Below are 72,089 nucleotides of genomic sequence, written 5' to 3' on the forward strand. Positions count from 1 at the left end.
GGCCTGCCTCACTTTCACATATCGTAATAGTTTCAAGAGAGCATTCAATGGGGGTTTTAGAAATAACCGCTATTCCCCCTCCTCTCCCTGTGGCTCTATCTATTCTGGCTATCATATAGCCTGAGGGGAGTGCCTCAAGGATGTCGGTCTCAGAGTCAGCGTCAAGCCAGGTCTCCGTAAGAAACAGTAGATCCAGCTTTCTATCCAGGAGCATGTCAAAGATTTCACTTCTGTGTTTACTAAGGGATCTACAGTTTAGTAACCCCCCCAGAGTACCCTGCTCTCTGAACGCACAGTGTCTGCAGGCTCCATCTTTGATAACCATCACACTGTGCCTGCGGTCCCTGGCTATGTGCGGGCATAGTCCACGCAGTTCTGCCGCATTATATTTCATTCTTGCTACTGCTAACCGACATGGGGTACTGGCCCCTGCCCCCATCCGGCCACGGACGGGCGCAGATGCGCTTGCCTTTGGCTGCGCGGTCGTTTAAGCATCCTTCTTTTCTCCCTCAAAGCCTCTACAGGTCGAGAGCACTAGACCGCTAACCGGCCCCCCAGCCCACCGGAAGTGTCTGTCTCTACCCTTCCACGCCTTCCGCGCAACGGTGCTAATCACCGCGTCGGACCGGGGCAGGAAGGAGGAAATCGAGAGCAGCCTTCAGGTCAGAATGAGCAGCCCCCCAATCAGGTAAGCTTCGGATGTTTTTAAAAAAAATTTAAATTCTTAAAATACAGATGACCCACAGAATTGCAGCAACACGCTACAAACAATTATTTTAAAATCATTAGCGTAGTTCAAATCAAACGCCGTAGGCAGCAGCTCAAGGGAACTGCCACTGCCCACTCACCACAACGCGGCCGATCTCCAAGTGCCTTTTATCCCTCAAAGCCTCTACAGGTCGAGAGCACTAGACCGCTACCGGCCCCCCAGCCCACCGGAAGTGTCTGTCTCTACCCTTCCTCGCCCTCTGCGCAACGGTGCTAATCACTGCGTCGGACCGGGGCAGGAAGGAGGAAATCGAGAGCAGCCTTTAGGTCAGAGTGAGCAGCCCCCCAATCAGGTAAGCTTCGGATGTTTTTAAAAAATGTTAAATTCTTAAAATACAGCTGACCCACAGAATTGCAGCAACACGCGACAAACAATTATTTTAAAATAATTAGCGTAGTTAAAATGAAATGCCGCACACAGCAGCTCAAGGGCACTGCCACTGCCCACTCACCACCATTTACTTTTCCTACCTGTCCTCAAGAACTATATCTCTTCTCCCTCCCTTGCTCAATCATCATATTCAAAGGCTTTATTCTCCAATTGGTGCCTAGACATACAATAGCATCCACCTGACTCTGGTTGGAGGAGACATGATGTTTCAACAAAAAACACTGTTATACAAAACAAAAATATTGTGCTAAGAATACCGGGATGTCAAAAATTATGTTCCACGCCTCCGAGTAGCCGGCTGTGACCCGTGATCCAAGGACCCGCCCCCAGGAATGGCGGAACGGACACGGACAGTGTCAGACGCGAGGCTGAGCTAGAACTGCCGCGTTTTCTCTTTTCTCGCTGCGCCGTCTCCCGCGGATGAATGCGGACAGACCTGGTGGGGGCGCCTTGACTGTTGGAGCGGATTGTAATGGATTTCCAGGGAGCTTCCGCGAGTGCAGCGTTCGCGTGACACGCTGCTGAGGGTGCTCGCTGTCTCTTCTGATTTAGCCCTTGCTGCACATTGCACTTTTGGAGCAGATTGTAACGGATTTCCAGGGAGCTTCCGCGAGTGCAGCGTTGGTGTGTCACGCTGCTGAGGGTGCTCGCTACTCTTCTGATTCAGCCCCTGCCGCACTTTGCCTCGTTTTCTCTGCCGGTACTGCTGGTATTGCGGGTACTGCTGCTGCTGTTTTATTTCACCTCAGCCTGTACTTTATTTTACTACATCAACGCTGGTTGCTCGCTGACTCTTCTGATTCAGCCCCTGCCGCACTTTGCCTCTTTCTCTCTGCTGGTACTGCTGGTACTGCCGGTACTGCTGCTGTTCTATTTCTGCTAAGCCTGTGCTTTGCTTTACTTGGGAAAAGCTGGAATTGAGGTGGATTGCCCGCCAGTAAAACAGGCAGGTTCAGCTGCTACTACTGCTACTACTGCTATTACTGCCCCTAGACTGTCAGATGAATTCTAGTCCTGCGTGGGACTTGGGTGCACAGTGTGTAATGTCTGATAAATACTTGTGGCTTAATTTGAACAACGCTTTTCACATAACCTTGTTCTACTGGTACTACTGCCTTCAGACCGGGGCATAAAATCAAAACTCTGCAGCAGGATTTCTTGGTTCACAGTGAGTAGGACTTAAATATATTTATTTCTAAGTGGCCTTATCCTCTTGGGCAAGGTACAGAAGCTCAGAAGCATAGGGGGGAGAGAGCAGCGGTTGCAGGTAAAAAAGTTAAAAAGGGCTACAATGGGCAAACCACAGAAGGAGGGTGAAGAGCCCTCAAAACTGAATAAAACAGAATTGGCTGCTCGTCTGAATACAAAGACTCGCCTTGCCCTAGCCAGGAAAGCTGCTCAAAAAGCAGCCAAAGATAAAGATAGAAATAAAGAGAAAAACAAAGAAGAAAATTCTGCGGAAGATACTCTTCCTGAATCTTCAGATGACGATGGGCTTCTTTCATCTTCCTCTTTAAATGTCACAGAGCCTAAGAAAATAGCCGCGGTCTAAACAGTCATCTTAAATGAATCTCTATCCCCCAAGTCAGCATCACCGATGGCAATTTCTCCTCCTATAGTCTCAGAGATAGCATCTCCCGACTTAGTAGGGAAGAATATGAATGGATCTGGCGGTATGGGAAGCAAGGAAAGGAAGGATTTTCCTCTTTTCGCTAAAAGAACTACCCCAAAATCGAACATCCATCAGGCTTCGATGGCTCCTGTCTCCCAGGAGGAGCCTGCTTCTATTGCGTCGTTTAAGGACACAGGTCCATCTGTTTCATCTTTGACGCAGTCCCATGAACAGAGACCGGAGTCTTTACTCATATCCCCAGAACAATCCTCGCAAACGGTGCCAGATGAGTTGATAGATGAGGGGACATCTGGCCAAATCTCCTCTCAAAATCTGAGTAGGCAAGAGGGTGCACAGGTACCAACAGAAGAGGAGACCCAGCTGAGCATTAACAAGAGCCCAAGGGTTATGAACGTAGATCCTGAAGCGGATGAAACAAATCTATCTGGGACAGAAGTTAGATATCAAATGGATATCCGTGAGATGCTGAATCTGATTTTGGATGAAATACGCGAGATAAAGCAAAACCAACAAGTAGAGATAGCTACTCTTCACTCCAGAATGGATAAATTTGAGAAATCGATGTTGGCTTTTCCCAGTAGACTGCAGGAGGCGGAGACAAGGATCTCCGTCCTCGAAGACAAGGTGAATTTGGTTGTGGGAGTCAGCAAAGAAGAAGGTCTCGCTAGAGCACAAACTTGAAGAACTTGAAAATCACTCGAGAAGATCGAATCTAAGATTAGTAGGGGTTCCGGAGGGAGTGGAAGGTTCCGATACTATCCAGTGGGTCTACAGCTTTATTCATCAAGCAGTTCTTCCCGAGTTTGAGGGTGATTTGACAATTACAAGGGCTCATCGGGTCCCAGCACAACATTTTGCAAATTCTCCATTTCCGAGAACGATACTCCTAAATTTTGCTGATTTTAGGATTAAGGAGAAGATTCTGTCCAAGGCCTATCAACAACGGAAGTTCCCTGTGTCAGAAACAATAAAATGCAGGATTTTTCCGGATATGACTGAGTGGCTGCCAAAAGGCGCAGAGAGTTTGTTAAGATCTTACATTTATTAAGGCCAATGGCTCCCAAGCATCGATTGCACAGCAATCAAAATTGAAGGTTTTGGTCAAAGGGAAGTTCTATATGTTTTCTGATATTGAAGATGCACGATCCCTCCTCAAAGAGATCTCTTCTGGTTCTAATGTTTGAAATGGAAAGAATGTTTTCTCTTATATGTCTGCCCGATCAAACAAAAATTAGAAAGAAGGGGGCGTTCCAAGGTTAACGGGTTACAACAGGGTGTAGCAAGAGGACACCCAAAGAAGAAAGAAGAGGGAGGAATGTGGGCAGCGTGGATGGGGAGGGGGGCTCCACATTCCGGGGGGGGTCAAGGGTGGGGGGGGGTAAACGCAGTAAAAAGGAACAAGTGCAGTAGGTTTTGTAATTTGATTTTTATCAATGTTTGGTACGGAATATGTAGAAGAATTTACAAGCCTCTAGATGAAATGTAATTCATGTGATATACTGTCCATAAATGCGAACGGTTTGCTTAATAAGCAGAAGTATGGAGCTTTACTGAAATGGGTAATAACTCTTAAACCGCAGGTGGTCTTTTTTCAGGAGACGCATCTGAAAATAAATGCCCCAAAGTTGTTCTTGCCGAGATATTTCTCTCATGGGTTCTTCTCCTCAGCAGGGATTGCCCAGAGGGGAGTTGCTATTTATTTTGCAAGGAACCTTCCTTGGGAAATCCTTCAGGTTCAAAGAGACTCTAGAGGTAGATGGCTTTGGGTTGCAGCGAAGCTGTTGGGAAAAATATTTAACTTTGTGAACTATTATGGCCCCATCCTCGATGATATCTCGGGCCTGTTGGAAATTAGTGAGGTTTTAAGGGGCACCACAGGGCAAATCATATTAGGAGGAGACTTCAATTATATCCAGAATTTGAGGAGGGATGCTTCTAACAAGAACAAAAGGCAATTAAAACCTAAGACAAAATGTGTGTTTGAATCACTCCTGGCAGAATACCAATTGCGGGATTCCTGGCGTTCTTTGAATATAGATAAGGAGGCCTATACATGCTATTCTAACAGGTTTCAATCAGCATCCAGAATAGACTTTTTTTTTTACTTCTAGATCACTTCAGATCTCTAGAACTTTGATAGGATGTAACCCTTTTCGGATCATGGGAGGGTTGAAGTTGAGCTTGTGTTAGGAGGAATGGAAGGGGAGCGCCCCAGGTGGCAGCTGGATCGCACCCTTCTTCAGAACAAGGATTGGGTTTCAGGGTTCAAGGAATGGGTGACAGAATTTTTTTCAGTGAATAAAGATTCAGCTGAGCCTTTTTCTGTATGGGGTGCATTCAAAGCAGCTGCCCGGGGGCAGATCATTGCGTTTTCCAGCAATAAGGCAAATGATCGCAAGCGAAAAATATCCGCTCTTCAGAGTGCTGCCGAGAGGGAATATGCTCTAAAACTTAATCAACAGACGAATCAATGGGAGCAGGCTAAAGCTCTATTAAGGGTTTTTTTCACCCTAGAGGAGATAAATAGTTCAAAGGCCTTCCAGCAAAGGGTCTACGAATAGAGTCAATTGGCGGGGAAGCTTCTGGCTAATTCTATTAGAAAGAAACAAGAGTCATCCATCATTTTAGAAAATTCGAGATCCTCAAGGTGGAGTAGAAACACAGAGTGAAGGAATCGCGAAAATATTTCTGGATCACTATGAGAGAATTTACTCCACGGAATATCAGGTGGAGGAAACAATGATTCAGGAATATTTTGTTAACCTAGAAATTCCTAAAATCCCCGATTCCCGAAGTAATCAAATCGGGTGTGAAATAAGCTCCATCGAAATTCACGACAGCATAAAGGCAACATCGGGAGCAAAGGCTTCCGGACAGGACGGGTTCCCTATCGAATTTTAAAAGGTGTTTACTAGGGAACTTGAAGAACCTCTGAAAAATGTATTTAATCACATTAGATTAGGTGGAAAAGTCCCTCCAGAATTCAAAGAATCCACAATTATTAGCTTCGTCAAAAAGGATAAAAACCCAGAAGATGTGGATTCTTATAGACCGATCAGCTTGCTGAACTCCGATTACAAGTTACTTATGAAAATCTGGGTGCAAAGATTTGTGTTAGCGGCTCAGGAGGTAATCCATCAAGATCAGATGGGTTTTATTGCGAGTCTATATATGGCAGCTAATACATAATTTCTGATACAGGCTTTAGATCATGATGCAGAAAAGGCATTCGATCTAGTTAATTGGTCAGCGCTTTTTTTTTCTCTGGGCCATTTTGGATTCCCTGCTTCAATTATTCAAATGATAAATAATATCTATGAAGGGGCATCAGCCCAGATAATTATCAATGCTAAACAAGCTGGGAAGATTAAAATAAATCGGGGAACTAGGCAAGGTTGCCCATTGTCCCCCTTGCTTTTTATTTTCTTTATCGAACCCTTAGTAACAAGAATAAGGAACAATGTTACTATTTTACCCCCCATCGTCGGGATAAAGCACTTCGGGTGGCTAACTACAAGAGAATGTCTTTTTTATCATGCTGGCTGGCGTATTATACCCCAGAGGCCCTGGAGAGAATGTTCCCGGAAGTCGAGAATAAGTGTTTTAGATGTAAAGCTATGGGCCAGGGAGGATGGTGTCATATCTTCTTTTCCTGCCCGAAGTTGGAATCTTTTGGGAAGTGGATATTCGTAGATATGGAGCTGGCAACTGGGAAAGTATTTTTGCCGGAAGCAGAGGTGGCCCTGTTTGGCATATGTAAGGAGAGGAGCAGGTTTAACAAAACAGAAGAAGTATTTATTTTTATTTCTTGTGTAGTTGCACTGTCTTTAATCCTTCAAAATTGGAAATCTATGGTGATTCCATCACAGTTAAAATGGTTCTATAAAATGAGAAGAACTTGTAATTTCAAAAGAGCTTATGCAGGCAGGGTGGGAGCCATTGCAAGATTCGAAAGAAATTGGAAATATTTTGAGAAACTGGAATTGTTGAAGGGAAGTTGATGAGGAGGGAGAGGAGAATGTGAATTTTTGCACTTTTTTTGTAATATTGCTGCTTCATAATAGCTGTTTTTGCACTATATTGCACTAGCACTTTAAAATTGCACTTTATTGGATTATATCTCCTCTTGCAGTTGCACCTTATTGCAGTTTTTGCACTTTTTGCAGTGGTATTGTTTACTTAAAATTGCGGTTTTTGCACAAGGGCCTTGTAAGTTTTTATAATGGTCTCTTTCCCTTTTAATCCTCTCTTTTTACTCCAGTTTTATCTCTTGTACATTGTCAGAAAATTGTCTAACTGTTAAAAATTTGATGTGAACAATGTCTTTTTTTCAGTTCTGTACCAATGGTTTCCTATTGCCTTGTTCAATAAAAAAATTATAATTTTTTTTCAAAAGAAATTATGTTAGACAGAAACATCGAAGGTTAGAATATCATTTAGGTGTTTTTTTATAGCATTGTCAAATGTATCGAATTCGAAAATATCACTATATGTCATATTGTTTGTAAGTTTTACTTTGTATGTGATTAATTGTAGTGTTTGCTTTATATGTTTAATATTTTTTTTATGTTTACTAAGATAAATTATTTTTAAAATGTGTACTTTTAGTTGTATTAAAGTGTAAAAATAATGTATATATAATTGTTTTTTGTAGCAGGATTTTGAGTTATTAGGGGATAAGGTTGGAGAGATTTTTAAAAAGTTTATATCTTAATTTAAATGTAATGTTAATTATTTTAATGATATGCAAATGAATGTTGCAAAATGTATACATTAATTTTTTATATTCATTTTTCTAACAGTTTATAATGATTTTGAATGCACATATTAGTTATATTAAATGTACAACCTTTCAATAATTATTTCAATTATAACAAATTGGAATATTTAAAATATATGAAAAATAATTTCAATAATGTAAAATATTTGTAAATCTTTAAAATATTTTTTATTTAATGGTTTTGTAAATCAATTTTGATAAAATTCAAATTATTTCCATGGATTTTTTATTGTTGACAGTTCTAAAGCTATATTAAATAAATTGTTTGAAAATGGTTTAATTTGTATACTAAGTTTTAGAACAGTTTTCTAATTAAATTATGAAAATAGAATAAATATGTATTATTTATAATGTATATGTAATTGTCACCCCTTTAATGTCCAACACCCGCGTTGAATTTATATAGACTGGAGTGGAATAGAAACTGCCACCCCTAGTATATGTTACCCCTTTATTGTCTAATACTTTCTTCAAAATTGTTCATGTTGGAGTAGGAATAGTAATAGTGATTGTCACACCTTTAGTGTGCAACACCTTCCTCAAATTGGTATGGATTGGAGTTGAATAGTTACACCGTTCGTGTCCAGCACATTCCCTAAATTGGTTTTGATCGGAGTGGGAATAGTAAATATACCCCGTTAGTGTCCAACACCTTCCCCAAATTGGTTTACATTTTAGTGTAAATAGTAAATGTCACCTCTTTAGTGTCCATCAGTTTCTGTCTAAGGGTTCACATTGGAGCGTGATTATTTAATTTAATAATTTTAGTGTGATATAAATGTCTTATTGTAATTCTAAATACTAGCAGTAGTTTATGTATTTTAATTAGTATTTTTTGTGTTTAGAAAAATATTTTTAAAAGTTTTTAGTTGTATATTAGTAATAAATAAAATTATGAAAGACAAATCTTAAATGGAATAAACATAAGTAACTCATGTTTAAAGTTGTATTTATATTTGTATAGTTTATTTATTGTAGATTTTTAAACATATATATTTCTAATAAAAATAAACATTTATATATAGATGAATAAAACTGTTTTAATACAATTGTATTATTAAATAAACAGCGAAAATTATATTTAAATAGTACTGTACGTATGTTGTAAATTTTACATTTGTTAAATGATTCTCATATACATATTTTCAACATAATTTTTATGTAACTTTTTTCTATATATAATAATTGTATATTTTTATACTATTATTTAGTTTATACTAAACCATTAAAAAAAATTGCACATTTTTTACCTATTTTCCCATTAATTTCTAGGGGAGACAGTCTTTTTTTAGCTTTATTAAGTGGCCATTTTCTTACTGCTATCTTCTATTTTGTAGTCTATTTGTGTCATTTTTTTGACTGCTTTCCAGGATCCATGTTGCAGTAAGGTGCTGCTATCCGTCAGAACAGTTTAGTTCTTTATAAATGGAGTTTTGCGGGTAGGGGAGGATTAGAAGTTAGTTATAACATTTGAGGGTTTTTTGTTAATTTAGTTGTATTAATTGTAGTGTTTTGAACTAGTGTTTAAGTTTGGCTTTTCGTACACAGGTGTAGTAATGTGGCAATATGTTATATTATGTTATGTTACTTGCTAAATGATGATTACGTGTAATTTATATGTGCTTTTTGGAATGTAATGCTTTTTCTGTTTTCTTTGAAGGATTTTGTCTATGTTCGTGTCCTCTGGCCATTGGAATTTACCATTTTTTTAAACGAAATCTCTTTTGGTTTAGAAACAATATATTTCACTTTGATTTCCCTTTCTTTTGAGTTATCATCAGCGTTTCTTTTTTAAACACCGTTTTTTATGGCTCCTAGATACTTTAGATTACTTTGAGACCTCTCTATTGGGTTGGATTTATTTTTGTCTTTTTTGGGCATTTTGAATAACCTTTTTCCTGGTTTTCATGGATCATACTTTTTGACTAAGTGGATCGAAAGAATGATCTGCAGTTACAGAACAGGATATTATATTTGTTTTATTTGTTTTGGGTGGGAAATTTTATATTTTATCATTTGTGTAATTATTTTGTGATTGTTATTGGGAAATGTGTATTTAATGTTTTCTAATTTTTTATGTACTGGATTGAGTTTGCTCTTTGTATATATATATATACGTGAACAAGGCTTCTCGAAGCCGAAACATGTTGTAGGTGAAATAAACACCCTTGAACTCTGGATTGTCTGGAGAATTCCAAATTAGTACGCTCTCAGCCATATGGAATACGCCAGACAATCCAGAATTCAAGGGTGTTTATTTCACCTACAACATGTATCGGCTTCGAGAAGCCTTGTTCACGTAAGTGAGTGCACTTATAAAAACAACTGATAAAGCTTTGTGCAAGTCATGGACATAAACATAGAACTTGAAAATTCATACACACGGCAGGGGAATAGCTGACATCTTTGAATGTGCAAAGCATCATGTTCGGAACAGTTGATGAGGCAAATGCCACATGAATAAAAGTGAATATAATGAAATGAAAATGTAAGATTCACAACTTACATTTTAGTGCAAATACACTTCGGATGACGTTCAGTGTTACAGTCTCAAATGTCAGACAAATCGGAAAGTGTAACCCAAAGCACGTGTTGAGTGCCGTTAACTGATACGTGAATGCATAAACAAAGGCATAATCAACTTGACATCTGAACTCCCAAAGATACAATAGATCAAAGCGACTAGACATGTGAGATTCAAAATAGTGGTCGCAAATACACATAAAAAAACAAAACAAATTTGGAATAGATCCACAGCCTGTATGCATATACTGGACAATGTGTCCAAGATTAAACATGCAGAAAGGTCTTCCTGCTTGAAAAATTCAAAGCAGCTGGTTGTTGCGTAAACGCATGTATTGCAGCGGCCCAGAAATTATAAGCCACGACAATAGGGAGCCCTAATTTACCAATTGTAACATTAGCTTACATGGGGTAGAAGAATGGGAACATCTCGTTACTACGTAAAATACGCATGTTCCGCTACTCAGGGGGATAGTATGAATGTACTTTGCCTCAGTCAGGCTCAGTGATAATGAGTCATGATAAAATACAGCCCTCACTAACCAATGGTCACGAATGCTCCAAGGGCTAGGAGAGTGAAAACATCAAGTTTTGCCACTCATAGGGGTAGCACATATGTAGAATGCCTCTGTCCTGCAGAGTGATATTTTCATGGGTTATCACAGAAAGTAATAAGTGCAAACGCACAAAATTCTGCCGCAAGGTCGATAGTACTTGCCACAGTTGCCCATCAGTGAAGGCGTGCTCGGTGATAGGAATGTGTCCTACGGTAAGCAGAATGCAACTTCCTGCAGGGAGAGGCGTGAGTCTTCAAATATGGGGGACAAAAGGGGCACATCGTTTCTATTTTAAACATCTTGCCAGACTGTAAAGCAGCCTACTAAAGGTATTAATTGAAGACAGCATGAATTACAAACTGACATTGAAACTTACTCAAAGCTAATAATGTTTTAGCGCACTAAGGACTTCAAATCCCATAAAGCATCAAGGGGCTTGCAATCAGCGAACGCCCACTGAGGGGTTTGTACCAATAATATAAACCGGATATGCTAATTAGTGCGTGCATCCAGTGCAGTTTGTGCAGCCCATGAAGAAGGGGCATGGTGGCCCTGAAACGCGTCAGCAAAATGAAAGAAATACGGAGCATGAAGGCAAGATGCAAGTGTATGCTGAAGAGCGAAACGTTGTCGAGTGCTCTCAGAATGCTACGGGACATTTTTGTTGATTGAGATTTTCCATACGGCGGCCCAGCCGTGCTGAGAGGCACCATCACCTACGGGAAGCAGAATGCAACTTCCTTCAGAGAGAGGCTTGAGTCTTCAACTATGCGGGACTCTGGGGCACATCTTTTCTATTTTAAACATCTTGCCAGACTGCAAAGCAGCCTACTAAAGGTATTAATTGAAGACAGCATGAAATACAAACTGACATTGGAACTTACTCAAAGCTAATAATGTTTTAGCGCACTAAGGACTTCAAATCCCATAAAGCATCAGGGGGCTTGCAATCAGCGAATGCCCACTGAGGGGTTTGTACCAATAAAATAAACCGGATATGCTAATTAGTGCGTGCATCCAGTGCAGTTATGGCAGCCCATATATATATATATATATATATCCAAACGAAAAGGTTGCCCTTGAGGAAACGCCAACACAGTGGGTGAATATCTCCATAATTTATTTTAGGCAGCAGGCACAGCATAACATCTCTCTCCCACAAAAAAGGCCAAATGCATTTCGGGCTCCCGCCCTTGCTCACTGGCTGTTCACAGAAACATCGGCAGCTGTGTGGACTCAATATCAATACACCCCGCCCCAGTGGGACTTCTTGCCTCAATGCTTGTTGGGTGTTGTAGTCCATAAAAACCATTGTTGGTGCTGATAGACATTCATGTAAAGTTCAACTTTTTTCCCAAGTGGGTTCCATGGGGGAGATGCACCTCAGTACCTGCAAGTGTTCAGTCCCAAAATATCGGAATCACCAACTCCTCATGGCACCCGATTCTTCAAGTGCCAATGGACCGCTAGTCAGGCGGCGGAGCGTTTCCGCGACGAGGCGCGCCGCATTGTATCCAAACGAAAAGGTTGCCCTTGAGGAAACGCCAACACAGTGGGTGAATATCTCCATAATTTATTTTAGGCAGCAGGCACAGCATAACATCTCTCTCCCACAAAAAAGGCCAAATGCATTTCGGGCTCCCGCCCTTGCTCACTGGCTGTTCACAGAAACATCGGCAGCTGTGTGGACTCAATATCAATACACCCCGCCCCAGTGGGACTTCTTGCCTCAATGCTTGTTGGGTGTTGTAGTCCATAAAAACCATTGTTGGTGCTGATAGACATTCATGTAAAGTTCAACTTTTTTCCCAAGTGGGTTCCATGGGGAAGATGCACCTCAGTACCTGCAAGTGTTCAGTCCCAAAATATCGGAATCACCAACTCCTCATGGCACCCGATTCTTCAAGTGCCAATGGACCGCTAGTCAGGCGGCGGAGCGTTTCCGCGACGAGGCGCGCCGCATTGTATCCAAACGAAAAGGTTGCCCTTGAGGAAACGCCAACACAGTGGGTGAATATCTCCATAATTTATTTTAGGCAGCACGGACAGCATAACATCTCTCTCCCACAAAAAAGGCCAAATGCATTTCGGGCTCCCGCCCTTGCTCACTGGCTGTTCACAGAAACATCGGCAGCTGTGTGGACTCAATATCAATACACCCCGCCCCAGTGGGACTTCTTGCCTCAATGCTTGTTGGGTGTTGTAGTCCATAAAAACCATTGTTGGTGCTGATAGACATTCATGTAAAGTTCAACAGCTGCCGATGTTTCTGTGAACAGCCAGTGAGCAAGGGCGGGAGCCCGAAATGCATTTGGCCTTTTTTGTGGGAGAGAGATGTTATGCTGTGCCTGCTGCCTAAAATAAATTATGGAGATATTCACCCACTGTGTTGGCGTTTCCTCAAGGGCAACCTTTTCGTTTGGATACAATGCGGCGCGCCTCGTCGCGGAAACGCTCCGCCGCCTGACTAGCGGTCCATTGGCACTTGAAGAATCGGGTGCCATGAGGAGTTGGTGATTCCGATATTTTGGGACTGAACACTTGCAGGTACTGAGGTGCATCTCCCCCATGGAACCCACTTGGGAAAAAAGTTGAACTTTACATGAATGTCTATCAGCACCAACAATGGTTTTTATGGACTACAACACCCAACAAGCATTGAGGCAAGAAGTCCCACTGGGGCGGGGTGTATTGATATTGAGTCCACACAGCTGCCGATGTTTCTGTGAACAGCCAGTGAGCAAGGGCGGGAGCCCGAAATGCATTTGGCCTTTTTTGTGGGAGAGAGATGTTATGCTGTGCCTGCTGCCTAAAATAAATTATGGAGATATTCACCCACTGTGTTGGCGTTTCCTCAAGGGCAACCTTTTCGTTTGGATACAATGCGGCGCGCCTCGTCGCGGAAACGCTCCGCCGCCTGACTAGCGGTCCATTGGCACTTGAAGAATCGGGTGCCATGAGGAGTTGGTGATTCCGATATTTTGGGACTGAACACTTGCAGGTACTGAGGTGCATCTCCCCCATGGAACCCACTTGGGAAAAAAGTTGAACTTTACATGAATGTCTATCAGCACCAACAATGGTTTTTATGGACTACAACACCCAACAAGCATTGAGGCAAGAAGTCCCACTGGGGCGGGGTGTATTGATATTGAGTCCACACAGCTGCCGATGTTTCTGTGAACAGCCAGTGAGCAAGGGCGGGAGCCCGAAATGCATTTGGCCTTTTTTGTGGGAGAGAGATGTTATGCTGTGCCTGCTGCCTAAAATAAATTATGGAGATATTCACCCACTGTGTTGGCGTTTCCTCAAGGGCAACCTTTTCGTTTGGATACAATGCGGCGCGCCTCGTCGCGGAAACGCTCCGCCGCCTGACTAGCGGTCCATTGGCACTTGAAGAATCGGGTGCCATGAGGAGTTGGTGATTCCGATATTTTGGGACTGAACACTTGCAGGTACTGAGGTGCATCTCCCCCATGGAACCCACTTGGGAAAAAAGTTGAACTTTACATGAATGTCTATCAGCACCAACAATGGTTTTTATGGACTACAACACCCAACAAGCATTGAGGCAAGAAGTCCCACTGGGGCGGGGTGTATTGATATTGAGTCCACACAGCTGCCGATGTTTCTGTGAACAGCCAGTGAGCAAGGGCGGGAGCCCGAAATGCATTTGGCCTTTTTTGTGGGAGAGAGATGTTATGCTGTGCCTGCTGCCTAAAATAAATTATGGAGATATTCACCCACTGTGTTGGCGTTTCCTCAAGGGCAACCTTTTCGTTTGGATACAATGCGGCGCGCCTCGTCGCGGAAACGCTCCGCCGCCTGACTAGCGGTCCATTGGCACTTGAAGAATCGGGTGCCATGAGGAGTTGGTGATTCCGATATTTTGGGACTGAACACTTGCAGGTACTGAGGTGCATCTCCCCCATGGAACCCACTTGGGAAAAAAGTTGAACTTTACATGAATGTCTATCAGCACCAACAATGGTTTTTATGGACTACAACACCCAACAAGCATTGAGGCAAGAAGTCCCATTGGGGCGGGGTGTATTGATATTGAGTCCACACAGCTGCCGATGTTTCTGTGAACAGCCAGTGAGCAAGGGCGGGAGCCCGAAATGCATTTGGCCTTTTTTGTGGGAGAGAGATGTTATGCTGTGCCTGCTGCCTAAAATAAATTATGGAGATATTCACCCACTGTGTTGGCGTTTCCTCAAGGGCAACCTTTTCGTTTGGATACAATGCGGCGCGCCTCGTCGCGGAAACGCTCTGCCGCCTGACTAGCGGTCCATTGGCACTTGAAGAATCGGGTGCCATGAGGAGTTGGTGATTCCGATATTTTGGGACTGAACACTTGCAGGTACTGAGGTGCATCTCCCCCATGGAACCCACTTGGGAAAAAAGTTGAACTTTACATGAATGTCTATCAGCACCAACAATGGTTTTTATGGACTACAACACCCAACAAGCATTGAGGCAAGAAGTCCCACTGGGGCGGGGTGTATTGATATTGAGTCCACACAGCTGCCGATGTTTCTGTGAACAGCCAGTGAGCAAGGGCGGGAGCCCGAAATGCATTTGGCCTTTTTTGTGGGAGAGAGATGTTATGCTGTGCCTGCTGCCTAAAATAAATTATGGAGATATTCACCCACTGTGTTGGCGTTTCCTCAAGGGCAACCTTTTCGTTTGGATACAATGCGGCGCGCCTCGTCGCGGAAACGCTCCGCCGCCTGACTAGCGGTCCATTGGCACTTGAAGAATCGGGTGCCATGAGGAGTTGGTGATTCCGATATTTTGGGACTGAACACTTGCAGGTACTGAGGTGCATCTCCCCCATGGAACCCACTTGGGAAAAAAGTTGAACTTTACATGAATGTCTATCAGCACCAACAATGGTTTTTATGGACTACAACACCCAACAAGCATTGAGGCAAGAAGTCCCACTGGGGCGGGGTGTATTGATATTGAGTCCACACAGCTGCCGATGTTTCTGTGAACAGCCAGTGAGCAAGGGCGGGAGCCCGAAATGCATTTGGCCTTTTTTGTGGGAGAGAGATGTTATGCTGTGCCTGCTGCCTAAAATAAATTATGGAGATATTCACCCACTGTGTTGGCGTTTCCTCAAGGGCAACCTTTTCGTTTGGATACAATGCGGCGCGCCTCGTCGCGGAAACGCTCCGCCGCCTGACTAGCGGTCCATTGGCACTTGAAGAATCGGGTGCCATGAGGAGTTGGTGATTCCGATATTTTGGGACTGAACACTTGCAGGTACTGAGGTGCATCTCCCCCATGGAACCCACTTGGGAAAAAAGTTGAACTTTACATGAATGTCTATCAGCACCAACAATGGTTTTTATGGACTACAACACCCAACAAGCATTGAGGCAAGAAGTCCCACTGGGGCGGGGTGTATTGATATTGAGTCCACACAGCTGCCGATGTTTCTGTGAACAGCCAGTGAGCAAGGGCGGGAGCCCGAAATGCATTTGGCCTTTTTTGTGGGAGAGAGATGTTATGCTGTGCCTGCTGCCTAAAATAAATTATGGAGATATTCACCCACTGTGTTGGCGTTTCCTCAAGGGCAACCTTTTCGTTTGGATACAATGCGGCGCGCCTCGTCGCGGAAACGCTCCGCCGCCTGACTAGCGGTCCATTGGCACTTGAAGAATCGGGTGCCATGAGGAGTTGGTGATTCCGATATTTTGGGACTGAACACTTGCAGGTACTGAGGTGCATCTCCCCCATGGAACCCACTTGGGAAAAAAGTTGAACTTTACATGAATGTCTATCAGCACCAACAATGGTTTTTATGGACTACAACACCCAACAAGCATTGAGGCAAGAAGTCCCACTGGGGCGGGGTGTATTGATATTGAGTCCACACAGCTGCCGATGTTTCTGTGAACAGCCAGTGAGCAAGGGCGGGAGCCCGAAATGCATTTGGCCTTTTTTGTGGGAGAGAGATGTTATGCTGTGCCTGCTGCCTAAAATAAATTATGGAGATATTCACCCACTGTGTTGGCGTTTCCTCAAGGGCAACCTTTTCGTTTGGATACAATGCGGCGCGCCTCGTCGCGGAAACGCTCCGCCGCCTGACTAGCGGTCCATTGGCACTTGAAGAATCGGGTGCCATGAGGAGTTGGTGATTCCGATATTTTGGGACTGAACACTTGCAGGTACTGAGGTGCATCTCCCCCATGGAACCCACTTGGGAAAAAAGTTGAACTTTACATGAATGTCTATCAGCACCAACAATGGTTTTTATGGACTACAACACCCAACAAGCATTGAGGCAAGAAGTCCCATTGGGGCGGGGTGTATTGATATTGAGTCCACACAGCTGCCGATGTTTCTGTGAACAGCCAGTGAGCAAGGGCGGGAGCCCGAAATGCATTTGGCCTTTTTTGTGGGAGAGAGATGTTATGCTGTGCCTGCTGCCTAAAATAAATTATGGAGATATTCACCCACTGTGTTGGCGTTTCCTCAAGGGCAACCTTTTCGTTTGGATACAATGCGGCGCGCCTCGTCGCGGAAACGCTCTGCCGCCTGACTAGCGGTCCATTGGCACTTGAAGAATCGGGTGCCATGAGGAGTTGGTGATTCCGATATTTTGGGACTGAACACTTGCAGGTACTGAGGTGCATCTCCCCCATGGAACCCACTTGGGAAAAAAGTTGAACTTTACATGAATGTCTATCAGCACCAACAATGGTTTTTATGGACTACAACACCCAACAAGCATTGAGGCAAGAAGTCCCACTGGGGCGGGGTGTATTGATATTGAGTCCACACAGCTGCCGATGTTTCTGTGAACAGCCAGTGAGCAAGGGCGGGAGCCCGAAATGCATTTGGCCTTTTTTGTGGGAGAGAGATGTTATGCTGTGCCTGCTGCCTAAAATAAATTATGGAGATATTCACCCACTGTGTTGGCGTTTCCTCAAGGGCAACCTTTTCGTTTGGATACAATGCGGCGCGCCTCGTCGCGGAAACGCTCCGCCGCCTGACTAGCGGTCCATTGGCACTTGAAGAATCGGGTGCCATGAGGAGTTGGTGATTCCGATATTTTGGGACTGAACACTTGCAGGTACTGAGGTGCATCTCCCCCATGGAACCCACTTGGGAAAAAAGTTGAACTTTACATGAATGTCTATCAGCACCAACAATGGTTTTTATGGACTACAACACCCAACAAGCATTGAGGCAAGAAGTCCCACTGGGGCGGGGTGTATTGATATTGAGTCCACACAGCTGCCGATGTTTCTGTGAACAGCCAGTGAGCAAGGGCGGGAGCCCGAAATGCATTTGGCCTTTTTTGTGGGAGAGAGATGTTATGCTGTGCCTGCTGCCTAAAATAAATTATGGAGATATTCACCCACTGTGTTGGCGTTTCCTCAAGGGCAACCTTTTCGTTTGGATACAATGCGGCGCGCCTCGTCGCGGAAACGCTCCGCCGCCTGACTAGCGGTCCATTGGCACTTGAAGAATCGGGTGCCATGAGGAGTTGGTGATTCCGATATTTTGGGACTGAACACTTGCAGGTACTGAGGTGCATCTCCCCCATGGAACCCACTTGGGAAAAAAGTTGAACTTTACATGAATGTCTATCAGCACCAACAATGGTTTTTATGGACTACAACACCCAACAAGCATTGAGGCAAGAAGTCCCACTGGGGCGGGGTGTATTGATATTGAGTCCACACAGCTGCCGATGTTTCTGTGAACAGCCAGTGAGCAAGGGCGGGAGCCCGAAATGCATTTGGCCTTTTTTGTGGGAGAGAGATGTTATGCTGTGCCTGCTGCCTAAAATAAATTATGGAGATATTCACCCACTGTGTTGGCGTTTCCTCAAGGGCAACCTTTTCGTTTGGATACAATGCGGCGCGCCTCGTCGCGGAAACGCTCCGCCGCCTGACTAGCGGTCCATTGGCACTTGAAGAATCGGGTGCCATGAGGAGTTGGTGATTCCGATATTTTGGGACTGAACACTTGCAGGTACTGAGGTGCATCTCCCCCATGGAACCCACTTGGGAAAAAAGTTGAACTTTACATGAATGTCTATCAGCACCAACAATGGTTTTTATGGACTACAACACCCAACAAGCATTGAGGCAAGAAGTCCCACTGGGGCGGGGTGTATTGATATTGAGTCCACACAGCTGCCGATGTTTCTGTGAACAGCCAGTGAGCAAGGGCGGGAGCCCGAAATGCATTTGGCCTTTTTTGTGGGAGAGAGATGTTATGCTGTGCCTGCTGCCTAAAATAAATTATGGAGATATTCACCCACTGTGTTGGCGTTTCCTCAAGGGCAACCTTTTCGTTTGGATACAATGCGGCGCGCCTCGTCGCGGAAACGCTCCGCCGCCTGACTAGCGGTCCATTGGCACTTGAAGAATCGGGTGCCATGAGGAGTTGGTGATTCCGATATTTTGGGACTGAACACTTGCAGGTACTGAGGTGCATCTCCCCCATGGAACCCACTTGGGAAAAAAGTTGAACTTTACATGAATGTCTATCAGCACCAACAATGGTTTTTATGGACTACAACACCCAACAAGCATTGAGGCAAGAAGTCCCACTGGGGGGGGGTGTATTGATATTGAGTCCACACAGCTGCCGATGTTTCTGTGAACAGCCAGTGAGCAAGGGCGGGAGCCCGAAATGCATTTGGCCTTTTTTGTGGGAGAGAGATGTTATGCTGTGCCTGCTGCCTAAAATAAATTATGGAGATATTCACCCACTGTGTTGGCGTTTCCTCAAGGGCAACCTTTTCGTTTGGATACAATGCGGCGCGCCTCGTCGCGGAAACGCTCCGCCGCCTGACTAGCGGTCCATTGGCACTTGAAGAATCGGGTGCCATGAGGAGTTGGTGATTCCGATATTTTGGGACTGAACACTTGCAGGTACTGAGGTGCATCTCCCCCATGGAACCCACTTGGGAAAAAAGTTGAACTTTACATGAATGTCTATCAGCACCAACAATGGTTTTTATGGACTACAACACCCAACAAGCATTGAGGCAAGAAGTCCCACTGGGGCGGGGTGTATTGATATTGAGTCCACACAGCTGCCGATGTTTCTGTGAACAGCCAGTGAGCAAGGGCGGGAGCCCGAAATGCATTTGGCCTTTTTTGTGGGAGAGAGATGTTATGCTGTGCCTGCTGCCTAAAATAAATTATGGAGATATTCACCCACTGTGTTGGCGTTTCCTCAAGGGCAACCTTTTCGTTTGGATACAATGCGGCGCGCCTCGTCGCGGAAACGCTCCGCCGCCTGACTAGCGGTCCATTGGCACTTGAAGAATCGGGTGCCATGAGGAGTTGGTGATTCCGATATTTTGGGACTGAACACTTGCAGGTACTGAGGTGCATCTCCCCCATGGAACCCACTTGGGAAAAAAGTTGAACTTTACATGAATGTCTATCAGCACCAACAATGGTTTTTATGGACTACAACACCCAACAAGCATTGAGGCAAGAAGTCCCACTGGGGCGGGGTGTATTGATATTGAGTCCACACAGCTGCCGATGTTTCTGTGAACAGCCAGTGAGCAAGGGCGGGAGCCCGAAATGCATTTGGCCTTTTTTGTGGGAGAGAGATGTTATGCTGTGCCTGCTGCCTAAAATAAATTATGGAGATATTCACCCACTGTGTTGGCGTTTCCTCAAGGGCAACCTTTTCGTTTGGATATATATATATATATATATACATATATATATATATGTATATATATATATATATATATATATATATATTTTTTTCACTGAAAAAACCATAGGTTTCACACCAGTTATAGTTAGGAATTAGCATTTGAAAAACCTAATAAATTCACTGAAAAAACTGTAGGTTTTACACCAGTAATAGTTAGCTGAAAGTTTTACTCGCATAAAACCATTGAAAGATAAAACCATTTGAGATGTCATCAGTGATGTCATGAGTGAAGTCACTGACCATGTCATGAGTGATGTAATATGTGACGTCATCAGCAGTGCATTGCACGCGCAAGTTATAGTGAGTCCAACTATAACGTGGGAATTTCAATGGTTTTATGCGAGTAAAACTTTCAGCTAACTATTACTGGTGTAAAACCTATGGTTTTTTCAGTGAATTTAATAGGTTTTTTAAATGCTAATTCCTAACTATAACTGGTGTGAAACCTATGGTTTTTTCAGTGAATTTCATAGGTTTTTAATAGCAAATATCTATAGGTATGAAAAGTAATAATTTTTGTAACAAATTTTAAATTGTGTAAATATGTTTTTTTTTTTTTATGTTTGCCCCCGGGCGCTCCCGAGGCGTGTACCGGTAAACGTACGGGTAAGCGCAATGTTACGAAGCGCTCCGCGGCATGTACCGGGGAGCGTCCCGGGAGCGCTATTCCCGCGAACGAAAACAACATCATGACGTTTCGCGTCGTCGCGTGATGCGTCATATGACGCACTACGTAAGCGCACCCGGAAGCACGCGATCGCATACGATCGCGCAACGTCTCGACTCGCTTACGCGATGCGCCCCGAGGTGCGTCCTGGGGCGCGCCTACGGGCACGCCCCGGGGCGCATAGCGTAAGTGCGTCGGGTCATGTGATCTGAAAATAACACTTTACATTGGGGCAGATCAGTTTTGGTTTCCAAATGATGAAAGCTTGGATCATGTGACTTGAAAATAACACTTTTCATTGGTACAGAACACTTTTGTTTTCCAAATGATGAAAGCCCCCTCCTTTTTTCATTATTCTGACTTTGTCCTTTGACTGAGGAAGACCTGTTTCGAGTTCTATCTCAGAAAATGGCTACAGTAGTATCAACAGCTGGAGCATCTGGTCCACCACCACCACCACCACCACCATCTAAAAGACCACCAGAAAATTACGTTGGTGGTCAAGATGAAGAGGAGGAGAATGATGAAGAAGAGTCACAGAGAATGGAGTTCCTGCCGGAAGATAAACAGCCCTACAAACCCAAAGAACACTTTATATGGCAGTTCTACAAACTCCCAAGGGGTTTTAAAAAAGTCAACGCAGCAACGGTGACTTGTTTAATTTGTGATGCTGAGCTATCCAGGGGGAACCCTAACAAAAAGTATTCCTTCGGGAATCACAGGATGATTCGCCACATGACGCGTGCGCATCCAAACAACTACTGTACTCCAGAGTTAAGGGACCTCTGCAGTAAACTACCCCCATCAACGTCTGGACGCTCAACATCAAAACAACCCACTCCATCGGGTTCGGGAGCAAGAGACACATTGGCTACTATCCAACCTAAGTTTAATGATTACAAAATTTTATGCAGATATTGCAACAAGTTACTTTGCTATGGTGAGCAAAGCATCGAACTTATCATGGTTGCTGGTGATAACCATAACTGTCCATTGAAACCCTAATTTTTCCTGATTTTTTTAATGCTCCAGTTGAGCCATTTACAATTCCCTGTTTTTTGTTTATCCCCATAAAAAATACAAAAAAAATATAAAAGTGTTCAGAAAAGCCAAAAAAGTACAAAATGTTCAAAAAAACATAAAAAAATATAAAACAACAAAAAGAAAAAATAAACAGTTCTTTTTAGAACTACCTTTACTTTATAAAAATAAACCTATATTTTTAATGAATTTGTGTCAATCTTTTTTCAGCAGGGTACGCTACCGGTACGTGCACTGGAGCGCACACCGGGGAGCGCACCCCAAAAAAAACGTTAAAAAAAAAATTAATGAAGGAGTTAGCATGAGGGAAGAACACAGAGAGAATAATGTTAAGACAAAGAGAGCTACAGGATGAACACGATTTAACCTAGCGTTAAGAAAGTGCCTCTACTGACACCCGAAAACACCCGGCAAACTTAAAGCCCTGAAACTATTTTCATGTCACCTTTCCCTTTCCACCTTTAATTCTTATTTTCAAACTACGTTTCCTTTCCATCACACACGATTCTTTTTCGGTGTTCCACATTCAACGTTTAGACACTTTACCCTTTTTAGTCAGAAGCTGCACCTCCAACATGCTTAATCTATGAATTAATTACTCTATCTTTCACGCTTTTTCAATGTTTAAATTCCACAGATTTTTTTTTCACAGAAATACATACCACCGGCTCAGTACCTCTTAGTAACATGAAACCAAGTTGCTCCCTTTTACTTACTAATGCCTTAGAGACGGCAAAAAATTATATTTGTATAGATATGAGCGTACTGAAACATGGAATTAGTCCTTCACATCCAGGCACTACCAATGGCATGACTTATTTAACAGGAAGCGCTGTAATATTGCATGTGTTCACAAAGGTACACCGGTGCCTGCTATAATGCCGACCTTTACCTTATTGCTCAACAGTGCTTATTTATTTACAAAGAATGAGAATTACTATGAGTTTTTAAACGACAAGCCTTACTCTGTAAAAGTCACTCTACATATGCCTCTCTATAAAAATGTAGTTTATCCACCCCCGCATGGGAACCTTGATGTTTCCAGCTGGCCGCGAAATCCGACCTTGAATTCAAAGTTCCATCCTAAGACTTGAACAACAGCCTTATTGTCACAAAATGAAGTTACCTGAGCATCTGTTCAGAAACATATCTCATTCACTTAGCTAACACTCGCAGAAAACTGCATACCTAATTAAATAGTGACCTTCCTTTACAATTTTCTGAGGTGACTCCCATAATCTTTAACGCTCCTCCACTTCGTATCTGGGCTATTTTTTTTGCAACTACTAACCAATGGTTTGCTGATTTTTTTGCACCAAATTATTTAAAGGCATTCTGCTACTCTTCACTCGATATTCTCTGACCTATGTTTCTGAACTTCCAGATCTACTACCAGCAGCTGCTACTTTTCTGTTCCTATTTTCTTTATTACAAAATGGATGTCCGTCCTGCCTTCGCAAACGAGCTGGAACACTTAGAACTGTTTCGCCACAGGATGCTTGACCAGTATGGCATTCTGCCACTCGCGACTTTGAGTGCATCATATGGATTATCATTTCGATTTTCCTATTTCACCTGTGTGCAGCCTGTATTTCATTGCCTGAGCTATGATTTCATGTGGGCCCTGGACTTATGTCTCTGCAACTCGGTATCTCCTGAAGTGAATTACAATCATCTCATGAATCCGTTAATCGATCATGAACAGCTTTGTTCCGACGGAGGGATTATGGCCTTTGCAGCGATACATGGAGTTCTGGGTCATTGGAATATATTCGCAGCGGCACAAGATTTCTTGGCACACAGCTACATTGAAAATTCACCGAGTTGTCCTCTGATGGTACTAGAGGCTCCGATGATTAAAGAACATGTATGTTCATTTCCTCTTTTCAATTGGATGGCTGACTTGTTTTCGGACGATAACAATGACTTCCTTTTAGAAGCGGTTGCCACTTACTTTGCCTACTCAATGCAAGGATGACTGTTATGCAAGCCATTGACGTCTTAACTGTTTTTTTCCCTCCCAATTTTTCATATTATTTTTCTAATTTGTTTTTTTATATAAACAGAACTATTGGCTTTACTAACAGTGGACATTGCAATTTCGTGCTGGTGAGATTTTCCTCTTTTATGTGCAGTTAATTTTTTTTCCTCACCTACTCGATTTCGTTCAAAACATTTCATGGTGCTCTAATTTCAACAAATAACTCACTTATGTTATCTTATCTTATTTGAAACATTTTCGAAACAAGGCTTGGTAAAATATGGTTAAATGTGCCGTGATAAATGTGTATAGTTACAATGACTTTTTATATGGTTAAACGCCATTTTCCCTTTCTCTCCTTATTTCCGCCTCACACACATGTGCTGCTTTTGTTTTCTGCCTAGTGAACTAATTTTGATTCATAACTGAAAAGTATGTGATTACACTGATATTACCCTTGCTTATCGAGCTGTATGTGACATCGAGTACTGAAACCTTTCAAAAAATTATCTCAATACAGTAGTTGTTCTGAACACTGATTTTCGAACGTCCCTGCAGATAACATACATGCACCTCCACCCAAGTTCTCGCTTTTGGCGCGTTTTTTATTTCCTTACACAATACCATACATCAAACTTGATAGTGCTTCGTATGCAGAGAACTAACTGTTATTGAGGTGATATCTAACCACTAGTATTTTTAAATATGATTACTGAACTTAAAATCAAAAGACACCTTCTTACATTTAATATAATTTAATATATTTGGTTAGCAGGCTGTACAATATGTTTTTTTAAACCTTATTCATTTTCCATCATACTATACTTCCACCATTTATGTTGTATGGACTAGTAACTATGCCGATTACTTTGTTTATAATATCTTTACTCATATTACATAATAAACTTTGCTTAAAAGCACTGCATCATTGAATAATTATTTCAAATATATACGTTCACTCTTTTAATCCACAGTCACAACTGAATTTATTGTATACTAAAACGGTATTCATGTGTTTGACGTAATCTCAACTGTACTCACTTCATGTTTTCTTTTCTCAACCTGATTTATTCATGGTGCAACCCGCTAGCCTGCGACGGCCCGTCACGCCTTTGTTAGCGGGTCGTGAACCATGCAAACAATCGTACCTCTGTGTAAAAAAAAATGTATTGCTGTAACCAAGCACCGCCGCAGTTGTGCTTCACTCAGACTGATAATCCGAGTTGCAAATTGCGAGTCGCTAAATGAAATGTACAACAGTGTGTTTAACACTGTTTGGGATTCTCAATGGGGTCGCAAATTGCGGGGCTCATTAATATTAATGAGCCTCTCGCAATTTGCGAGCCCATTGGGAATGCTCGCCCTCCCAGGGATGGTGGCCTGCTGGGCTCAGCAGACCACCATGTCTAGAACTGCTTTTAAATAAAGCAGTTTTTAAAAAAAAATGCAGCCCGTTTACCATGCATTTAAAAAAAAAAAATGAAAATGAAACGTTTTAGTTTTATTTTTTAAGGGCAGGCAGAGGTCCCTGGGACCTCTGCCTGCCTGCATTTGCAAAGGGGAAGGGGTCCCCTGGGGACCCCTTCCCATTTGCGAATGCATTAACATCTACTTGAAGTAGGTGGTAATTGCAAGTGTTTTACGACCGAAAAACATTTGTACATGGTTTTGAGACTCGCTATTTACAGAGGTGATGGTGTGCACTTCTCAGATGAGGGGAATAGCATATTCCTCCTGAATTTAAGACTGTGCATTGGAACCTACTTATAGGTACCTAAATCAGCCACAGAACCCAAAAGCTCTTTTCAGAGCTACCCTACCTCTAATCACTCCAAATGATTATCTTTTTCTAACTTTTTTCAGTATTTTTCACCAAAGTACGCTCCCCGGTACGCTACCCGTGCGCGTACCGGGCGCTCCCCCCGCGAAAATTTAAAAATATATATTTTTTTTCCGCCTATATGGGCCTCCTAAGCCCCCCTCAGAAAACCTAGGGGGTGAGGGAGTGCCTACCGTGCCCCCTTATACCCATTCCCCACGTTGTTTGTCCGCCATTTTCTGTCTCAAATCTACCGAAACACAAAATGGAGGACTCCCGTAGCGCTGCCGGGAAGCGCTCCCAGAAAATGTTAAAAGGTAATTTACATAAAAACCACTGGAGACACTTTCACCAAATATAGAATAGCTCATACTACATACCAATCCTACCATTTTCCCAAATTTGATGGAATTCCATTGAGCCATTTAGCCTGTAGACCTCTTTAAATATCCTGAGGTAAATAACCTCACAAAAACACATCTGAAGTGTTAGAATTGACAATCAATTAAAATGTTACTTTCATTTTCTACTTTTTTTTCCTGACATTTGATTGGTTATGTACATGAATATATATAAAGAAAGAGAGGGAAACACAGCCATTTTGACTACTACTTCCTGGTGTACATTTCAAAAGGATTTTCACTAATAACTTCAACTTCTTTTTAAAGGTAAGTTGTTATTTTCAAAACTGAAGTATATTGTGCACTTAAAGTTAATATGGAAAACTTTTTCTGATAGTTAGTAAAAAAGTCCACATTTGTAAAGCGCACAATCACCCGTAAGGGTCTCTAGGCGCTGGGGGCCGTCGGGAAGATTAAGCGAGCTATTGCACTGAGTCACATGGTGCTGGGCTAACCTGCCGCCGGAGCCGGGGATCGAACCGTGGTCCCCAGATTCCAGCGTCAGTCGCCCTGGCCGCGGCGCCACACCTCTTCCTTCAGAGGGATAGTTATATACTATCCCTCTGTAATAGTTATAGATTTAGATAGACTTCTCTGTTATAGTTATGGATGGATTTAGGCTTGTCTTGTATAATTATGAATTTACTTAGGTTTCATCACATACACTTTTTTATATTTCTACTTCCAGTCTGATACCATACACTGCCCAAAGATAAATTCACTGTTAAAAACTACCTATCTAAACTTAAACCCAACAGTGCCCTATCTCTACTGACATATATATTTTTTTATGCAAATTTCAGCCAAAATGGAATGAGAACACAAAAAGTTTCATTTGAAATTGTCCTTGCAAACAACAATGAAGAAAACATTGAACCAAATGACATTGAATTCATGGACGAATCACGAGACAGTCAAATGTTAGAAGTTATGTTCATTCAAAATGACAACATTTCGGACAGTCAAATGTTAGACGTTATATTTAATTTGGAAAATGAATCTCATAAATAAATTTATATTTAATAATTCGAAAATTGTTTGAGACATTATTCATTTTTATATGTAATTCTTAAACTAGTACCAAATTGATTATAATGGAAAGTCAGACTTATAGTATACTGTGCAACTTTTTTGTGTTACATAGTTATTTTGCTCATAGATACTTCCTTTCTCCCACTATATTATCTCAAATGTGTATTTGACATTTTTTTTTCATCTCCTGCCTCCATGTTCTTTCTGCTTTCCTGACGGACTATGATATGGATTCCATATAGCACAATAACTTCTGTAACAACATGCAAGATATCTACAGAGGAAACGGTGTACATTAAATTTCAGACTCAACATTGGTACCTACATGTTGGTACTTAAAACACCCAAACAACACAACAACTCTATGCAGAGCTACCCTACCTCTAATTACTTTGAATTATTATTTTCCTGTTTCACTCTGTTTTCCCCGTAGTACGCTCCCCGGTGCGCGTACCGGGCGTTCCCCCCGCGAAAATCGAAAAAAAAATTATTATTTTTTTCGCCCCGCACGACCCTTTTATGGCCCCCACATCAAACCTAGGGGGTCAGGGGGGGCTACCCTGCCCCCTTTTGGTAATTTCCCCCTTTGTTTTTTGCCACCTCTTGTGTCCCGATCCTACCGAGACACAAGATGGCGGCCGCTGCGGACTGTTTCGAATGTTTACAGACACCCGAGAACCAATCAGCTTGCCGTGCGCAAGTCGCGTAGCGCGCCCGGAGCGCTCCCCGGTACGCGTACCGGGGCGCTGCTATAGATATATAATTTTTTTTTAACCTAAATTACTCAAAATCCTCTGGAGCACATATCTTGAGACATAGCAAAGGCACATCGGGCTACCAGTCCCTACAATTTTGCCAAGTTTGTTGCAAATCCATTCAGCCATTCGAGCTAAAAGTGCGACCGACCGCCCTATGAAAATTAACATGGGGAAAACACGTTTTGGGACCCCCCTTTTATCTCGGCCCCCGCTTGACGAATCTCCCCCAAACTTTCAGGGAAGGAGCAGCGCGCCATGGCAAAGTTGCTGAAAAATTCAGGCAGATTCCTCAATCGGCGCCAAAGTTATTCCCAATAGAATGTTGCGATTTCCCTATGGAAATCAATCCTAACTATAACTACCTACTGGCGACCGCCAGTAGGTAATTATATATATATATATATATATATATATATATATATATATATATATATATAATGAAACAAAATGCCCAAAAGCTCAAGGACACACTCGTGTAAGACTGCACCAACTTCAACAGAGTGAGAGGCTGTGCGGATCGGAACTATGCCAAAACCGATGGACCGGCACAGTGGATGTGAAAATATTGACCTGCTCAGCACTCTGGGGGCCCGCTAAAGGTTGTATGCAATGCTGAAACTTATGAATGGTGCAGGGTGTAGTGTAGTTGCTATATCCCTGATAGGCTCTGTGGATTGGAATAATATACACTATAGTTTTGACATAGGACTGAGGTCAGTATGTCTCTATCAAGTACATTAAACTTAATTACATGTGAGTGCCAGCTAACTCAGAGGTCACTAGAAACTTCTCGAATAAACAAGAAGGGATTAGGTTCTGACAACCGCATAAACATGACAACTTTGTTTCCCTTAGAATCGGAACAGTCTCAGAATCGTGGAAACATTAGATAACAGTTTCACTCAGTCAATCATGCATGTTTCGTTTCTACAGAGTTACACAGAAATACATAGATGGGCGTTTCAATAAAAAGGGTTTATTGAACAGTCTCATTTCTCATGCAAGAGATATGAACTGCTAAAATCGTAAGACAGAATGCAAAGTATAATACGTACAGCGTTAGCAGTAAGATAAAATAATACTGCAATAGCATGGTTTGTAGCTATGACATATACTCATAAAAATACATACATAAATAACACAGGCTAACATGTGAATACTCATCTGGTGCTTTTAGCTAGTTCTACACTAGTGTACCTAACTTAAGTGTAGTACGATGTAAGAAGTAGGTGCTGTTTTTCTATAGTCTAGTTGGGCTATAGTTTAGATTGGTGCTGCCTGGATTTGCCAAAAGTCCCTCTACGTTCTAGTCTACTCCATACCTTAGAATGAGAGAGGTTGGAATCTCTTTCCATTTCTCGATCTCTAACACCCCGCAAGGGGAGTCAGAAACACTGGAGCTGTATTATCTGCGAGGAGGATGACAGTGTCTGGTCAGTGCATCAGGCGAGGATTCGATTTCCTTCTGAACTTGCCGTGGTGAGCCGTGTTGTGCAAGTATGCAGCCAAACCATGGTTTGCCATGGCAAGTGAAGGTATATTTATACCTTGAAGGTGTTTAGGAACGCCAGTATTGACGTAAAAGTCGGGCAGAGGAACGTCATGAATGAAACCCTAAGGAATAGATGTTTATGCATAATAAATGAGTAATTGGAGAAATCAATAATCCAATTTATAAATCCTGATTTATGCCCTTATCGGGCTACCAGTCCCTACAATTTTGCCAAGTTTCGTGGAAATCCATTCAGCCGTTCGAGCTAAAAGTGAGTCCAACCGCCCTATGGAAATGAAGGAAATGAATGGGTAATTTGTAATTAGCAAATAGCTAATCGCAAACTAGGAATGGTAAAGAATCGCTATTTATTCCTTAAAGTTCGCTATTTAGGAAATGCAAAAAACTTTGATGATACATATGGCGGTTCATCTCTAACAAGATAAGAAGCATAGGGATACATTTATGATCACTGGCGCATCACCAGGGATGTGTTAGTCATTCTGTGCCGCTGTTCCGTCACCTATGGTGTGCTGCATTTACAATGCGGCGCATCATGGGGCAAAAACAGCACAGATGCGTGATGTATCTGTGCCGTAAAGGTGGCGCATTGCTGGAGTTGTATCGCAAGTGTGATGAAGCTCCAGCAAGGGTCGGGGGTGCCCCTGTCGCAGGGTTTCTGTTCTCACACAGAACTGTGGACAGAGGATTGGAACCTCGGCGAATTAGGGTGTCCCAAAACTCACGTTAGTAATCAAAAACTCCTTAGCAAGCTAGGTACAGTGTCACATTGGATATAACAAACTCTCAATGTTTAGACAATCCAGAATATGAACTTATAGTACCTCAGGATACGTGGAACTCATGAACAGTCGGTCGTTATATATTTCTTAGAAACCAGAACATGGAGTTAAGAAGAACACATGTGTATTTGAAATGTTTATTTACTAATGCCGTCTTCTCAGGCGTAGTATCTTAGATAATACAAGTACACATATTATCAGTAGCAAAATTAAGAGCATAGTTACTAGTACATAAAAAGCGAATGGTGATAGTATGTTAACATGCTGTAAATGAATAAGAGTTAGCAACACTTATAAGCAGCCGCGGGCCGTGGAGGGAGTTACGGTGAGGCAGGGAGGCGGGGAGGGGGAGAAGCAGGGTGGAGAATACAAGTACACATATTATCAGTAGCAAAATTACCAGCATAGTTACTAGTACATAAAAAGCGAATGGTGACAGTATGTTAACATGCTGTAAATGAATAAGAGTTAGCAACACTTATAAGCAGCCGCGGGCCGTGGAGGGAGTTACGGTGGGGCAGGGAGGCGGGGAGGGGGAGGGGCAAGGTAGAGAGGGCTCCACCCTGCTTCTCCCCCTCCCCGCCTCCCTGCCTCACCGTAACTCCCTCCACGGCCCGCGGCTGCTTATATCTCACCCTCCCTAATACACATATTATATTATTTGCTAAGAAGGTCTCTTTGTGTTGGTTTAGGGCGTGCCCATACTTTAGTGTCTTAGATTTGAAGGAATCACATCAGCATACACCAGCTCTCTCTTCATGTGAACCGCATCAACTGTTGTGTATGTGTGTTCGGCAAAGCAATATAAAACCCGCCTCATGCCCAGAATTGGCAGAAGTTGCACTTATGTTATGAGTATGAAGTCGTGGAGATCAGACCTCATAACAATTCTGTATCATGTTGTTCTTGAAACTTTAGCACTCGCTGTACAGATATAGTTTAACAAGCAAAGCAGATAGTAGAGCAATAACATATTATTCTCATGTAAACCACGATGAACTACTAGGTGGAAAGCTAAAGCAACAACTAAGTGTCGTGTGCAGAAGTTGCAAAAAAGGAAAAATGGCGTTTAAACCGGTAATGAGCCCATGCTAACTTAACACGGTGTAAAGATATCCAGGACCTAGATGACACCTCCCCATGATCCGGAAACGAACTGAATAAGATAATAGAAGTGCCATCTCATGAGAGCAGATTGCAAGTTTATATGTGGACGGTCCGCAAGGTAAAGCATTAAAAACTAGGAAAATTTAATGCTAAAGAAAAATAAAACAGCCAAGTACTTTATCGAGTCTTAAGCCAATAGGCAAGGTAAATAATAAAAACTTGACAAATAAGTCAATGAATTGTCAATGAAATGCTAGTACTCAGCATATCAAACATGAAAAAGGTCTATGACATAACTGTGTATGCAAAATAAGCTGCAACAGCCTCCAATAGGAAGTCACCGTCTTCATCCGAAAACAGTTCAGCCATCCAATTTAAAAGCGGAAAAGAACATACGTGCTCTCCCAGCACCGGATCCTCTATCACCATCAGAGGACAGCTCGGTGGGTTTTCAAGAAAGCTCTGTTCCAAGAAAGACTGTGCTGCCGCCAGTAAATTCCAGGGACCAAATAGTCCATGCATCAATGCCACAGCCATAATCCTTTCGCCAGGACAAACCAACTCGTGAGTAATGATAGGAGTCATCAGCTGATTAAAGTCGACGTCAGGAGAAACCGGTCCGCAGAGACACAAATCAATGGCCCAATCGAAATCACAGGTCAGGCAGTGAAATACAGGCTGGACACAGGTGAAGTAGGAGAATCGAAAAGATAATCCATATGCCGTGCTTAATATCGCCAACGGCATTGTGCCATAATATTCTAGCATGCGATTGCGGAACAGTGTCAGCAGCTGCAGGGTGGGAGGTTGCATAGGAGGGACATCCATATTTAAAAATGTAAAAAGGCACAAGAGCGTCCGCTGGTAATGCAAGTAAAAATGCCAATCCACGAACCAGAGTGGAGAAAATAGAATGAAAGGAAGCAGGGATGACTCCAAAGATTTTCTCAAATGAAGTCACGAGACCACTGGTAACAACTTTAAAAAAGTGCGCCAGGGCCTTTGTGGAGGATGCGTTAAAGATAGTCGGAACCATCTTGCTGAAATTGAAAGGCAAATCTGAATTGAAAAGGGTTGCACCTCTGTACGGGTGTTCGCTATGTGAAGCACGAAAGTTTCACGGGCCGAACTCAAGGCCACCTCTCTCTGAGACAAAAGAGCTCTTATTCTTGCCATGCCGTTGAAATCTGTCCCAAGGTTGGTATTTGTGGCCAGATTGAAAACTCCCTATGTTCATGTGTGGGAGGAAATAGAACATTTCTGCAGCAAATAACCCGTTCACTTACTGTTACGATAAAAGGAATACTTTTAAATAACTCAGAACAATCTTCATTATTGAGCATCAAATAACTACCATTTGCCAACAACTTGAACGTGGGGATGATAGCAGGAACTGGCGTGCCTTGCAACACGCAAGCCATATTTGGTCGGTGTTTGTTGCATGAACCGTGTAACTGTATGTGCCTACACATTAGTGAATGATCTGGCGTCTCAGTGCATTCCTCTCCATTCAGATAAACTTCTTGATCATCTTTGAAACATCTGTATGTGTATGGAAGCGACCAGACCTCATGAAGAAAAGCACTACCTAAAGGTTCATAACGACCTATTGGTATATATTTCATACAATTTGAAAACTTATATAAAGCAAAAGGCAGCGTTATTAAACCGTGGATAAGGCACGTTGCCAAAAAACCCGCAATCCTCTGCTGATGATGTCACTGAGCATGTCATGAATGATGTAATATGTGACATCATCAGCAGTGGATTACGGGTAATAGTATCTCTAGTTTACTCCCCTATAGCTGTCTTTCTTTTAACATAAGTGTCTGTTTCCTTCCCTTATACTTACTGTTTTTGGTTCGCTTCCGGTTCGCGTACCGGCGAGCGAACTGGGAAGCGAACTAAGAGAAATAGAGGTTGGCACAGTTCCAAATATTGTACCAATTTTTTAATAACGGGGAGGTAGTTCTGAAAAGAACTTTTTTTTTTATTGTTTTTGTTGTTTTATATTTTTTTTATTATTTTTCGGAACATTTTTTTACTTTTTTTGAATTTTTCTGAACAGTTTTATATTCTTTTGGGTTTTTCTTGGAGGGGGCAATGAAAACGATTCATTGTAAAGGGCTCAACAGGAGCAACAAAACAAAAAAAAAGTATTTATTATTTTGGGCGTTTCGTACAAACTTGCATATGATAGTCAATAGCTCTGTTGATCAGAGTGATGCTTCTTTCTCCGTAGCAAATGAATCCATCGCAATATACGCAGGTGTGTTTTACTTCACCAAATCTCATTTGTATATTTGGCACCATCTGCCTGCCCTCTGGTCCCGTTACTTCCGGTACAACAGATCTTCTGGCCATAATAGGGAGATTATCTAGGTCGTTCCGAAACTGTGCAGCACTGTAGTTGTTAGGATGCCACCTAGTCATATGGCGACGCATTGTGTAGTTTCCGAAACTGTATTTTTTCTCGGTTCCTCTGGACAGTCTATCTTGACATATAAGGCAAGTTACGTATCTTGCATTTACTTTTTTCTGACCTTTGGGAATTTTAAAAAATTGCCAAATGAAGTTTTCTTTCCGGTGAGACGTCCTGGGCTGCTCAGGCAAAAACTGCCTCTCTTCGTGCTCGTCGTCCTGTTCCTCTTCTTCCTCTTCTTGTTGAATTATAACTTGAGCAGGTGGTCCACTCTTCCTTGGATGTGGTGGAGGTGGTGGGGAAGCACCAGCTGAAGCTACTAAAGAAGCCATTGCTCAGTGATCACAAAGGGTCTTTCTCTCACAATGATGAAAGTCAGAGTGAGGAAAGAAGGAGGGATTTTCATCATTTGGGAAAAACAAGAGTTCTCAACCAATCAAAAGTGTTCATTTTAGATTATATGACCTAGTCTTACATCATTAGGAAACCAAAAGTGAAATGAACCAATGAAAAGTGTTATTACCAAGTCACATGACTTGCTGTGTTTACGTTAAGCGCTTTGCAGGGCCTCCCGGTTTGCTTCCAGAAACCTGCGCTTTGCGACTCGCTTCGCGTACCAGTTCGCTAACGTAGCACGTCATATGACGTATCACGCGAGAACGTGAAACGTCATGCGGACGGGAGGCGTCACGATGTTGTTTTCTAACGCGGCACTTGCGGTAAAGAAACGTTTACCGGCTCGCGGTCTATTTCGCGGCATCAAGGTCAGCTAACGGGAAGCTTCCCGATTCGCGAAGCGGGAACGAAGAAAAAAAAATATTTAAAAAAAAAATTATTCATAAACATATAAAATATATTTTTGGATTTAAAGAAGAATACATTTTACAGCTACAGATATTAGCTGTTAAAAAACCAATGAAATTCACAGAAAAAACCATAGGTTATAGACCATATATAGTTAGGAATTAGCATTTACAAAACCTTGAAAATTCACTGAAAAAACCATAGGTTATAGACCATATATAGTTAGGAATTAGCATTTAGAAAACCTTATTTTACTCACACAAAACCATTGAAATTCCATATATAGTTAGTTGCACTAACTATATATCGCGCACCCGCAATCCACTGCTGATGATGTCACATATTACATCATTCATGACATGGTCAGTGACATCACTGATGACATCACTGATGACATCTCAAATGACATCACTGATGACATCACTGATGACATCTCAAATGACATCACTGATGACATCATGACACACCAATACCAGTTACTACATACGCACTCACTGATTCCTACGTCTACACACACATTCACTCATTCACCCATACAATCACTCATACATACAGTCACTCATTATTACAACACTATCATATGCACTCATACGCCTATGCAGACAGTCACACACTGCCACTCATCCATGGAGTTACTCACACACCAAGTCAGTCCTGTAAAGAATCAATCACACTTCCATTTCTTCATCTATACAGTTAAACACAGAACACCATACTTCAGTGACATCACTGATGACATCACTAATGACATCTGAAATGACATCACTGATGACATCTCAAATGACATCACTGATGACATCATGACACACCAATACCAGTTACTACATACGCACTCACTGATTCGTACGTCTACACACACATTCACTCATTCACCCATACAATTACTCATACATACAGTCAGTTATTATTAGAACACTATCATATGCACTCATACACCTAGTCAGTCCTGTGAAGAATCAATCACACTTCGATTTCCTCATCTATAGTTAAAGACAGAACACCATACTTTTCACACATATACTAACACATACTTACTCTCTTATACAATCACTGATACAAGTACACATTGATATGCACAGAGTCACACACCTCCCAGCCAGCCACACACACACTCAGTCTTCCATACATCCACTCATTCTTCAATATGTAAAACGTATTTAAACTTTACAAAAACACACAGACACTAGATGATGTCATCAGTGATGTCATTTGAGATGTCATCAGTGATGTCATCAGTGATGTCACTGCCCATGTCATGAATGATGTAATATGTGACATCATCAGCAGTGGATTGCGGGTGCGCGATATATAGTTAGTGCAACTAACTATATATGGAATTTCAATGGTTTTGTGTGAGTAAAATAAGGTTTTCTAAATGCTAATTCCTAACTATATATGGTCTATAACCTATGGTTTTTTCAGTGAATTTTCAAGGTTTTGTAAATGCTAATTCCTAACTATATATGGTCTATAACCTATGGTTTTTTCTGTGAATATATATATATATATATATATATATATATATATATATATATATATATATCACTGCTCCAAATTGCCCCTCGGCAAAGGTGCACCCTCCAGCAGCTCGCACAACGGCGTTCACCAGGCAAGGCTTGAATTCGTCCTCCGATAGGATTCACAGTTCTTTAGCCGATCATTAAGAAGCCTGACGCGTTTCTGAGTTAAATACTCTTCATCAGAGGCTCGGCGAAAGTTCGTGCTATGACACGCCCATATTCAAAATAAATTCCCCACAGATGGGTTTCAAACGCAATGTTCACTGGGCTTTGTAGTCTGTGTCACATTCATAAATCCATAGATGGATGCACGATGAATTAAAACTGTCCATGAAAGCCCTGCATGGGCCTCGGCGACTCTTTCCAAGCCATAATCCTGTCAGCTACCGGATCCCACATGAGACTCCGAATATTCTGAGCCTCGGGACCCCCAGTCATCACGGGATGGTGCGCCTTTTTGCGGCTGGGCTGCCGCGTATAATATCACTGCTCCAAATTGCCCCTCGGCAAAGGTGCACCCTCCAGCAGCTCGCACAACGGCGTTCACCAGGCAAGGCTTGAATTCGTCCTCCGATAGGATTCACAGTTCTTTAGCCGATCATTAAGAAGCCTGACGCGTTTCTGAGTTAAATACTCTTCATCAGAGGCTCGGCGAAAGTTCGTGCTATGACACGCCCATATTCAAAATAAATTCCCCACAGATGGGTTTCAAACGCAATGTTCACTGGGCTTTGTAGTCTGTGTCACATTCATAAATCCATAGATGGATGCACAATGAATTAAAACTGTCCATGAAAGCCCTGCATGGGCCTCGGCGACTCTTTCCAAGCCATAATCCTGTCAGCTACCGGATCCCACATGAGACTCCGAATATTCTGAGCCTCGGGACCCCCAGTCATCACGGGATGGTGCGCCTTTTCGCGGCTGGGCTGCCGCGTATAATATCACTGCTCCAAATTGCCCCTCGGCAAAGGTGCACCCTCCAGCAGCTCGCACAACGGCGTTCACCAGGCAAGGCTTGAATTCGTCCTCCGATAGGATTCACAGTTCTTTAGCCGATCATTAAGAAGCCTGACGCGTTTCTGAGTTAAATACTCTTCATCAGAGGCTCGGCGAAAGTTCGTGCTATGACACGCCCATATTCAAAATAAATTCCCCACAGATGGGTTTCAAACGCAATGTTCACTGGGCTTTGTAGTCTGTGTCACATTCATAAATCCATAGATGGATGCACGATGAATTAAAACTGTCCATGAAAGCCCTGCATGGGCCTCGGCGACTCTTTCCAAGCCATAATCCTGTCAGCTACCGGATCCCACATGAGACTCCGAATATTCTGAGCCTCGGGACCCCCAGTCATCACGGGATGGTGCGCCTTTTCGCGGCTGGGCTGCCGCGTATAATATCACTGCTCCAAATTGCCCCTCGGCAAAGGTGCACCCTCCAGCAGCTCGCACAACGGCGTTCACCGGGCAAGGCTTGAATTCGTCCTCCGATAGGATTCACAGTTCTTTAGCCGATCATTAAGAAGCCTGACGCGTTTCTGAGTTAAATACTCTTCATCAGAGGCTCGGCGAAAGTTCGTGCTATGACACGCCCATATTCAAAATAAATTCCCCACAGATGGGTTTCAAACGCAATGTTCACTGGGCTTTGTAGTCTGTGTCACATTCATAAATCCATAGATGGATGCACGATGAATTAAAACTGTCCATGAAAGCCCTGCATGGGCCTCGGCGACTCTTTCCAAGCCATAATCCTGTCAGCTACCGGATCCCACATGAGACTCCGAATATTCTGAGCCTCGGGACCCCCAGTCATCACGGGATGGTGCGCCTTTTCGCGGCTGGGCTGCCGCGTATAATATCACTGCTCCAAATTGCCCCTCGGCAAAGGTGCACCCTCCAGCAGCTCGCACAACGGCGTTCATCAGGCAAGGCTTGAATTCGTCCTCCGATAGGATTCACAGTTCTTTAGCCGATCATTAAGAAGCCTGACGCGTTTCTGAGTTAAATACTCTTCATCAGAGGCTCGGCGAAAGTTCGTGCTATGACACGCCCATATTCAAAATAAATTCCCCACAGATGGGTTTCAAACGCAATGTTCACTGGGCTTTGTAGTCTGTGTCACATTCATAAATCCATAGATGGATGCACGATGAATTAAAACTGTCCATGAAAGCCCTGCATGGGCCTCGGCGACTCTTTCCAAGCCATAATCCTGTCAGCTACCGGATCCCACATGAGACTCCGAAAATTCTGAGCCTCGAGACCCCCAGTCATCACGGGATGGTGCGCCTTTTCGCGGCTGGGCTGCCGCGTATAATATCACTGCTCCAAATTGCCCCTCGGCAAAGGTGCACCCTCCAGCAGCTCGCACAACGGCGTTCACCAGGCAAGGCTTGAATTCGTCCTCCGATAGGATTCACAGTTCTTTAGCCGATCATTAAGAAGCCTGACGCGTTTCTGAGTTAAATACTCTTCATCAGAGGCTCGGCGAAAGTTTGTGCTATGACACGCCCATATTCAAAATAAATTCCCCACAGATGGGTTTCAAACGCAATGTTCACTGGGCTTTGTAGTCTGTGTCACATTCATAAATCCATAGATGGATGCACGATGAATTAAAACTGTCCATGAAAGCCCTGCATGGGCCTCGGCGACTCTTTCCAAGCCATAATCCTGTCAGCTACCGGATCCCACATGAGACTCCGAATATTCTGAGCCTCGGGACCCCCAGTCATCACGGGATGGTGCGCCTTTTCGCGGCTGGGCTGCCGCGTATAATATCACTGCTCCAAATTGCCCCTCGGCAAAGGTGCACCCTCCAGCAGCTCGCACAACGGCGTTCACCAGGCAAGGCTTGAATTCGTCCTCCGATAGGATTCACAGTTCTTTATATATATATATATTACCTATATATAGTTAGGTATATATAGTTAGGATTGTTTTCCATAGGGAAATCGCAACATTCTATTGGGAATAACTTTGGCGCCGGTTGAGGAATCTTCCTGAAATTTTCCTTAACTTTGCCTCGCGGCGCTCTGCTCCTTCCCTGAAAGTTTGAGGGGGATTCGTCAAGTGGGGGCTGAGATAAAAGGGGGGTCCCAAAACGTGTTTTCCCCATGTTAATTTCCATAGGGCGGTTGGACTCACTTTTAGCCCGAACGGCTGAATGGTCTTCCACCAAACTTGGCAAAATTGTAGGGACTGGTAGCCCGATGTGCTTTTGCTATGTCTCAAGATATGTGCTCCAGTGGTTTTTACGAAAATTTACTTTGAAAAAATATATATTGGGCTACATTGGGCTATATATATGTTAGAGCCCAAATGTAGCCCAATGTAGCCCAAAGATGGCCACCAGAGACAAAAAAAAACAAATGTAGCCCAAATATCAGCCAGATGTAGCCCAACTATAGCCCAATGACAGAATGTCCCAGAGTGTTCTAAAGAACAACTAGAGCGCTAACAGTCTTACTTATGACAAAAGTATGGCACACCTGAAGTCATCTTGATTGGAATAAAGTGTTAACACTTAAAACATTTAATTTGCAAAGGAACAAAATGAGGGGGTTCATGTTGCCATAGAAATTATGATTAGTGCTGAAGAAAGAAAAATTAGGGCACATTTTGAGTGACTTCTCAAATCCTCTTATATTTCATTAAAAAAATTCTGATATGCAGTCTCCCAAGATGGCCACCAGAGACAAAAGAGCCCAAATGTAGCCCAAATATCAGTCAGATGTAGCCCAACTATAGCCCAATGACAGAATGTCCCAGAGTGTTCTAAAGAACAACTAGAACGTTAACAGTCTTACTTATGACAAAAGTATGGCACACCTGAAGTCATCTTGATTGGAATAAAGTGGTAACACTTAATACATTTAATTTGAAAAGGAACAAAATGAGGGGTTTCATTTTGCCATAGAAATTTTATATATGTATATATATTCACTGAAAAAACCATAGGTTACACACCAGTTATAGTTAGGAATTAGCATTTAAAAAACCTTTGAAATTCACTTAAAAAAACCATAGGTTTCACACCAGTTATAGTTAGCTGGAAATTTTACTCGCATAAAACCATTGAAAGTCCCACGTTATAGTTAGTTGGACTCACTATAACTTGCACGTCTGCAATGCACTGCTGATGACGTCACATATTACATCACTCATGCATATATTTAAATATTTAAACATTACTCGCTAATATATGTATTCACTAAGATACACTTAATAAGCCAGTTAACCAATCAATTTTTTTTTTAAAACACTGAAAAAAACCATAGGTTTCAGGCCTTATAGTTAGGAATTAGCATTTAAAAAACCTTTGAAATTCACTGAAAAAACCACAGGTTTCAGGTCTTATATAGTTAGGAATCAGCATTTAAAAAACCTTTGAAATTCACTGACAAAAACATAGGTTTCAGGCCTTATATAGTTAGGAATTAGCATTTAAAAAAACCTTTGAAATTCACTGAAAAAAACATAGGTTTCAGGAGTTATATAGTTAGGAATTAGTTTTTAAAAAAACCTTTGAAATTCACTCAAAAAACTATAAGTTTTAGTGGTGTTATAGTTAGCTGGACATTTTACTCATACAAAACCAATGAAATTGCTCCTATATAGTTAGTTGTACTAACTATATTTTGCGCACCCGCAATCCACTGCTGATGATGTCACATATTAGATCATTCATGACATGGTCAGTGACATCACTGATGACATCTCAAATGACATCACTGATGACAGTATCCAGTGAATGTGGTTTGCTTCGTTATTTAAATAAGCATTATATATATAGCAATTTACATTGAAGAATGAGTGGATATATATAAATAAATATTTGGATGGAGTATTTAGTAGCAGTGTAATTGACTGTTTACTTGACCAATTTATAATGTCTAACTATAACACCACTAAAACTTATAGTTTTTTGAGTGAATAAATGTTAGACCGAAATGCATTCGTCGCTGCTGACGTCATCCTGAATTAAAGCGAGCTGTTCCTTCAAAAATCCCCGCTGGCCTCCTGTCTTCTTTTCAAGAAGTGCGTGTTCATAGACTGTGCGCCAGCCAGAGGCGCAATTCAGAAAGGCCCTGACACAAGAAGCGACCCGACTCTTTACTGGCTTTTCGCTGTTCTAGCGTTGTATGCAGTTGAGGGATCAACAAGAGCAGGTGTCCGCCAGGAACCGGATGCTGTAGCGCGAGGAAGGAGGTATTACACTTCCATGAGCAACACGCCTCGCATTTGGCAGCTCTCTCGTATTTCTCGCATCAAGGAAATGGCTGTGGCAGTATTGCGGGGACAAAGAGGAATGACTGCGGACTTTGGGGTGATGTCAACTGTCCTTTCCAACTCACCTGTGACAGCACGGACCCACAGTCGAGCAAGTTCCCCCTCACGCCACTTACCAGACTGTTGCCGGGAAAGTGCATGCTGGGAAGCGTAGTTCCTTTAACCAACTGGGAGCTGCGCAGGTGTGCCTATAGCATCAGAGGGAGGAGCAAGTAGTGCAGTCGAGTATTTTACGCAGTGTGAGCAGCATTTGAAAAGGACATAGCATTGGACGCTGAGGAAGGTCTGTTAGACCGAAATGCATTCGTCGCTGCTGACGTCATCCTGAATTAAAGCGAGCTGTTCCTTCAAAAATCTCCGCTGGCCTCCTGTCTTCTTTTCAAGAAGTGCGTGTTCATAGACTGTGCTCCAGCCAGAGGCGCAATTCAGAAAGGCCCTGACACAAGAAGCGACCCGACTCTTTACTGGCTTTTCGCTGTTCTAGCGTTGTATGCAGTTGAGGGATCAACAAGAGCCGGTGTCCGCCAGGAACCTGATGCTGTAGCGCGAGGAAGGAGGTATTACACTTCCATGAGCAAAACGCCTCGCATTTGGCAGCTCTCTCGTATTTCTCGCATCAAGGAAATGGCTGTGGCAGTATTGCGGGGACAAAGAGGAATGACTGCGGACTTTGGGGTGATGTCAACTGTCCTTTCCAACTCACCTGTGACAGCACGGACCCACAGTCGAGCAAGTTCCCCCTCACGCCACTTACCAGACTGTTGCCGGGAAAGTGCATGCGGGGAAGCGTAGTTCCTTTAACCAACTGGGAGCTGCGCAGGTGTGCCTATAGCATCAGAGGGAGGAGCAAGTAGTGCAGTCGAGTATTTTACGCAGTGTGAGCAGCATTTGAAAAGGACATAGCATTGGACGCTGAGGAAGGTCTGTTAGACCGAAATGCATTCGTCGCTGCTGACGTCATCCTGAATTAAAGCGAGCTGTTCCTTCAAAAGTCCCCGCTGGCCTCCTGTCTTCTTTTCAAGAAGTGCGTGTTCATAGACTGTGTGCCAGCCAGAGGCGCAATTCAGAAAGGCCCTGACACAAGAAGCGACCCGACTCTTTACTGGCTTTTCGCTGTTCTAGCGTTGTATGCAGTTGAGGGATCAACAAGAGCCGGTGTCCGCCAGGAACCTGATGCTGTAGCGCGAGGAAGGAGGTATTACACTTCCATGAGCAACACGCCTCGCATTTGGCAGCTCTCTCGTATTTCTCGCATCAAGGAAATGGCTGAGGCAGTATTGCGGGGACAAAGAGGAATGACTGCGGACTTTGGGGTGATGTCAACTGTCCTTTCCAACTCACCTGTGACAGCACGGACCCACAGTCGAGCAAGTTCCCCCTCACGCCACTTACCAGACTGTTGCCGGGAAAGTGCATGCTGGGAAGCGTAGTTCCTTTAACCAACTGGGAGCTGCGCAGGTGTGCCTATAGCATCAGAGGGAGGAGCAAGTAGTGCAGTCGAGTATTTTACGCAGTGTAAGCAGCATTTGAAAAGGACATAGCATTGGACGCTGAGGAAGGTCTGTTAGACCGAAATGCATTCGTCGCTGCTGACGTCATCCTGAATTAAAGCGAGCTGTTCCTTCAAAAGTCCCCGCTGGCCTCCTGTCTTCTTTTCAAGAAGTGCGTGTTCATAGACTGTGCGCCAGCCAGAGGCGCAATTCAGAAAGGCCCTGACACAAGAAGCGACCCGACTCTTTACTGGCTTTTCGCTGTTCTAGCGTTGTATGCAGTTGAGGGATCAACAAGAGCCGGTGTCCGCCAGGAACCTGATGCTGTAGCGCGAGGAAGGAGGTATTACACTTCCATGAGCAACACGCCTCGCATTTGGCAGCTCTCTCGTATTTCTCGCATCAAGGAAATGGCTGTGGCAGTATTGCTGGGACAAAGAGGAATGACTGCGGACTTTGGGGTGATGTCAACTGTCCTTTCCAACTCACCTGTGACAGCACGGACCCACAGTCGAGCAAGTTCCCCCTCACGCCACTTACCAGACTGTTGCCGTGAAAGTGCATGCTGGGAAGCGTAGTTCCTTTAACCAACTGGGAGCTGCGCAGGTGTGCCTATAGCATCAGAGGGAGGAGCAAGTAGTGCAGTCGAGTATTTTACGCAGTGTGAGCAGCATTTGAAAAGGACATAGCATTGGACGCTGAGGAAGGTCTGTTAGACCGAAATGCATTCGTCGCTGCTGACGTCATCCTGAATTAAAGCGAGCTGTTCCTTCAAAAATCCCCGCTGGCCTCCTGTCTTCTTTTCAAGAAGTGCGTGTTATATATATATATATATATATATATATATATATATATATATATATATATATATTTTCACTGAAAAAACCATAGGTTTTACACCAGTTATAGTTAGCTGGAAATTTTACTCGCATAAAACCATTGAAATTCCCACGTTATAGTTAGTTGGACTCACTATAACTTGCGTGTGCAATGCACTGCTGATGACGTCACATATTACATCACTCATGACATGGTCAGTGACATCACTCATGACATCACTGATGACACCATCCAGTGAATGTGTGTATTTAAAAAAAAAAATTATATATGTATATGTAAAAGTTGATGGAAGAATAAATGTTTAAATAAGTGTTTACATGGATGTTTTTTTAAAATGGATTGGTTAACTGGTTTATTAAGTGTATCTTAGTGAATACATATATTAGAGAGTAATGTTTAAATATTTAAATATATGTATTAGTGTTTCACTTTGTGTATAAGTGGCTGCATGGGTTGGTGAGTAGCTACATGTGTATGTATATGGGTTATTAGATGTTTTTCTTAGTATCAGTATGAGTGTTTGTATGGTTTGGTGGGGGTATTACTTAGGACATACATGAATGAATGACTGACTCTCTCTTTGTATGTGTTTTTAAGACAGCATATGTGCAGGACTGTATGGGTGGATGAGTGTGTATATGTGTGTGTTCGTGAGTGAATGACTGTCTCACTAGTGTCTTTATCAGTAACTAAATATGTTTTAATGTAGTATATGTGAATATTGATGTATATAAGTGAGTATATGTGAGAGTGAGGGATTGTAAGAGTTCCTGTTTAAATTAGTATGTGTTTCTATAAGTGATTGTTTAAGAGAGTATGCATAAGTTTCCTTAGAAGTAAAGTGGTAGTGTGTGTATAGCTATATATGCAAATAAATGAATGTTCAATAGTTTATTTGCATGTGTGAGTATGTGTGTGAGTAACTGTTGGATGACTGTCGGTGTGTAACAGGATGTATAGGTGTATCACTACATATGATGAGTGAGTATATGAATGAGTGACTATATAGAACTGTTGGTGAATGAGTGCATGTGTATGTAGATGTTGGAAATCCTCTCCAGGGGCAACCCAAATAAAAATTATTCCTTTGGGAATTATACAATGCTCCGCCACATGGAGAGGTGGCATCCTAACAATTTGGCACAGGCTGAGGTACAGGACATGCTTCAGGAGAACAGAGATCCTCAGGCCAGCACCTCCACAGGTGAATTTTCGGTTGCAGAACCAGAAGGGCGCCAAATGATACCAAACATCCCAAAACAATTTGGTGAAATAAAGATGGTCTGCATTTTTTGTGGAAAGACCCTCTGCTACGGGCAAGTAAGTATTTCCCTCATTAATGATGCTGTAGACAACCACCACTGCAGCAAGAAAAGAAAGCAGTAGCTTTTTTTTTTATTTTTTGCTCCTGTCGAGCCACTATTAATTCCCAGTTTTTTGTTTCTTCTCTAAAAAAAATATAAAATTGTTCAAAAATACAAAAAAAAATGTTCAGAAAAGCAATAAAAAAAATATAAAACAACAAAAAAATAAAAAAAAGTTATTTTCAGAACTACCTCACATTTATAAAAATTAAACCTATATTTTTTAAGGATCTCTGTCAATTTTTTGTCCTTAGGGTACGCGTACCGGGGCGCGCCCCCCCCCCCCAAAAAAGAAAAAAAAAATTAATGAAGCAGTTAGCATGAGGAAAGGACACAAAGAGAGTTATGTTAAGAGAAAAAGAGCTACAAGATGACCACAGAGGGATTGTTTATTACATAGTAAAAAATAGAGAAGGTGTAATTGGATGAAAGTGAAAAAAAGTAAAATGACTAAAGGAGCGAAGGAAAGGAAGAGAGAGGAAGAACACTAAAGTAGAGATAGTGTGAGACTGTGATTGGCTGTTAAAAGAAAAAGAAAAGACAGTAAAAAATGGAGAATGAAGGGTAGTGGCGGAACCATTGATAAATGAAGAACGATGAAGGAAAATGAGAAAAGACCAGGTAGTATAAGTAAAGAGGGGTGGAAGAGGGAGAAAAATTATAGGGAGTCAGTGGGTGTAGGTCGGAGTGTGGGTGTGTAAGGTGTGTCTGTGGGTGTGGTTGTGTGGAGTGTTTCGGTGTGGGTGGAGGTGAGGGTGTGTGAAATATGTGTGAGAAGTGTATGAGTGTGGGGTGTATATGTGTTCGATGTATGTGTGTGTATGGAATGTGTGTGTGTTTTTGAGGAGTGTGTGTGGGAGGTTTTTTTGTGTGTATGAGGTGTGTGTGTGGTGTGTGTGTGGGGTGTATGTTACAGGTGTGTGTATGTGTTGGGAGGGGGATGAGGTGTATGTGTAGGAGTAAGGTAAATAATTAAGAAAAAGAGAATGAGTGAAAAAGCAAAGGAAGGGAACAGAGGGTAAGTGAAGTAAAGTATAGGGATCAAAAGAAGTTGAATATGAGAGGGTAAATAGGGAAAGGGGAGTAAACATGTAGAATAAGAATAAGTGAGAGAAGCAGAGTAAAGACACAGGAGTGAGGTAGGTTGAGAAAATGTTAGTGACCTTAAAGCAAAGGGTGATGACAAACTACATTTATTTAGTCATACTTACCATATAATAAATGTAACTTTAATTTTTTTAACTTTTTTACTACAGTTTGTATCTGTGAAAGAGAGAAGAAAAAATAAGTTATAATTAGTAAAATATGTATTTTAAATTAAAAGATACAAATGAAGAGGTTAAAAATCATAACACTCTATTTAGAAATAAAGTTAGAGTGAAGGACACAGAAAGGGAAATAAAATAAGGTAAAAGGACAAAAAGAGAGAAAAAGAAATAAAAGGAGAGCAAATTACAAAGATTAAGGCATATAGATTCACTGACAAAAAGAGAGAGAAGAACAGAGAAATGAACTGAAGGTAAGAAAGATACTAAAAAAAAATGTGAGTTAGCAAAACTAAATCAGGAAACAGAAGTACGTAAAAAGATAATGACTGAGACAGAAAACAGTCTAATTAAGGATGCATTTAGAAAAATGAGGAATAGAAGATAACTGAGAGTAAGTGAAGAACAGTGATAGAGTGAAAGGATGAAGGGAGACAGGATAATATACAACGATTGAGGGAAATGGACGGAGGAAGTTATAAGGTAGACACACTAAGAGAAAAACTGAGTGAGGTGGAGTACAATGAGTGAGAAAAGAAAATGAGTAAGTGAGCAAAAAGAAGGAAAGAGAGGAGAAGACGACTAAAACAGTGGTACTGAGAGAAAATAATTTGGTGATGAAAGTAAAGAGAAGGACATTGAAAGAAAGGAAATGAGGGATAGTAACGGAACCAGAGTAAAAGAAATGGGATGAAGAACGATGAAAGAGGAGCAGTGAAGTTGTTGTAAAAGAAGTGATAGAAGGTAGATAAACACAAGTGAAAATAACACAAGTAGAGTGAGGCACTGAGCACATAGAAGTAGTGAACGAAATATAGAGAGAAGAGGTCAAAAAAAAGGAGCAAACAAAGATAAGCTAGGGAGAGTGGGTGATTTATAGTGATAGAGTGCAATAATACTGCTGAGTGAGTAAACAGGAATTACTAAAAGAGCAAAAGAGGAAAATACGGAAAAGAGAAGTAAAGCAGAGAGACTGAAAGCTGAAAAGTTATGCAAGGGAGAGAGGGCATGCAGACAGTTGATATGAGAATGAGGGGTTGTCAAAGTAATAGAATAAAGGAACGGGGTTACAGAGAGTGAGAGAAAGACATTATAAGTGAGTAAAAAGAGGTGAAAGAGGATGGAAAAAAGAAAGTGAGTGTCAGAGAATGGGAATACAATTTAATTTACACAATCCAAACCATAGAATAACTTCTACAACATGTTACATAGTTTATTTTTGCTGTTCTCAGAATATATTGAATTTCACTTAAAACAGTGAGTTCAAATTACTCATCATATCACAGCGGGAAAAAAACACAATCTAAAAGATTGTGTTTTAAAAAAAAACTTTGATACTGACAAATGACAAATGTACGCTAATCTTTGATTGACTTACTTTTCCTTGAGGCCAAATACTGTATCATGGAGGTCCTTTCCTCTTTCCAAAGTACTTTGCTGTTCACTTAAAAATCCTTTTCATCGACTTTCTACAAGAAAAGCTCCAAGAACATCTGAAATATTTTCAATATTTTCATATACTCCTTTTTTTCAGTCATAACTCTTTACTCATTCTTACACCTCTCCATTTGGCCAAATAGTGTCAGATGTATGAGTATATATGAGTACTCCTCCCGTCTTCATAGACCAATTACCTTTAACTAAATTTTGGTTGTAAAAACACTAGGTATGAATTTATAAAGCCAAAAGGCAAACGTTGTTTGAAAGTCAAATGAGTGTCGTTACATTGGGTCCAACCTTTAGAAGTTTTTATATAGCATATGTAATGCCCTGATGTTGGAGAAGGACCATCATGAAAAATAATAGCTACAGGGATGTCGCAGGGATAAGACTGAGGCAAACGCTTTCACATGGAGCTTCACAATTTTACAAAATACAATTCCTCTATGCAAACAAACTCAATATGCTGCCTACAGTGAGTTAACACAGGTAACATCATTGTAAAGAGTCAAATTGACACCTGTGTCTAAGAATGCAGAGGGGGATAGGCCTCATGAAGCCTAGTCCACTGCACTCTTAGACACAAGCCTCACATCCTACGCTCCCCAGGAAAGCCCAAACATGTACCTTTTTGCACCATATTTAAAAAGTAACACATGTGGTTAGATGCGTCACTTTTTAAACCTCTGCGCCACATTATAATCAAAAATGTAAAAACCATTCATTTTCCACAAAATAGCACAGATCCTATGTACAAATATCTGCCTCACAGCAGATAAGACTGAGGCAAAAGCTTTCACATGGAGCTTCACAATTTTACAAAATACAATTCCTCTATGCAAACAAACTCAATATGCTTCCTACACTGAGTTAACACAGGTAACATCATTGTAAAGAGTCAAATTGACACCTTTGTCTAAGAATGCAGACGGGGATAGGCTTCATGGAGCCTAATCCACTACACTCTTAGATACAAGCCTCACCACCTACGCTCCCCAGGAAAGCCCAAACATGTACCTTTTTGCACCATATTTAAAAAGTGACGCATGTAGTTAGATGCGTCACTTTTTAAACCTCTGCGCCACATTATACTCAAAAATGTAAAAACCATTCATTTTCCCCAAAATAGCACAGATCCTATGTACAAACATCTGCCTCACAGCAGGGATAAGACTGAGGCAAAAGCTTTCACATGAAGCTTCACAATTTTACAAAATACAATTCCTCTATGCAAACAAACTCAATATGCTGCCTACACTGAGTTAACACAGGTAACATCATTGTAAGGAGTCAAATTGACACCTGTGTCTAAAAGTGCAGTCGGGGATAGGCCTCATGAAGCCTAGTCCACTGCACTCTTAGACACAAGCCTCACATCCTACGCTCCCCAGGAAAGCCCAAACATGTACCTTTTTGCACCATATTTAAAAAGTGACGCATGTAGTTAGATGTGTCACTTTTTAAACCTCTGTGCCACAATATACTCAAAGATGTAAAAACCATTCATTTTCCCCAACATAGCACAGATCCTATGTACAAGCATCTGCCTCACAGCAGGGGTAAGACTGAGGCAAACGCTTTCACATGCAGCTTCACAATTTTACAAAATACAATTCCTCTATTAAAACAAACTCAATATGCTTCCTACACTGAGTTAACACAGGTAACATCATTGTAAAGAGTCAAATTGACACCTGTGTCTAAGAATGCAGACGGGGATAGGCTTCATGGAGCCTAATCCACTACACTCTTAGATACAAGCCTCACCACCTACGCTCCCCAGGAAAGCCCAAACATGTACCTTTTTGCACCATATTTAAAAAGTGACGCATGTAGTTTGATGCGTCACTTTTTAAAGCTCTGCGCCACATTATACTCAAAAATGTAAAAACCAGGGATAAGACTGAGGCAAAAGCTTTCACATGGAGCTTCACAATTTTACAAAATACAATTCCTCTATGCAAACAAACTCAATATGCTTCCTACACTGAGTTAACACAGGTAACATCATTGTAAAGAGTCAAATGTATTTCTTTAAACATGCACACATTCTTTATTCCTTTTAAAAAATGTAAAAGCCATTCATTTTTCTCAAAATCGTTTTTGACATCACATTTAAAAAACACTGCACAGATCCTATGTACAAGCATTCCATGTCACTACTAAAACTTCACAATTTTACAAAATACAATTCCTCTATGCAGTAAAAACTTTTTACCAAGCATTATCAAAAAGCATGACACAAAGCAACATTAAAAAACCACAATGTGCTTCCAAATCTTCTCCATAGAGTATACAAGTCTCTATGTATATTAAATGAATCATAACTCACCTTTACAAATGCTTTAGGAGATTCAGAACAGTGTCGGATTCACACACCAATATTTCTTTAGCAGAGCAAAAGGTATGTTCTCCAGGCACTACAAACCATAAAGGCACAGAAAACCTCTAATTCTACACACATATTGCTCATGGTAACCAATCAAAACTCTTCCCTCTGTATTTTCAAACCAACACCCTCCCCCCCCCTCAGCCCTTTCTACCTGTTACCATAGCAACTCCCTCCTCACTGGGCTCCCAGGGTTAAAAGTTTATTCTACAATGTTGCAAATCACCTCTGCAAGGATGTTTGACCTGCGAATACACCAGCTTATCTGGTGCAAGGTTTCTTTAAATGACTTTTTTTTAACCATTCAAATTACTTCTTACACAGAACACAACCATGCACTCTAACTTTCAGATTTCAACTATCTCATTCTACCAATCATTGCTTGTGATTCAAGAGCACTAAAACTCCACAGTTTTTTTTTTTTGCAAACTCCTATTGTTCCAACTGCCATTTCTTTTCCACACTTCATCTGACTGCATCAGAATCTTCTCTCACCATGTATTCTGTCTGGATTATTGGACATAGCTATATCCACTGGGCTCAAAGGTATGCAGCTACCAGAAATTTTCACAACCTTGACTTACCAAATGTGGAAATTAAATGGATTGGTCAGAGAGGATTGAAATGTCACCAATTGATACCATTGGTGAAAACCTTTTTGCATTTGCCACACCCTGAAAAATAAAAAAAATGTTGTTTTTTTTTTGCCTATTTGAGCCTCCTAAGACCCCCTCACGAAACATAGAGGGTCAAGGAGTGCCTACGATGCCCCCTTATACCCATTCCCAACGTTGTTTGTCCTCCATTTTCTGTCTTAAATCTACTGAAAACAAAATGGAGGACTGCCGTAGCGCTGCCGGTACGCGTACCGGGAAGCGCACCGGGAAGCGCTCTAAAAAAATGTTAAAAGTTAATGTACATAAAAAACACTGGAGACACTTTCACCAAATATAGAATAGCTCATACTACATACCAATCACTACCATTTTCCCAAATTCGATGGAATTCCATTGAGCCATTTAACCTGTAGACCTCTCTAAATACCCTGAGGTAAATTACTTCACAAAAACACATCTGAAGTGTTAGAATTTACAACCAATGAAAATGTTACTTTCATTTTCTACTTTTTTTTCCTGACATTTGATTGGTTATGTACATGAATATAAATGAAAAATGAGAGGGAAACACTGCCATTTTGACTACAACTACCTGAGGTACATCTTGAAAGGATTTTCGCATTTTGTCTTCTTCACCTCTCTGTCAAGTAAGTTGATAATTTGTAAGGGGCACTTTAAGTTAATTTGTAAAAACGCTTTCTGATAGTTATTTACTGTCCCTCTGCTATAGTTATAGATAGAGATAGGCTCCTCTGTTATATTTATGGATTGACTTAGGCTTCTCTGCTATAATTATAAATTTACTTACGTTTCTTCACAGGCACTTTTTTATATTTCTACTTCCTGCCTGTTACCATACAGTGCCCAAAGTTAACTTCACTGTTAAAAAATCAAAACTACCTGTCTGAACTTAAACCCAACAGTGCCATATTTCTACAGATTTTTTTTTTTTAATGCAAATTTCAGCACAAAAATGGAAGGAGAACAGAACATTTCCTTTGAAATTGTTCTAGAGATAAACAATGAAGATAACATTGAACCCAATGACTTGGAATTCATGGATGAATCACGGGACCATGAACTTCTACAATGTGTAGAATCTGTGGATTTGTTAATTCAATATGAGGACGTTTCTGACAGTCAAATGTTGGAAGTTATGTTCACTCAAAAAGAGGACATTTTGGACAGTGAAATGTTAGACGTTACATTTAATTTGGAAAATGAATCTCAATTTTTTTTTTATATTTAATAATTCTAAAATTGTTTGAGACATTATTCATTTTTATATGTAATTCTTAAACTAGTACCAAATTGATTATAATGTAAAGTCAGACTTATAGTATACTGTGCAACTTTTTTGTTTTACATAGTAATTTTGCTCATAGATACTTCCTTTCTCCCACTATATTATCTCCAATGTGTATTTGACATCTCTTTTTCATCTCCTGCCTCCATGTTCTTTCTGCTTTCCTGACAGACTATGGTATGGATTCCATATACCACAATAACTTCTATAACAACATGCAAATTATCTACAGAGGAAACGGTGTACATTGAATTTAAGACTCTGCATTAGTACCTACATGTTGGTACTTAAATCACCCACACAACACAACAACTCTATTCAGAGATACCCTACCTCTAAGCACTCTATTATTTTAGTGTTTCACTTAGTTTTTCCCATGTGTGGGGGTGGGGGTGGGGGAGGTGTGTGTAGGGGATGTGCGGGGTGTGTCTCTGAGGTGTGTATGTGTGTGTGTGTGTGTCTGGGGGGATGAGGTGTATAGGTGTGTGGGGTATGTGGGTGTGGGTGGGGATGTGTAAGGTGTGTGTGTGGGTGTGGGTGTGTGGGGTGTTTTGGTGTAGGTGGGAGTGTGGGTGTGTGAAGTGTGTGTGGGTGTGGGGGGTATGTGTGTAGGATATGTATGTATGTGTGGGATGTGTGGATGTGTCTGTGAAGTGTGTGTGTGTGTGTGTGTGTGTGTGGGGGGGGAGGTGTGTGTATGGGATGTGTGGGGTGTGTCTGTGAGATATCTGTGTGTGCGTGTGTGTGTGTGTTTGTTGGGAGGGGGGTGAGGTGTGTGTTTGAGTGTGGGTGTGTGGGATGTGGGTGTGGGTGTGGATGTGTAAGGTGTCGGTGTGGGGTGTTTGGATGTGGGTGGAGGTGTGCGTGTGTGAGATGTGTGTGGGGAGTGTGTGGGTGTGGGGGTGTGGGGTTGTGTGCGTGTGGGTGTGTGTGGGACGTACTTGTAGGTACCTAAAACAGCCACAGAACCCAAAAGCTCTTTTCAGAGCTACCCTACCTGTAATCACTCAAAATGATTATTTTACACTATTACTTTCACTATTTTTCACCAAAGTACGCTCCCCGATACGCTCCCCCGTGCGCGTACCGGGCGCTCTCCCCGCGAAAATCGATTTTTTTTTTTTTTTTTTTTTACCCGAGGGACCCTTTTATGTCCCCCACATCAAACCTAGGGGGTCAGGGGGGGTCTACCCTGCCCCCTTTTGGTTATTTCCTCCTTTGTTTTGACCACCTCTTGTGTCTCGATCCTATCGAGACACAAGATGGCGGCCGCTCCGGACTGTTTGGAATGTTTATAGACACCCGAAAGCCAATCAGATTTCCGTGCACAAGTTGCGTGGCGCGCCTGGAGCGCTCCCCGGTACGCGTACCGGGGCGCGCTTACAGATATATACATTTTTTTTAACCTAAATTACTCAAAATCCTCTGGAGCACATATCTTGAGACATAGCAAAGGCACATCGGGCTACCAGTCCCTACAATTTTGCCAAGTTTGGTGAAAATCCATTCAGCCGTTCGAGCTAAAAGTGCGACATTAACATGGGGAAAACACGTTTTGGGACCCCCCTTTTATCTCGGCCCCCGCTTGACGAATCCCCCCAAACTTTCAGGGAAGGAGCGGAGAGCCGCGAGGCAAAGTTGCTGAAAAATTCAGGCAGATTCCTCAACCGGCGCCAAAGTTATTCCCAATAGAATGTTACGATTTCCCTATGGAAATCAATCCTAACTATAACTACCTACTGCCAACCGCCAGAAGGTAATATATATATATATATATATATATATATATATACTCTGAAAACACAGACCCTGGTGTGCAAGTCTTTATTGTCCATGGTGGATGTACCGGGAGAATCTTCGAGGATTTCTGTTTCTGGAGCCCAAGACCCTTCAGGGCGGCCTCATTGAGAATGGGCACGGAACATCCCACAAGAGCACTTGCCATGCAAAACAATGTTATGAGGCCCAATACTGCCACTCAAGCTCTTGCACAGTCCTGCAGCGCCATTTTCCCTTTTCCTAACGTTTCAGCTGGGTAACCTTGATCACAGGAGGAAGGAGAAACTGACGTGCGCTTTGGCATGCTATTTCAAAGGTTATTTTTAATCACGTGACTTGGCTTGAAAACATCAACTCCCACAGTGTGATGTAATAACAAGATGTGAAAACTGGAAGTCCATTTTTTAGAGTCTTGTGGGACGTATATGCTCAATATTTGCACTGATGTTCAAGTGGTTTAAAAATGTAAAAGCAGTCAGGTGAACATGCCGCAGTGTTTTCATTCTGCGTGTGACCAGCAGAAACTCTCTGTTGCACCATGATCTTCACAGGAATCATCCTGTTCGAATCCCTTCCACACGCATCCCATTTTCGCTCATTAGCATAACCTCTGTAGGTTGGGAGCGTGAGTGAGTCAGGCTCCTCAATTGATATCCATGTACATATTATTTTATTATAGCAGTCTTAATTAAGATTGGAGTTTTATTTAATGTTTTGACAGATATAATCTAATAATATGCTTCTCATTTATATAAAAGGTCATTTGTCAAGTTGATAAAGATTATGTTATAGTTTTTTGGGAGTTTTTTAGGGTATTGTTTATTTTATAATATGCTTTTGGCTATTATTACTAAGGGCCTGATTATGAGTTTGGCGGTGTGCCAGTGGGCTGCCACGCCAGCGCCCTGCTGCCATGCCACCAAGCCCTGCCGGATTCTGACTGGAATTCAGGCTGGGTGGTCCTGCTCTGGTGGTCCCATCGCGGTGCTGTGCTAAGACTCATAAGTGAGCCATAGGAAGGCATTGCCTTGGGACTGCAGAACTAGGGGTGCATGCAGATAGAGCCCCCCCTCTATGCATCCCCTGGCCCTGAGACAACAGGGGATGCATATAGTTCCTCACCCCCACACTTTTCATGGTGGGCTTACCACCATGAGAACTGTGGTGGTGAGGAAACTCCTAATATGCTTGGTGGTGCCGCAGCAACACCCCCAGCATATTGTGGGCCTCCACTCACTGCAAGACCACCAGGGATCGTGGATCCATGGCGGTAGCAGCGTTCTTGGAATACCGCAAGTGCAACGGACCATCAAACCCATAATTAGGCCCTAAGTTATCTACTCCTTTGTTGGTTATGAAGAGTTTGACTTTAAATTGTAGCATGCTGTATATTCTTTTGGTTTGTTTGATAAGTTTAGGTGCAATTTGGGTTACAGATCACTCCATTTGTAGTTGATGGTAGCTTTGCTCTTTTTGTAATGCTTCTATAAATTTAAAGAGTGCAGGTTGGGCTCTGCCTAGTGTGGATTAGAAGGCATTGAGCCACCCGTCAACTATGTTGTTTCTTTTTGCTTACTGTGCTAGGGTGCTATCATAGAAATTCAACCATTGTATTTGGACTTTGGGTTGGCATCTGTGCCTGGTGTAATGCTGTCTGCCAACCCAAGTATCTTTGAAATAGTCAATTAGGGGGATTAGTTTGTGTTCATTTTGTTGGTAGAATGAGCTTTCTATTAGTTAATTGTAATTGTTAGCTACCTCTGTGATAGGGCATAGGCTAGTGCATTCTTTGTTTAATTCCAAAGGCAAATTGACTCTTTGTAGCATAGTTACACTTACTGCAGTTTGCAGGGGATGGCTCAGTGAGCTTTGATTGAAATGGTAGTAACAGCTGTGTATAGCTGTGTAGGTAAAGTTTTAAGATAGCTTAAATCATGGCTTGTTCAAAGTCCATGATAATGTTTTGTGGGTAGTAGTTATTTGTTTTATGTTTAAAGTGGGTTAAGAGTTCGTAGTAAGTGCTACTATGTTTATTTGGTAGTAGGATATATATATGAAAGGGATATTTGTGTTTTGATATTCACCATGCATGGTGTATATCTGAGTGAATGGTCTGGGACACATTTTGAAGGTCCCATCCATCATCCAGGTTTGACAATGTTTTAGTACGTTATCTTCTATAGAAAGTATTAGGATTTGTCTATCACTGTTTAGGTTGTCATACAATAGGAAGGGTTCCTCATTATGTGTCATTTTTAAGTGTTCAGGTATTTCTATACTATGGGCCAGGATGTATGGCGTGTGGCTTTTTTAGCTCATGGACTTAAACATTTGAAAGTAGGCATAGGTGTAGTTGGCATGTGATAAATTTAGGGACTTTGGGAAGTATATCTTCTAAGATTGTGGTTGTGGGCCCCTGGGAAATAGTGCTTTCCTCTCTTATGTCCTGCAAAATTGCCCTTACTTCTATTTCTGTCACATTTGGGGGTGGTTGTGTTCCCTTACATTAGTTACAACATCATCTTTTGTAGTGGCCCTCATATAGCATGGATTAAAATAATATTTGGTACATTTCTAATTAAAATTTGAAATGATGCACTTTTTTGGTTGTAGGTGTAACCCAGGTGACTTAGTAATTGCTTTCCTTTCTGTAATGTTATGTATCTTTCTCTTTCTGTCATTGTGTCTAAGAATAGTGTAATATTATACATAATTTCAATTTTAAAACCTTTATACGTTTTTTATTTACATATAAAATTAAGCAACTACTTTGATAATTGAATATATGTTCCTCTTAGATGTTTCACACATTTTTGTAACTTTTTCTTTGTTTATTGTTTGGTAGTTTGTAGAGTTTAAAGTCATTAGTTTTTTTATCGCTTTTGGAGCAAGTTTCTATTTTATAATAATTTATATGTAGTTACTTTTTATGCCTTTTTTTCTGGTTTGTGACTTGTATTGTTTTTGGCAAGTTAGATGTTTTTTTTAGTCAGTATATGTAAAGAGATAGAAGTTGGCGAGTGTTTTGTTAAATAATTCCTATTTTAAAGTCATTATTTTAATTACAAGTTTTAGTTTAAATGTGTCATTACTTTGCAAGGTAGTGGTCGGGCTTTGTGGCCCCCCTTCCATATTCAATTTTGCCCCTGGGAGGTGGGAGAGAAGTAAATTAGTCAGGGGTTGAGGTGACTGTATGAAAACTCACACTTGCACCAATGTGAGCAATTTTAAAATTCACGCTTGCACCAATGTGAGCAGTATTAAAATTACCTCAGGCGGTACAACGCATGCTAGGGACCCAATGTGGTAGGTATGAAGCAGTCCAGTCTCAATTGCTACGCAGAATTGGGTGATGTTGTAAGTGAGCGTGCGTTCCCTATAAGTGACGTCTATTTTGCACTAGGTAGGTAAAAAAATCTTACAGAAGTGGAACACACAGAGAGGAATAGTGACCCATCCAGGGCCTCTAGATTGTGCATGGACTGCAGGGTTCTGGATGGAAGGTTCTAGGGGAACAAGAAGGAATAATGAGGTAGAGGTGCCAAGGGTCACAGAACCAGATTAGCACCGGAATCATGGAAACGCTTACCGGGAATGGGTTGAGGGGGAGAGCAAGGTCTCAACCTCTACTCGCTCCGTGAATTAATAGGCATAGGGATGAAAAAATAGTAGTAGAACGTGAATGCTGAAAAGGAATTAGTACAGAAGATCGATCAGGTTTGGAGGGGCTCGACGATGGAGCAACTTTTTTCCCCACCTTTCCTTTGACCTTCTTACCCCTCCCCTCACCTTATCCAGGCAATTTCTCAGGCATTTCGATTCACTAGTCCTGATGATGATCCCATAACGGTTGTTGGGGATCGAAAAGTCGTTGACAACTACATCTTAACTCTAACTGTTATTTATGATTTATGCGGAGTACAAGATGATGTTTTCATTGTGACTACTGTTATTGCTCATTTCACTAAGAAAGTCACTCTTAAGTTACATGCCTGAGGTAAGGAAATCTTTTGATTTCCTGAAACCCCATCACTTCCTGCTCACTTTATGTGTTTGTATTGTTTCCTTGTTTTTTTTTGTTCGTTAAATAAATCCTAACATTGTCAATTTGGACAGTAATAGACCCAATCCTGATTGAAGTTTTGTGGCTATCATTATGTATCTCGCTTGAAAGGGACCGCTGTCTCTAATAACTTCTAATAACCCTTGGTCCCTTCTGACTATAAGGGTTTCCTTGTTCTGTGTATATAAACTTTCTAAAAGTGGCATTTTCAGAATTGTGACTTTACCATTAAAGAGGAATTTGAATTACAATTTATTTGGGCTGCAACTCGAGAACCATATTGTTTTCCAATCAAAGGTTAGCACATTTTACATAGAATAAGGTGACCAAATGTTATTCAATGGAAGAGATAGGCCTTACAGAGGTGAAAATGAATTCAGGTATTTTTCACCACCAGGACATGTAAAACTTAAAACCACATCTCTACTTTTCAAATGCAATGTGCCGTGCCCCTGGGGGTGACATACGTATTGAAAAGGAAGGTTTTGGCAAGACCAGATCCAATTGGTGTTTTAAGAACTGCACTGCGGGCTGGAATGGCAGGATTGAGACATGTTTTAAGAGTGCGGGTTAAGTTGGTTGCAGAATGAGTGTCGCAGGCCCACGAGTAGTATTTAATGTACAGGCTATAGTTACATGTAGTACCATTTACATGACTTTCACAAGTAAATCAAATGTGCCAATCAGGTAAAAGCCATTTCTACCATATTTAAGGGGAGAGCACAAGCACTTTATCACTGGTTATTATTGGTAAAGTGCAGAGAGTTCTAATGCCAACAACACAAGATTCATCAACAGAAGGCGCAAGTCTGGGCAGACCCTACAACATGGGCCAAGTCGAACATGACCCCATCCTCCAGCTAAAAGCTAGGGCAGACTTATCAATACCGTGATGGACTTAGGCAATAGAGCATGTCTGATTGCTCAATTTTGTAGAGGCACTTTGTCAGTTCTATGCCCATCAAAGCCTAACTGTATCCCTCTGGCATTATCCTTCAGGGACACTACACAAGCCAATGGAGAACCCTTCCCCACATCTTTGGACCCCGTCTGTGAAGCCCCTGACCTTAATTTGTTCACAGATGCATCCCAGTAGACATACAGTGCCACCATGGCCAACAAGGGAAAACTCTGCCCATAAAGACAGCAACCACCATAGGCTACTGAAATCTGTCAGTTTGAAGAGCCAGGCCAACGGGCCATCAATACCAGTGGAGGCTCCAAGCAAAGGACTTAGGCAGGCCTCACTTCCAGCCTGGGGGCTGGCAAGGAGGCACCCTACTTCCAAATTCCTTCCCACCATTCCAGGAGGGGTGGTATCCTGAGAGTGGCCTTTCAGCCCAGGTTTTATACTCTGAGACTGAGCAAGTGCCTGGGAAGCCAGAACTTACAGGGTGAATCACCAACCCCTCAAGGATGACACACTCTGTGTCATGCAGGGGTCTTCTGGTGCAGGTTTCCAGCCCTCTGTGTCTGTGAGAGTGCAGGGACGACCTCAAGATCAGTCTCACCAGGGTCAGTCTTGGCATGATCTTGGCATGATCTGTTCTGTGTCACAACCTCCTGCCCCTCCAGCGTGGCCTCCATACTCTCCATTTGGGAGTAGTATCCCCACATGGTCTCAAAAACATAGCTGGCATTTGTGTTAGAACCATTTATGCAACCTTTCAATACTATCAATAATCTCTACATCACACAAGCTATCTAATTCCATCCTCAATCACTCACTATGACCCAAAGGCACTCTTCTAGATTCATATGCTGTTGTAATAGATCCCTTCTCAAGCATTATTTTGTGCATGAATCCCTTGAGCTTCCCTAACCTTTCAATACACTTAGGGACAGAGTTATCAAGAGCTTGCATTGCCAATGCAAACCCTTACGTCAGATTTACTATGCCACACAGAGCCACCTTGGGTTAGTCTAAGCTGGGAAGGTGGTTCACAGGTGGAGCGCGGGTGTTCCAACACATCAACTAATGTTTTTCGGGGCATTCCCAGAGTTACTTACACTAGTAAATCTGGGAATGTGTCAAAAAGCTATGACTTCCCAGTTGAGACATACGAAGGAGAAATATCTTTATTTCTTCTCTGTATTTCCTCTTTCTATGTGTGCTGCATTCTCTAGCATAGGCACCCTTGAACCATGGCACAAGGATACCTCCATTGGCGGTAGGCTACACTCAATGTGCCAGCACAGAAGGAGATCAGGAATGTGCCATATCTTAGTATATATAGCACATTCTTGCCATCATCAAAAACAAACAAGAATAAGCTAGCTACCATAAGGCCTGATTGTCACAAATGTCATTCACTCATGTTCGAAGGGAACCTTTAGTTTATTTAAAATAACTATCAGCTATTAACCTTGTTGGTGGCATGCTTCATCTTTGGGTTCCCACCCAAGATGCCTAGCACATCTTAGCTGTGCTGCGTTGCCTGTTTACAGTGGAGCTGGATTTTTATTATGTGATTGTTAATTTTTGAGTGGTTTTAAAAATACCTCAAGGTTGTACGTACCAATCGAGATTTTTATTAATGGATACCTTGGGTAGGTAAATTAAAAACAGTGGATGTAAGGTGGTCTCATACATCACGGTGTGAAGTCGTCATGTTTCAGTTAATTATGAGTGCTATTAAGTCACTATGGCTTTCTTCAGGGCCAGGTGTGCTAGGAACTAGCCGAGTGTAGTGTGGGCAGGGCATGCGTACTAAAGCATGTGCTCAGTCCCCTTACACACAGGGCTTAATACTATAATTACATGCTTTTGACAAGACTCACCATGCCGTTCCGTTATCTCATGTCTTTCTTTGCCAGAGGCGTGGTTCATTGATGAAGAACATACTCTGATGGCAGGGCCCGTGCTGTGCAAGCACATGTGCAACACAAAATCATAAAATCAGGGGTTGTGTAATCGTAACATGCAAATTTTGCTTAAAAAGTGATTAACAGTGTTTAGTCCTGTCTAATGCACACTTATGTCGCGTGGAATTCCTGCCCACTCCACTTTATGCAGCACAGAGGGTTTTCTTGCTGTGTTGCCTTGCAAAAAGAACAATTGATGGGCGGAATGCGGAACAATGTCACACACTCACCCCAGTCATAGATCTGGGCCTATATCCATCATTTGTTTTGCTGACCACGCCATTCCACTTTGGACCCAGCCACATGAAAATCAGTCTTAACCCTGGTCCCCATGGGAACGAACCAGCCTGTACTGCCAGGCCCGGTCCTCTCTGAACCACAAACAAGCATCCTAAGACTGGTTTTGGGTTATCACCCCTCATCAGACAGGATAGCCTGAATCCAGTGGCATGGTGAGCACGGAACCCACATCTCCCGTCCCACTCGGGGTGGCAAACAAAAAAAGGAAATTGGCTGACTGAATGCTGAACAATGCCAAACCCTCACCCCAGCCAGGGATCAAGGCCTAAATCCATTATTTCTTTGCTCACCACTGCATTCCACTTTGGACCCAGTCATAAGCAAATCAATCTTGACCTTGCTCTCATTGGTAGCAGTCCAGTGTTGCGTCAAATATTTGTAAATCTGCCCCTCAATTTTCTAGGACATCTTCAATATTAAACTATCTCTCACCACCTATATCACCTCTTTGGTTTCTACACCTTCCAATATAAGGTTTTCCACATTTTTCCAGCCGCATGCAAACATTTTTGGTGGCAGATGCCCTAATGTCAACCCCTGACATTTTCCTTACATAATTTTCTCCTGTTAGAGAATACTGGGATCACAAGTCTGTCATTACCCTCATCTCCTTACCATTAACCTGGATGCCACAAAAGCCTTGTCCAGTAGCTGCTACGTTAACTCCTTTAGCATTCATTATCATTATTAAATAGCTCTAATTTTAACCTTGCTAACATCCTCCTACCCTGCCATGTTGCTAATAAAAATTGTTACTACCTAGAAATTCGAAAATCTGGGGAAAGTGCTCTTTTTGTTACATCTAAAACATACTTGGGACCATGAAAGACATTGTTTGGAGTGTCCTGCATGTGCCCTGTTCCCACATCTGAAATATTATCCTATATAACTCCCTCTCATGATCCTCTTCCTTGATACTGGTATTGCCTTTTTCATTACTGTTATTCATGCACCAATGACCTTTATTTTGTATATTCCACACCACCAATGCAAACATTTCCCTCATATAGATGTTGTAGATGTTGAAATATTTTCTGCTCCGTGCAGTGTCTAAGGCAGCTTCTACTTCAGAATCTTCGGTTGAATGTAATATTTCCTGAATATCTCTGCTGTTAGTCTTTCAGTCAGTCAGTCAGTCAAAAAGCTTTTATTATCGGTTAATAACCATAAAAAGACATATTTACACATATACAAGTAAAATAAGAGTATTTACAATGCTAAAAATCCTCAAGGGATACTAAGTCATACAAATGACATCAATGGCTCAATATGCAATACAATGAGACTCACAGTGGGGCACCCCAAACAGTTTGTTAATGTGAAGCCTCCCAACAACAGTCAACATACAATCCCAGGGGCAGTAGTCAATGGTTTTACATTTTTTAATATTTCACACCTAGAATACCACATAGACAGAAGGAAACTTGCTGTTGCGAACACTGTCAAAGGTGTGGTATCAACTTTGAGAATTCTAAAAACCTCCCTGTAGTCCCTTAAGCCCCTGGACTTACAGAGTTGGATGATCCACTTGGCTCTCGCCCTTGAGTACGAGGGGCAGAAGAGCAGAACATGCTGATCCGTCTCTCTGCAGGCCCGTACACCCTGGGCAAGAGCTCGCTTGTGGTGAGGCTTTTGACCACTTATAAGTGAGGCCCCTAAGGGGCAATGAGCCGTGCCTAAACTGGATGTATAGTTTCGTAGCCAGGGGAGGCTGGATGTCATCCAGAAATTTCTCGAATTTGGGAAGGGCCTTAATGTCTACAAAGTTATTAGTCAGCCTGCCCATAGAAGAGTTTGATAGATTAAGAGCAGTACGGTGCTGTTTTAGTGCCAAACTCAGGGATTTTTTGGAGAGCAGGGGACAAGCCACCTCTGGGGAGGACCACAAGTCCCCCATGCCGAGAGCCTGGGAGAGGTGTTTAATGTGCTTTGGCCAAGGGATCTTCCCCACGCACCCTATGGACAGAAGATCCCCAGGTCCTCTCTGTAGCTCACAAGCTTCGGAGTGGACCAGAGTCGTCTCCAGTATAGTAACAGACGGTTCGAGACAATTTCCTGGATAGGCACTAGACCTAAATCCAGCCTAAGGGGAGTTACAGGGGTACTCCGGGGAAGTCTCAAAAGGTGCCTGAGGAAACTATTCTCAGTGAGAGATAGCGGGGCAGCGCTAACATGCCCCCATAGGTCCGCACCATAGAGCTCACCCCCTCTCGCCTGGGCTTTATAGATTTCAACAGGCGGTCCCACCAATTTAAGGGAGGTCTCATTAAAAACCTTTAGGATACTGCCTGAGGATTGGGCCAACTTCAAATTGGCCTTGGCCATGTGAGAGCCCCAGTCCATTCTATCATTTAGGGTAACCCCCAGGTAATCAAATGTGGACACTCGGTTCAGGGCCATTCCATCCAAGTGAGGGTGGGGAAAATTGTGTTGTTTCATGTTGTAGACCATGTACTTAGTTTTAGAAACGTTAAACTCCAAATTCCTCAGTCTGCTAAAGCGGCAGAAGGCTTCCAATGTTCGCTGGATACCCCCAGATGACTTTGACAATAGGAGGGTATCATCAGCGAACAATAGGGCCGGTATTTTCCGCCCAGCTAGACTGGGAGAGTCCAGGTCTCTAGCTCCCAGTAAATGTGCAATCAACCCATTGAGGAATAGTGAGAAAGAAGAGTGTAGGGGATAGAACGCACCCCTGCCTCACTCCCGTTTCCACCGGGAACGGAGCCGACAGCTCCCCACCCCTCCCAATCCTCACCCTTGCGTACATACCCTGGTGCATACGTTTGAATAACTCGCACGGGTAGGCTGGGGTACCCATCTCAAGTAGTATTGCCGAAAGCTTGTCCCTCTGAACAAGGTCAAATGCGGACCGGAGGTCCACAAAGATCAAGTACAAACTACCCGCCCCTAGGGTAACCGTCCTCCAGTATATCAGCTGTAACCTGAACAGTTGGTCGGTCATAGAGACCTTTGCCCAAAATCCTGCTGTAGGGAGGTTAGGATGTGATGGTCGTCCATCCAACTCTGCAACCTAGTTAGGAGGACAAGGGCAAAGAGTTTCTGGAGGACGTCGATCAAGCTGATGGGGCGGTAGTTGACCGGGTCCAGAGTGGAAGCTTTCTTATAAATGGGTATGATTTCTGCTCCTAGCCATGTCTGGGGAATATCCAGACCCTGCATAATGGCATTAAAAAATACACATATATAGGGAGCCCACACCCTCTGCTCACTCCGGTAGAGATCACCGGGAATCCTATCGAGGCCCGGTGCTTTCCCCACAGCCAAGCTTTTAAGTGCCACCTTGACTTCCAAAAGTGTGCAGGGGTAACTATCATGTTCCATACCCTTCAAATAGGCTGGTTCGGGTATACTTAATTGGGCAGATGCATCAACAGGAGGATTCAAGGGGCTAAGTGAATAGAGGGGCTTAAAGTGGGCAAGCCAAACGTCTTCACTAAGGTTAGGCGTAATAGCAGACGTCCCTGCCGCCGGTCCCCCACGGACCAGATTCCAGAAGCACCTATAGTCATGGGCATTGAGCGCCGCTCTGACTTTTTCCCATCTGTCAGCCTCCCACTCAGACCTGGCCTCTGTAGTCCGTTTTTTATAGGTTAGCCTAGCATTTCTGATGCTCCAAAGGGACCTCAGTTTCACCTCCTTTACCAAGGCAATTTTGGCCGCCCTTCAGTTTTTGTTGAACCAATGATCATACTTGGTTACCCTAGACCTAGCGGTCTTGGTGGAATAGAAAAAATCAGCCAGTGAGATAAAGAACGTATTATGAGTGCGCTGCAGGGCCAGGAGATAAGAGGGCTCAGAATTGCAACTCAACAAGTCACTGACCACTACAAAAGCACCTACAACGTGATTATATATCTCAGCTATCGAGTCTGGCGCTAGCGCCACTTTCGCCCACCTAACGTGTCTGCCGCCCGCCATTTGGAGCAAATTCACTTTACTGGGGGTCTACGCTTCTCCCTGTGCTTTTTGATATCCCAAGCAGTTAACCAATTCCAGTGACAGTAAGTTATGGTTGCTATCGACCCTAGGAATTACAGAGAAAGCTTTTGCCCAAAATTCCACATTAACCCGAATATAGTCGATCGTTGTACTTTTCCCTGGTCTATTGAAAGTACAAAGACCCGGGATATCTGGGAGGAGTCTGCCATTGCAAGCCCCTAGAGAGTAAGTTACAACCAAGTTATTGGTCGCAAGAGCCAAGGGCAATAAGCACTTTTCCGGGTACATGGAACATTCAGGGATAAGCCAAGTCTCATCCTTTTCCGAAGTAACAGGAGGGATCCCCATGAGCGGTTCAAAGTGGCAGTTGAAATCCGCACCAATAATTTTGTGATAAGACAAAGGGAAGGAGAGAAGGAGTGCCTCCAGAGCCTCTAAGATGGATAATCCCAGCTGATGGGGGTTGGGACGTAGATAGATGTTAATCACTGCCAATACCATGCCATCCTTGAAAGTAAGTAAGATACAGAGGATATCTGGGCAATGCGAGTCAACTACTTTGACTGAGCACCGCAGGTGGACTGCCACCGAAGTACATAACCCTCCCGATGGTCTTCCCCTGGTCCCTGCACTGTCGCTATGTGATAGGAAGCAAATCCTACCCATATAGGGGCAGACAGGAGCCAGGTTTCTTGGAATAAGCATAGTTCATAGCCATCCATCAGCTCTCCCCACTCCGGATTATCCAACTTCGTCCCCAGCCCTACTATGTTCTAAGACCCAAACAATGAGCGGCGATGCGATGCTCGCACTAGGGGAACTTCCATAGTATGCAGTGGGCCAAGGGGTGTGGTTAAGATACGTGGATATATGTCCAGCACCCGCCCACCTCCTATAGGGCCAGAATTATGGAATGGTAGGAAGGTCAATGTGGTGGACACCATAGGACTAAAAATCGGTTTTGTGAGCCCTGCCTTGCCACTTAGACCTCCCACCACCTGACTCCCAGATGAGATCGTGGCCATTGTATCAACGCCCTGGGGTGATAAAAGTCAATCCACATTACTCAGGGCCCTATATCTGTTACCCACTGGGATGCTATAATCTAGTTCATAACCACCATAGAAAAAATAGGGTTGTTCCATCCTGGTTGAACCCAAGGTTCGTGGGTTAGTCTTTGAATTAATTGATCTCAGATAATCTCATCTTTTTGCAAGTTACTAGCAGCTGGTTCTCCAGATTTCTGTGCTTGTTGCAAAATATGTGACTCTCTAACCCTAGATTTTTCTCTGGATTAGATTTATTGTCTAATATCTTTATTAGGGTTGCGTATTCATCTATTACCGCCATAGTATCCCCTTCTCTCCTGGTGTGACTCCTAACTTTTTTCAGGGATAGTGTTTTCAAAATGCTCCTACCCTCAGGGTCCAAGATTCGAATCAGTTTCCCTTTTTTTTTTTTTTTTATATATTTTTATTAATTATAACACAAGAGTAAAAATATACATATCGGGCATCATTCGGAGGAACATATCGTAATGGTGGACGGGCAAATCAATTAAGAAAATACACAACAATTATAGGCATCTGAAAGACATCAATAGCAGCGTAGGGCAGAGGTGAAACAATACGTTACAGTTAACCTAAGCAAACATCAGCGAGTCCCGCCCACCCAGAATACAGGATATGAAGACCAGACACTCGATACCCAAATATGATGAATAAAAATCAGGAGAATACGCCATATCTCTTGTGAAGAAGGGAAAAGGGAAAAAGAAAGGTCATAGAACAAAAGAAAGGAAAAATAACAACCCCCCCTCAACCCCCCACCCTGCACCCCTGCGGATGGCTACGACCTAACCCACTAGCAGCGTGCCTGTCGCCCACTAAACTAACCCCAAGGAAGGGAATAGATGGAGGAGGGAATGTCGTAAAAGCAAACACACCCCCGGTCTCCCGTACCCCCCGCCAGCAGTGACCACCCCGAGATATAATCGAACCAACATTTAGCAAAATATACAAACCAATCGGGGGAGTATAACAAAGCACCACCCAACTCCCAGCACATTACATGTGGCAATCCCGGCATTGAGTCAAGCCATATTATCAAGTCCAAGCCCTCAAGTTCAACCCTGACCAGTACGGTATTTCGGGAGAGTCTCTTTCACTCGAACCACCATCACAAAGGAAAAGGCGGAACGTTCATTAAAGTTCACATCAGTGTTGCAGGATAGACAAAAGGATAGAAAGTCACGATAGCCACAAAACGATTGAGGGAATGTGTCCAGAAATAGCAAATCCCCCCAACAGTCACTTTGGAATTTGTCACAGCACAGAAGACTACCATATCTGTACGGGGCAGCAGCAGGATCGAGCAGGGAACGATAGCGACAATCACGGGCTCACTGAGTGTGAATTGGGGGCCGACAAAGCACATTGAATCCAGGTTCTGCCCGGGGACCTCGATCTCAGGCGTACATTGCACCGCTGGTACCACAGATGTATTAGGACTAAACGGAGAGTCGTGTGCTGGTCCCAAGATACTGTCCACTTGCACGATCAGTATCCGGAATACTGCGGTGGATTGTGAATGGAGCGCCTCAATGGCGGCCATGACGGCCTGTAGCGATGGCGTACTTTCCGTCCGCCCCATCTCCTCTCACGAAGAGGCAGAGCAGGATTCGAATCCCGGAGGCCGGCTTCTCCGGGGTAACCGGCCACGCAAATCCGAAGACAATAATGGGCGCTCTCCGTCGTGCCAGATCGACACCTTCGCCGGCAGCGAGGGCCCCGGCCCGTCAACCCCGGGAAGGGGCAGGGTCTCCGGGTGTCGGACCCCCGAACACGGCAACCGGTGCGGTACGCTGTTGTCTCCACGGTGTAGACTGCTCACAAAGTCAGCATCAAACAAACAGTTTACGATGCACTCCGGGGGACCGGGCCCAGTCCAGGTCCAGCGGCCGTTGTTGATCAACTCCAAACCGGATAGGCTAGAAATCGAGGCCCCGGCTTCCACACGATGTTAGGCCGAGAATGGGAACACGTCGTATCTTTGGCATCCAACAAGATAAAAAGCTCGGGATTACACCTTTAGAAGCAGGAACACTTCACGAACCCGGGAGACTGGTGCGAATTCAGGATTGAGAACAGGATATACTAGCTGCTGGCGGAGGTCGACGGAGCCGGGAGCGTACGCGGCCATCTTGATTGCTGGCGTAGCTTCTCCCCCCTTTTTCTTTTTTTAATGTAAAAACACCACCATCTATTGCTTCAATGTATGCTTCAAAGACCTTCCAATATTGTAATTTTAAAGGAGGTATGACTAAGTGTGGCGGCCTGGAATGACTGGAGGGGACACGAAAGGAAGGTAAAGAGGGTTTTATTGGTTTTAGTAATCGCCTTCAGCGCACATTCTGTAGTATGGGAGAGGGTTTCAGTGTCCTTCTTTTCTGGGAAGAGACGTTCCTTCCAGAGTTCCAGTCCTTTTCTTCCCCTCTCCATGGTGCTTGTGGGGATTTGGGCACCGGTCCGGATGTCGTTACAACCATGAAAAGAAAATAGACTTGCTTCTGTCGGGTGCCCAATATATTAACAGTGTCAGGGAAAAGGGGGTGAGGAATTCACAGATGCACAACCCATTAAAGCCAAAAGAATGCTGTAACGTAGTGCCGAATGTGCTAGGGGAAGGGAGTGACAGGTCCGATCGAGTGGTGTTTCAGGGTGGGTTAAAACCCTTTCTGCCCGCCCAGTCTGCAATACGTGAATGTACCTGGGAAAGCCACGCTTCCCCTGAAGCGTGGCTGGGCGACGCTATCGCAATCGTTAATCGCAATTAAGGAATTTTAAGAAATCGCTAAAAAATAGCGAATTTCTACATACATCCCAATTTGCAATTCTCAAATAGCGATTTCTAAAAAATCGCTATTTGGGAATCGCAAATGATGGTGATGATACATCTGCCCCCTGATGCGCAGACAATGAACTCGATAAGACATCTGATGCAACATCAGTTTGAGACAAGTGCCTTGTTATCTCTATTTCAAGGTCAGACTCTGACAAGGACATGAACAGTGTGGTCTGGATTGATATGTTTTCCCTTATTTGTTTATAAGAATGGGACTATGACTGGCGTCTTGATACATGTAGGCTATGTCAGACATTCCTAAGTTTATGTCAGAAATTCCAATCTCAAGATAAGATATAGTATAAAAGTCTCTTCAATTGACCACTTGTCAAGCGAGGTCCTTCATCCCAGGTTATAATGCAAAATAGTGCCAGAGAAGATCTTGACTGCCAGAGAACCTGGATGTTGCTGCATTGCGCTTTATGCTGATACCAGGCAAAATACAGGAGGAGAGGAGCTGATGCAACATGTGTATTCCTTTTGCAGGGAACACTGTCTCTCTGACTTCTGATAAAGACAGTGCTGTGCTGCAAACAGGTATGCAATGTTCTTTTTATTCTCATTGTTTGCAACATACAACAGTGCTGGTTTGATGCTATTCTGTGAGGTTATTTTAGATGTACTAAAGCAATAGGTTGAGAGTGTTGTAATCAGCAGTTTTGTAAATAGAGGCCTCTTCTTAGTGCAGTTTGTGTGAGTGTGATATTGTAAAAAATGAAATTAGTTTGTTTTCAGTTACCACAGCTTCCCTGGATCATTGTTTAGGGACTGTTAATAACCCAAAAGCATTGACGCCAATTCAACTATGTATTGGACGTGTTTCTGCAGGGCTACAACAACCTGTTCTTCACATTCCAACTTTGGTCCATTGAACTAAGTTCACTCAGGTCACCCATGGATGTGAAAACAAACCTTGTAGAGGGAAGCCAGAATCTTTGTTTATGCAACATAGCAGAAATGAGAGCAGACCTTAAAAAGATTTATGGTTGTCTCTCAAGAAGATAGAGAAACATTCCAGAAAGCCATGCAAGCCCAATTACAGAAACTAGAGTTGCCAAAAGCCAGGACAGAGCCATCGGAAGATGCACTGATGTACTAGGGCAACAGATGAGCTATATTGCCTTCCTCTGAGTGGTGTTACAAAAATCCACCACTGGAAAGGACCCACACTTCTTTTTTAATAACTTTGAGCAGAATGGCCTACAGATCGTTGGGGGCAAGATTCGGGACCCTTATTAACTGGTGAGTTATAAACTACATTTCAAGCTGCTAACCCAAGGGGCCTAACAGCCTACCCTGAGATGAAGAAAAGTATTTTGGAAAGACTTGTGGTAGACCATGAAACCTATAGAATTAGTCTGAGTCAGATAAAGGAGGTGATGGGAGAGATATCCTGAGATTTGTTCTATTATGCGAAAGATCTAACAGATAGGTGGCTAAAAACAGAAACAGCAGCTAAAGAAGAAATATTGAAGAAAGTTTATTTGGAGCTATTTTTTAATTCTCTGCATCCACTTGTACAGAAATGGATTGAGCAACATAGTGATTTAACACTGGAAACAGCAGTTGCAATTGTGGCGGTACCGACCCCTACAACTGAAGGATTAGTTCCTCAACTATCTAAATCTTTATCTTGGATACCGATTTTGTCAAGTTTCGGTCATTTTATCTAGGAAACCTTTATGGAAGGAGACCCCTCTGGGAAGAGGCTCCTTATGCAACAGACCCTCTGGAGATCCTATCTACACTCAAAGAAAAGTTCACGTTTTAGGAGGAAGAATAAACATCATGGTGTGCAGATCCTTTCTGTCATAGATGATACAGCGATATGGGAGGCAGATATACGTTTTCTGCAGCATAATGGGAGGACCCACTACTTCAAGAAGCACCAGTGAAAGCTAAGGAAAAAAAGACCCAGAGGACGTAGGTCCCCCAATTCTTTAAAAATCATGCACTATTATACAGGAAAGAAGGGAAAACATCACCCTATTCAGCTACTGATTCCAGAAGAATTACGAGATAAGGTCATGATTTTGCCCATAGCCATCTGTTAGGGGGACACTTTGGGAAAGAAAAGACAGAAAAGGCAATATTAGAAAAAATCTATTGATTGGGTTTATGTGCCCACTTGAAGAAATATTGTCAAGAACGTGAGATTTGCCAAAAATGCAGTCAGTATTAACTGCCCAAGTCTCCCTTACAGCCTTTACCTAATATAAAGGAGCCTCCCTCCTGGGTGGGGATTGACCTGATAGGACCTTTGATACTCTACAAACATGGGTTAGATTTGTGTTGGTGATGGTGTATTATGAGATGCTTTATCCTTGTATTATGAGATGCTTTATCCTGAGGCAGTCCCACTGAGACAGCCAAATACCACATAAATAGCCAAGGTGATGATTGTAATATTTTCTCTGGTGGGTTTTCCAAATAATAACAGATCAGGTAAGTACATTCACATCACAAATAAAGGTTCACATTTGTTCCCAAGTGGGTATTAAACACATATGTACGGGGCCCAATCATCCACAAACAGACAGTATTGTGGAAAGATACAATTCCTACTTCAAGCTGAACTTGAAAAATATTTCTGACTAGAAGTCAGGTGATGGGACAAAATGCGTCCTTTGACCTTGATTGCCATTAGCTGTGGTTACAAAAACTTCTCTGTCGTTTTGAGAGATTCTGCTCCCAGAGGGGTCATGAGATAAATGTAGACAAAACTAAATTTATGATTTTAAATCGCAGTCATTTTACTGAAGCTAATCCCAAGCTAAGTAATGTTCCCCTAGAACGTGTTTATGTTTTTGACGACGTGGGACTGACCCTCACCGAAGAGTTTGATTGGAGATGTCATACTGAAAAGAGAAGGCTTAAATTAGCCCAACATAGTGGGCTATTAATAAGAGCACAAAACAACTCACATTTCCATCCAAACACCTCAGCAATCCACATCTCCAAAATCCAGGTAATACGAGCTGCCTTGTATGGGGCC

Source organism: Lissotriton helveticus, chromosome 2_2 (assembly GCF_964261635.1).
Source record: "Lissotriton helveticus chromosome 2_2, aLisHel1.1, whole genome shotgun sequence".
NCBI classification, from domain to species: Eukaryota; Metazoa; Chordata; class Amphibia; order Caudata; family Salamandridae; genus Lissotriton; species Lissotriton helveticus.